At 36.1% G+C, this 66082-nt stretch overlaps 6 protein-coding genes across 11 annotated transcripts; 2 read left to right on the top strand and 4 right to left on the bottom strand.

The window, feature by feature from the left end:
* The first annotated feature begins 4031 nt into the window (after positions 1 to 4031).
* On the top strand, positions 4032 to 11529 carry LOC133867763 (chlorophyll a-b binding protein 3, chloroplastic-like). Its single transcript, XM_062304527.1, has 3 exons — positions 4032 to 4883; positions 9330 to 9336; positions 11029 to 11529. Exons 1-3 carry the CDS (start codon positions 4093 to 4095, stop codon positions 11428 to 11430), a joined length of 1200 nt encoding a protein of 399 aa, XP_062160511.1. The 5' UTR covers positions 4032 to 4092; the 3' UTR covers positions 11431 to 11529.
* A 4167-nt stretch (positions 11530 to 15696) lies between these two features.
* On the bottom strand, positions 15697 to 16308 carry LOC133869201 (agamous-like MADS-box protein AGL62). The gene has a single exon (XM_062306161.1). It carries the CDS (start codon positions 16306 to 16308, stop codon positions 15697 to 15699), a length of 612 nt encoding a protein of 203 aa, XP_062162145.1.
* Positions 16309 to 19767: 3459 nt separating this feature from the next.
* On the bottom strand, positions 19768 to 20397 carry LOC133869200 (agamous-like MADS-box protein AGL61). The gene has a single exon (XM_062306160.1). The coding sequence runs from the start codon at positions 20395 to 20397 to the stop codon at positions 19768 to 19770; it is 630 nt and encodes a 209-aa protein (XP_062162144.1).
* Positions 20398 to 33753: 13356 nt separating this feature from the next.
* On the top strand, positions 33754 to 49933 carry LOC133868284 (tobamovirus multiplication protein 1-like). 4 transcript variants are annotated; one of them, XM_062305093.1, is made up of 14 exons: positions 33769 to 34102; positions 35617 to 35667; positions 36443 to 36476; positions 38274 to 38360; positions 38448 to 38499; positions 41411 to 41588; positions 41739 to 41834; positions 42765 to 42825; positions 44365 to 44429; positions 44611 to 44685; positions 44787 to 44862; positions 47140 to 47303; positions 49373 to 49434; positions 49602 to 49933. In XM_062305093.1, exons 1-13 carry the CDS (start codon positions 33821 to 33823, stop codon positions 49415 to 49417), a joined length of 1266 nt encoding a protein of 421 aa, XP_062161077.1. In that variant the 5' UTR covers positions 33769 to 33820; the 3' UTR covers positions 49418 to 49434; positions 49602 to 49933. The 4 variants fall into 4 exon arrangements, with proteins under 4 accessions (XP_062161081.1, XP_062161080.1, XP_062161077.1 ...); XM_062305097.1 differs by lacking the exon at positions 41739 to 41834 and having other exon boundaries at positions 33754 to 34102; XM_062305096.1 differs by lacking the exon at positions 38274 to 38360 and having other exon boundaries at positions 33757 to 34102.
* Positions 49934 to 49986: 53 nt separating this feature from the next.
* LOC133868285 (mitochondrial ATP-independent inner membrane protease subunit 1a-like) lies at positions 49987 to 56296 on the bottom strand. Of its 3 annotated transcripts, none has more exons than XM_062305100.1 (7): positions 56008 to 56296; positions 55456 to 55722; positions 53381 to 53645; positions 53085 to 53309; positions 52482 to 52592; positions 51703 to 51766; positions 49987 to 50131 (listed from the first exon to the last, which is right to left on the bottom strand). In XM_062305100.1, the coding sequence occupies exons 3-6, from the start codon at positions 53504 to 53506 to the stop codon at positions 51704 to 51706; spliced, it is 525 nt and encodes a 174-aa protein (XP_062161084.1). In that variant the 5' UTR covers positions 53507 to 53645; positions 55456 to 55722; positions 56008 to 56296; the 3' UTR covers positions 49987 to 50131; position 51703. The 3 variants fall into 3 exon arrangements, with proteins under 3 accessions (XP_062161084.1, XP_062161083.1, XP_062161082.1); XM_062305099.1 differs by lacking the exon at positions 49987 to 50131 and adding an exon at positions 50163 to 50393; XM_062305098.1 differs by lacking the exon at positions 49987 to 50131 and adding an exon at positions 50163 to 50379 and having other exon boundaries at positions 56008 to 56294.
* A 2248-nt stretch (positions 56297 to 58544) lies between these two features.
* Positions 58545 to 60015, bottom strand: LOC133868790 (uncharacterized). The gene is made up of 2 exons (XM_062305803.1): positions 58763 to 60015; positions 58545 to 58585 (listed from the first exon to the last, which is right to left on the bottom strand). The coding sequence occupies exon 1, from the start codon at positions 59915 to 59917 to the stop codon at positions 58778 to 58780; it is 1140 nt and encodes a 379-aa protein (XP_062161787.1). The 5' UTR covers positions 59918 to 60015; the 3' UTR covers positions 58545 to 58585; positions 58763 to 58777.
* Between the last annotated feature and the right edge of the window lie 6067 nt (positions 60016 to 66082).

Raw genomic sequence — 66082 nt, 5'->3', positions numbered from 1 at the left:
AAGCATAGGCATGCAATGAAACAATAGTAATGATCTTGAGATTAAAACTTATATTTTTTTAGAATATGAACAAAATGAAGTGAGTTTCAAAGAATGGAATATGATCCTAAATGAAATGAATACTATCCATTTTAAATAAAAAGTCAAGATTTGAAGTTGGTGCATCCAACGATTTATATATATAAAGTCAATGTTGGCACGTCTTTTATAATTTTAAATAATGTGAAATTATATACACCATTAGATGTATTAACTTTAAATCCTGACCATAAAATAATGAACATCCATTTCATTTGAAATGGAGATAATTCTATTCCAGACTGCATATGACATATTAACGCCCCCTCTCTTTTTGCTTATTGGTCATTTGTAAATTATTTGGCTGACATTAGTTTGGATCTTTCTTCATTTCAAAGCTTTTCAGCTTTGAAAGTGTTTCGATGTGTCAATTCTCGTACACATGTTTTACCTAAGTGGTCGCTTTCAATCTTGTTTTTGGAAACATTCCCATAAGATTCTTCATTATCTCTTACATTCGGATCAGAAGTGAGAAAGACCCTCTTCTATAATCCTTTTCTTTTGTTCAAATTAAAAAAATTTAAAAAAAAAAAAAGAAAAAAAAAAAGAAAGTAAAATAAAATAAAAATTAGTGAGATGTTTTAAGTTATAAACCCTTTTGAGTGTTTTTGGGATTAGCATGTGAGCTTGGAGTGGTAGAGCCTGGAGATGATCATCATACCTACTTTTAGTTGCTAAGAAAATTTTGAAAAAAACATGGTCCTATTTGGCAATCTCCTCCTCTCCCCCCTTCCCTTCTTTTCACTTCCCTAAATAAAATCAACTTCAAAACATTCTTAACTTTTTTAACTTTTTATATCACATAAACAATTTTTTATTACTATTTAAATAAAAAAAATCTACTACAATATTACAAATTTTTTTTACCTTTTCATATAAATTCTTTCTACTTTATATCACATCAATAACATTTTACACCCACTCAAAAAAAAATTACCCTCACACTTGAGATGAGGAGTTACCAAACAGGGCCATATATTCCATCGATATTTCAATACTAGATTATGAAATCTATCAAGTCAATATGAACATTGGGCTTTATATCACCATTCTCACCACCAAGTAAAACTTGATTATTTTTGTTTTCGTGTACCTTTAATGTGATCCAATAATACTGCAGCCATTAGATATGCATGGTTCTCCTTGGTAGTCCATTTCAGCCCACGTGAACATCACATCTTTCACCAGGGAAAAAAAAAAAATTGTACGTGGACACCGGCGGAACCACATTAAGACCAATGCAGCCGTGGCCCACAAACCTTTTAAAAAACTTTTATTTATAAATTTTTTTAGAAATGACACATGTCATTTTTAAGGAAAAAATATATATATATATATATAAATAAATAAAAGACTTGCTTGGTCGTTTGTGTTTTGGGGATTTTTTTTTTTTTTTTTTTTAATCACTCTAAAGCTTATTATTAAACTGGCAAAAACAATATATTGTTTTAAAGGACAGAAATTTCTTGAGTAAACCTACAATTCGGACCAGTTGCAAAATACTAGTTTTGCGGCCTCTAATAAAACATTGACCCATATGTTAAAAACACCAAATAAAATGATGAGGAATACACATGATTTTTAAGCCTAAACCAAATGTCTACGAAAAAAAACCCTTGTTCTGCTACTCATTCTAGTCACACCTTATCCACCGTAAATTTACCCACGAGCTTGAGGCCCTCTTTGAAGACCTGTCGAAGAAGTGCGGGCCGTTGCCGGCGTCGAGGGTGTTGATCGAGGCCATGCCCAGGGTGGCGGTGACCGAGGAAGGGGTGGCGGAGAAGGAGTGCGCGATTTGCTTGGAGGGTTACGTGGTCAGCGGCGAGGCGAGGGAGATGCCGTGCAAGCACAAGTTCCACTCCGATTGCATCAAGAGTTGATTGGGGTTCTACGAGTCCTGCCTAGTTTGCTGGTTTGTGATGCCGATGGAGGAAGGCAATTTGAAGAGTGGCGGTGGAGAAGGGGGAGATAGAGGGTTTTTGGTAGCTTTTTGGATTGGTGCATGGTAGTGGGGATCCGATGGACGTGGGTCTATGGCGTCTGATTTGGACGGGCCGTCTGATGAGTCAAAACCTCCATCGAAGCCCTCACCGTTCTACCCCGATGAGAATTTCGAGAATCCTCCAGCGGAGTAGACAGATGGCGGAGACGGGTCCTCTGGCATTAGCTTCGAGGAGAAGACATCGTTTCCAATGACGTATGACTGGGTGGAGGTGAAGATCAGAGATGAGTCGCCGGCAACCAAGTCCTTGACCGACTTGGCGTCGAGTTTCGAGAAGGAGTCAAATACCCGTAGTCTGTTGGTTTAACTTTCACACCTTGTTCCAACCATTACCCATAGCATAAGAATTGCTTCTAAGATTTTCAGTAAAAACCTTGTCGGAGCGAGAGGGGATGTGAAAAGTGATGGATGAGTTGGTTTGGCTAAAAGATAGAGTGTTTCCATTCTATTATTCTGTATAGAATTTTTTCTGATGTATCAAATTTTGACTGGAGGCTGTAAAAGTCGTGTTTTACAGTCCATCCTAGTAGGGGCTCTCAAATTTCTTATAAACTGGTTTGTAAGAAATTTCATACAATCCACATATAAGATTGACATGTGTCATTTAGCATGTGAAAATCACATGTTGTTTTAATATAATGTACTTTTCACATGCTATTTTAATAGCATTAATAAAAAAAATATGCGCTTCTCACATGTTTAAAGGACGCATATTACTCTTATATGTGGGTTGTACGAAATTTCCTACAAATCTATTTATAAGAAATTTCTATCCCGTTTTGGTTTTATCAAACAATGTTTGCTACTTAGAGAATATAATAAGATTGATATAAAATTAATTTATTGAAAATTTTGAAAAATATATGTATAAAGAAAAAAGTTGGGAAGTGTTTTCAGCCGTATATAATTTATTTCATCATTATTTCTATTTATACACACTAGTTTCTATTCTATAATTGTTTAGTTGTTGTTTATCAACCTAGTTGTCTCTTATGGAATTGTAATTTAACTTTAAAAATTTAGGTTTATAAATAACGTTGAGATTAAAAACTATCAACTCAAAAGAAAAGAAGTAAACATTCCAAAAAGTAATACACAATTGGATTTTAATAATGAAACTTAAAATCTCAAAGAGTGTCTTTTTAAATTTTTAAGCGTTGAAACAGAAGAACGTACCTTCATTTTCTATTATAAATTGCATTTTCATATTTTTAATTTAACCCCTACAATAATCAATTTCTGACTCCACGGCTGTACATGGATACCAAAAGATTCATTGCTTCTATTTCATATGGGAAAATGTTAGATTTACAACACCAATACAACAACTGCACAATAACCCTTCACATGAGGGAGGGTTTCACACACTGGGACCTAGGGACGGAGGGAGGGGGGGCTGGCAGGGGCCATGGCCCCCCCCTCCCCCACAATTTCCAAAAAAAAAAAAATTATTAGGTAGAAATTTTTTTTTTTTATAAAAAATTAAAAAATATAAGGTAAAAATAAAAATTTAGCTTATTTGGTCCCTACCAAAAAAAAAAATTTTGGTCATTGGCCCCTGCCCACAACTACTTCTGGCTCCGTCCCTGCTGGGACTCACCCTCATGTGAAAAGTTGTTGTACAATTATTGTGATGGTGTAGTGCAAGAATTAAATCCAAAAACAAATACTTTTCAACAACACGTCAATAACCTACTGCTTTTGATTGGAAATATTTTGTTTTGGTCGAAAAATCCAAATATTGGCGAGTGTAATCTGAACTCCATACGCGGTACGTCCTGATTGGTTAGAATCTGCAAAAGAATCAGGGACTTAGTGGATTAGAGAGTGCCAAGTGGACAAAGAAAAACAAATGCAAAATCTTGAACTCCCAATGGGATTAAAGATATAGATATTATCAGATAAGGAACCGAGCTCACAGTCCAGTATGTATAAATGACCTTCCAATACAACAACCCATTTACACCACCACCACACAAAGAAGTCCAGCAACCGAACTCAGTCATTCAACAATGGCAGCCTCCACCATGGCTCTCTCCTCCCCATCCCTCGCCGGAAAGGCGGTGAAACTCTCCCCCTCCACTCCGGAGCTCGGTGTTGGACGTGTCACGATGAGGAAAACAGCCCCCAAGAAGGCTCCCTCCGGCAGCCCATGGTACGGCCCCGACCGTGTCAAGTACTTGGGCCCATTCTCTGGTGAGGCTCCATCCTACCTTACTGGAGAATTCCCTGGTGACTACGGCTGGGACACTGCTGGGCTTTCAGCTGACCCGGAGACCTTTGCCAAGAACCGTGAGCTTGAGGTCATTCACTCCAGATGGGCCATGCTTGGAGCCCTCGGGTGCGTCTTCCCCGAGCTCTTGGCTCGCAACGGGGTCAAGTTCGGCGAGGCCGTGTGGTTCAAGGCCGGAGCCCAGATCTTCAGCGAAGGTGGGCTTGACTACTTGGGCAACCCGAGCTTGATCCATGCACAAAGCATTCTGGCCATCTGGGCTACACAGGTTATCCTTATGGGTGCTGTTGAGGGTTACCGTATTGCTGGTGGGCCGCTCGGTGAGGTGGAAGACCCGATTTACCCAGGTGGAAGCTTTGACCCATTGGGCCTTGCCGATGACCCGGAGGCTTTTGCTGAGCTTAAGGTGAAGGAGTTGAAGAATGGGAGATTGGCTATGTTCTCTATGTTTGGGTTCTTTGTTCAGGCCATTGTGACCGGAAAGGGACCGTTGGAGAACCTGGCCGACCACCTTGCCGACCCAGTGAACAACAATGCTTGGGCTTATGCCACCAACTTTGTTCCCGGAAAGTGAGCTCGGAAACAATTATGTGAATTTTCCTCTTCGGATTTGATGTATATTATTTGCGTGCGTAATGGAAAGTGTGATATGGATTTTGTGTTATTTTTTGGTGATGCAGGACTCTAGTTACTTTTTTTTATATTGACATGAAGTCTTTTTTACTGATAGTAAAAGTAAAACTAAGCTCATAAGTTTAATTTTCTGGTTGAGAACAAGTTGGGTCCCCTTTTGTGGTCCCATGTCGTCACCGGATCGGAACACATAAGAATGACAATAAATTTGCTAAAATATTTATGTATTCTATTTATATTTGAGTAGGCATACTCGAAAATAATTTCATTATTTTCCACATTAAATGATCTTGTGTTATAAAGAAAACATTAAAAATAATTGGTGTCTAGTGAGGGAAGCAAATCACTTTATAGTATTTGAAATTGCACCCCACAAGGCATGTTCTACACTATTATTTTCTTAATGGAATAGGCATTCTGCGTACCAAACGTAACCATAATCTTAGTGATCTTCTTTCTTCTTCTTCTTCTATCTTCTTCTTTCTCTCTTTTTTTCTTTTTTTTTTTTCGTAATATTGTTTTAGGGGTTCAAATAGTTTGTACACATGTTTGGTGATGCACCGTAGTGCATGAAGAAGAGTTGCGGAGGAAGGGCACTGTGTGAGAATAGAAGACTTTTGGGAGTGAGATTAAGATTGAGTGCAATTGCTTGTCCATATTACCTACAAATTTTGGCGGGCAAGTGCGAGAGAGTTATTGTTGGGCCCACTTGTTCGAGCAAGTGTTTGGACAGTCCTAGATCTACTTAAACAGGTAGGTAATAGGCCCCATAAGGAGTCCTCTCACAATTACTTGCTTGAAGTACATGTGGGAGAAATAGAAAATTTTTTACGCAAGTAAGAAATGTAAACTATTTTACACTTCTTAAGGGTTATTTTTCTTGGTTAATTGAAAAAACATTTTCAAGTTGAATAACATTTTACACCGCACCAAATAGGCTTAGCAATTCGGGTTGTCGTGTCAACCCATCGAGTTGGCGTGTTAACCCGTTTAGCTAATTTGGTAAAAAATATATCATTAATGCGTCATAAATATGTCATAAACGGGTTGATGGGTCATAGACAGGTCATAAACGTGTTATAAACAGGTTGACGGGTCATAAATGAGTCATTAACGGGACATAAACGGGTTATAGCTTAAACCCAAACTCTATATATTCGTGTCGTGTTCGTATCAGATTCGTGGGTCGTGTCAAAATTGCCAAGCCTAGCACCAAAACACTCAAAAAAAAATCAACAAAATATTTTATACCGAAACAAACCGTCTTAATCTCAAGTTAAATTCAAGTTGTTCTTATTTGCCTTTGAAATTTCATGCGTGCTTACTGTAGGTGAACTATTATACCAAAAGTCATGCCTCTTATTAACTCCTTATACTCCATTTGTTTTGTCATAAAACATTTTTAAAAAATTATTTTTAAAAAAAAATGATTTTCTTGAAATTATTTTTCGGTGTTTGGATCATAAGAAAAAATCACCAACGATGAAAAAATGACCAGCAACGAGATTTTGGCAATGGTGGCCGGAATTCGTCATCCGCTAGCAAGATTTCGGCCAATTTTGCCGAAATCTAGCAACTATGTTGGATTCAAGCCAGTTTCACCGGAATTCAACGACACTAACCAAATTCTGGCACAGGCCAAATTTCTGAAACACTGACTAGATTCCAACCGGTGGAAGGAATCTGATCGAAAATGCCGGATCCCCGGAATACGACGACGTTTGTCGGATTCCAGTGACCGGATCCCAAAATTCGAGGACCTTTGACGGCAGATTCAGACTAGCAACAAACTCTAATACCTGGCGGTAGCGGATTCTTACAAACGTGCGTACAAATTTTAAAACCGTAAATCGTTTTCCAAAAATCAAATATGCTTTTTCGGTCAAATTGAAAATGATTTTTGTTGACCATTATTTTTTGTTGCACCAAACACTAAAAAATACAAAACGAAAATATTTTACATCCAAACAAACGAAGCATTAGTTCCGTCTCTAATTCCACTTTTGGGGTTCAATTTTTTTAAAAAAAAAAATTATTTCGATATTCACAATTTAAAAAAATCACACACCTAAACAAACAAGCCATTCTTCAGCTTGAATCTTTCCGCCTCCAATCACATGAATTGTCAAGAATTGTCCAGATCTTAAATATGTTTTATGTATCATGTCTTTCAGCTCACGGAGATACAGAGAAAGACAGAATTATATATATATATATATAAAACAGGCTAATAGGCTATGTTAGAACCTATATGATTGAATCATTATTATTATTTTTATTTTTTATTTTTTATTTTTTATTTTTTTTTTAAAAAAAAAATACGCATTCAATCTACCACTTTATTGTCAAGGTTTCTCTAAATTATCAAAATTTATCAATGTTTCCCGATGACAAAAATAATATTCGAAAAATAATAATAAAAAAATCTTAAAATTATATATATAACTAAAAAAAACTAAATTTTAAAGAAAAATCTAAAAATTTAAAATTTAAAAAAGAAGCAGAATTTGTTGTTTTTCTTACCTCAAAGAGTATTTTGTCTCTTTTTAAACGCCAATCAGTTATTTGTCACAACTTTAAATCATTCACATAGACCGAAAATAGATTTTATCCTTAGTTTTATTTCTTATCCATATTTAAAAGTATAAGCAGTAAACAAAACAATTACAAGAAACAGACAAATTGAATTAATATAATAGTAAAATTAAACAGACCATATCTATGCTTGTAGAGGATTTAATTTGAGTTTGACCTATTCGTTGTTAGATACAATACGTTTACAACTTTTATACAATTTTAACAATTTCTTTTAAAAAAAATTAACCATTTAATATGTAAGACTTATATGTAGGAAAAGAAATCCAATTGTTAGTTTGAAAAAAAAAAAAAAAAAAAAAATTGTTAGAGTTTGTATAAGAGTTATATAGAAGTTGTAAATATACCATATCTCTTACGTTATAGGACATGATGCCATTTAGGGGTGTACATGCAGATGCGGATGCGGTTATTTTCTGTTATTCGCAAATAGGTAATGAGTATATTTTAAACGCTTTTAAAAATAAATAGTGTTGATTTTTAGTATTTTAAAAATATAATGCAACACTGAAAATATGTAGAATCAAGAAAAAAAAAAAAAAAAAGAAAAAAAAAAAGAGATGATATTATAGACACGACCTTAGTAATCAATACTCACAAGAAACACCCTTATGTTTTTTATCCATGATTCAAAAAGTATAATAATCAAGCCAACAACCAACAAAAATTACCTAGTAAATGTTGCAATGAAAATGTCTGAATAAACAATGTAGCCTGCCAGTCCCAATATTTCCCATGTTAGGTATATGAGTAATTACCTAGTGCCAACATTAACCCTATAGCTACTTAATAGAAATAATCTAGCAAATATAATAAAATATAAATTACAAATCTAACAAACGTATAATAATAATATTATGAATTCAAAACATAAAAAACAAAATGAGAGTTTGAGATATGAGAGAACAAAAGATGAGAAGCAAGAGGCAAGAGGAAGAAGACGGTTTAATTTGGGCTATAGCGGCGTGTGAATGTGAACTGTGAAGTCAGGAGTAGAAAAAAAATCCAAGACTTAAACACTAAACATATCCTATATAACGTCGTTTTGGTAGGTTTATTATATATATATATATATATGAAAGGCTTGCGGGTGTGGTTATTAATCGCATCCGCATACCCTAAAACAGCGCATTCGCATATACGGATAATGGTTTTTGCTAATCATATCCGTATCCGTGTGTGCGAATAGTAGATAGTTGCGAATAGTTGATGTAAATGATTAATATCCGCCCACATGTACACCGCTACTACCATCTTAGAATTTTTTTTTTCCCTACAAATGTTTTACACCAAAAGTCCTAGCAGCCACCAAAAACATTTTGTTTACTTTTTTAAAGCGGAAATCAATTGATGGATATTAGAAGTTGTATTTACGTGTTAGATTCGAATTGAGTATAAAATAATATAGGTCAATTCAAACCCGACCTAATTAATTAAACGTATTAGACTCTTCAACGTTAACTTATTAATTTTGTGTTGAATACTTGTTAAGTTCATATTTTATATCAAAAATTATCATTTTTGATTCGGTTCAAATTATGTCCAGTTACGAAAAGATTGTCATTTCTGAAGACTGTCATTTCTTAATAGATATAAAACTATTGAAAGATTGACTCCCTTTCTATTTTAAGAAGCACACCAGCCATTAAAACTTTATTATTTTTGTTTTTACGTACCTTTAATGTGATCCAATAATACTGTAGCCATTAGATATACATGGTTCTCCTTGACCCACGTGAACATCACCTCTCTTTTAACAAATTGTCTCTGTGAAAAAATAGAAGGGAGTGATTTTGTCGTGTGCTTAAGGTGTTTGGCTTGCTTTCGGTGAGAAATTATTGGACATCTTTGTGTGTAAAAGTAAACAGTAGAAATTGCCTCGGTAAAAAAATTTACTTGACTTCTTTCTCAATTTTAATTTTGTAGTAATTTTTTCACTGCCTCAGCTTTGTCTGGTAATATTTCATGCTTTTTAATTAGCTGTTTGTGCGTGGGGTTCGATTTTTAGCAATTTGCTGGCTACATAGTTAATAATTTGGATTAGTGATTATGAAAGTTCTTCTATAGAGTGTATCTATCCGAATAAGACATGAGCTATTTGAGGCCTCTTTGAGCATATAAGTTTTACGTTGGAACAAGTAGTTCATTTTTGTAGGTGATCGTTCGGACGGCTCAAAGGAGCGTCCGAACAATCTCCAGTGTTTGATGAAGTGTCTGAACGGGTCAGCAAACAGCAACCACAAAGAGTTCATGTTTGCTTAGGTGTCCGAACAGCTCAATGGACACCTAGACCCAAGAGCACCTATTCGATGTGGTGTTCAGACGCTAGGTTGTAGCCGTCCGGACCCGCGTTAGAAAAAACACGAATTACTGCTAAGTTTACTGGGGTTCTTAATTGGGGAATGGCAGGGATTACTATATATATGTTATATTGTTACCTTGAACAGAGATATTATTAAATATATATAGCCGCACTCACTTTTGTGGACGTAGATAAATTGCCAAACTACGTAAATACTGTGTCTTTCTCTCTCTTTTATTTCTTCTTTCTTTTCATATTATTTATTATTGGTGTATGCATGATAACAACAAATCACAACATTTTATATGGACTCTTTTAAATTTGTTAAAATTGCTAATAATTCGGATAATAGCTTGCCTTCTTATTAAGACAATTTTATTAGATTTTACTGGGCAGGTCCATACAATTTCCACCAACATGAGGAAAGATGCTAGCTAGGAGAAACAAATTCCATTGCATGCAGTGAGTTATTAGAAATACTTTTCAACTACACATGTCAATATTCTAAGCATGCTTTTGATTGGAAATATTGGTTACTGTAATCTGAAATCCATACGTGGTACGTCCTGATTGGTTAATACCTTTCGGAAGGAATCTGGGGAATTGGTGGATTGGAGAGTGACAAGTGGACAAAGAAGAACAAAGGAAAAATCTTGAACACCCAATGGGATTAAAGATATAGATATTATCAGATAAGGACCCGAGCTCACAATCCACCATAAATTACCTTCCAATACAACAACCCACTTCCACCACCACCACACAAAGAAAACCGAACTCAGACATTCAACAATGGCAGCCTCCACCATGGCTCTCTCCTCCCCATCCCTCGCCGGAAAGGCGGTGAAACTCTCCCCCTCCACCCCGGAGCTCGGTGTTGGACGTGTCACCATGAGAAAAACCGGCAGCAGGCAAGTTTCATCCGGAAGCCCATGGTACGGCCCAGACCGTGTCAAGTACTTGGGCCCATTCTCCGGTGAGCCCCCATCCTACCTAACAGGAGAATTCCCCGGTGACTATGGCTGGGACACTGCTGGGCTTTCTGCTGACCCAGAGACCTTTGCCAAGAACCGTGAGCTCGAGGTCATCCACTCCAGATGGGCCATGCTTGGAGCCCTCGGGTGCGTCTTCCCCGAGCTCTTGGCCCGCAACGGGGTCAAGTTCGGCGAGGCCGTGTGGTTCAAGGCCGGTGCTCAGATCTTCAGCGAAGGTGGGCTTGACTACTTGGGCAACCCGAGCTTGATCCATGCACAAAGCATTCTGGCCATCTGGGCCACACAGGTTATCCTAATGGGAGCTGTTGAGGGTTACCGTATTGCTGGTGGGCCGCTCGGTGAGGTGGTTGACCCGATTTACCCAGGTGGAAGCTTTGACCCATTGGGCCTTGCTGATGACCCCGAGGCTTTCGCTGAGCTTAAGGTGAAGGAGCTCAAGAATGGAAGATTGGCTATGTTCTCTATGTTTGGGTTCTTTGTTCAAGCCATTGTGACCGGAAAGGGACCGTTGGAGAACCTGGCCGACCACCTTGCCGACCCAGTGAACAACAATGCTTGGGCTTATGCCACCAACTTTGTCCCCGGAAAGTGAGCTCGGAAACAATTATGTGAATTTGGATTTAATGTAAATTTTTATTTATTTTTTTTTAAAAGTAATTATGGAAAGCATGACATGGATTGTGTTCTGATAGGGCACCTTGTTATTTTTTGGTACATCAGTAGTGTAGTTGCTTTTTATATTGACATGAAGTCTTTTATATTGATAGTAAAGTAAAACTAAGCTCGTGAGTTTAATTTTCTGGTTGAGAACAAGTTTACATGTTGTTATGTTAATCCCAATTAATCCTTGATTTTTTTTCTTTTTCTAGTTGGGACTACAAAATCAGTATTGTAAGATAATTATCAGTGTAGTTCTTAACGTTACTCTATAGCCAAAGGCAAAGTGAATCATTATCAGCAAGCAAATTTAGGTCCGACTTGCAGCCCTTGCTCTGGCCAGTGGCCACTGACTTGAAGTAAAGTTCCTCGTAGTGTGCTGATGAAGGTTAAATGCACGTTCCAAAGCATTGTTTACTCCCTGTCAAAATAAGGATGCATTAATTAGAACAAATAACTGCAAAAGGGACATTTTTACTAAAGTGGATCGACAACAATCCAGACGAGAAGAGGGAGGCAAAACAACAGTCTTTACACATGACGCTAAGATCTGTGGTAGCTTGCTGGCAGTTGATGCAGTGAACCAAGCCTCTACCAGACTGGAGCAGCAAATTGCAAGCTCAAGCCTCAAATATGGATGCCAGATGAAAATACATATATAAAACACTCGTATATATATACCTCTTCTTCAGGAGTTGAAAATGTAAATCCGTTTCGAAACGCAAGAGGTACGGACGTACGGTATCATCATCAACATCAAAAACACTGCAGAAGAAGAATATGACAGGTCAAATAATAGTTTTCTGAAAGGAGTAACCTCAAATCACAATAGGGCCGGGTGACGTTATATTCAAGGAGGCACTGAGTAGCCCCCCTGTCATTTAGACCACCAGTTTTCCTTGCAATGGGTGTAGAACCATATCTCATGGCTATCATCTGATAAAATTTAAAAGTATTTTTTGGGTAAGTAAATTTACAAGGAATTAAGACAGCGCAAAAAAGTTCAATACTCAGCACCAGTACGTACATTGAAATAACGTGTTCAGCTACATATTGCTATGCCACGTACAGAATGAGAATAGAGAAGAAATAGCTAAAGTAACCTTTCCAAGTTTCTGTTTTTAAATGACAAGTACAGGGCTGTGCCGCCACCTACTAAGTTTCTCTCCATTAAGTACAATTTTATGAGAGAGTAATGTGCTCGATTAGGTTGTTTGCTATACAAGAAGTCTTGCTTTGGAATGGGTGCGGACTTTACCTTTGTAAGGCCACATGGTTCAAGTCTTCAAGGGGTAGTTCAATCGGCTGGAGACCACGCCTCATGAAGCAGAGGTCACTAGTTCGAATCCCCCCTCCCCCCTCTTGTGTGAACATGTCAAAAAAAAAAGACCACATGGTTCAAAGATAGATGAGATGATGATAGGAGCTAGACATGTTAGTATGTAATTGGAGACATATTAGTCTATCACTAAAAAAATAATTTTAACATCTTCTAATTAGGTATTGACACTTGTCAAAAGTTGTAAAATAATTAAAAGTCTATCGTTTTGAATTCCTGCAATAATTAGGATATAGGTATTGCAAAGCCTACAATAATTAGGATATAGTCATTCATTTATAATGCACAATTAAGATAGCGCGGATGGGCCAACGTAACTTATGAACTATTTAGAGTTGATCGATCTCAAAAGTAATTGACAAAGTGGCCTAACCACCTCTAAAGTCTGTTGAAGGGTGATCAATCACTCTATTGACTACTTTAGAAATTTTGGAGTGGCCACTCACCCAAAAACAGTCGATGGGGTGGCTGGCCATTTTAGCACATTAATTTTTTTTGGAAAATGCTTGGGTAATTATTGGAATCCCACTCTTATCTCATGCACCTTAGCTTGCATATGTGGACTAATGATGTTTTTAAAAAATGAGTGCCCCACAACACTATTTCTATTATCTCTTATATTATTGGTCCAAGTATGCAATGATGGGATAGGAGTTAGATCCTAGTGAGTACCAAACATTCTTCAATTTTTTAATACATTTGAATGACATGGCACTATTTACAATGATGTATTTTTGTTTTCTGTATTCAATTTGAATTTAATTTCCCTCTTTTTAAATACATGAACAAATAATTATAAGCTAAAGTTCAAAACACTTTTCAAAATTCAAAATACCTTTTTATAAAAACTTAAGTTTGATGTCTATTAAGAGTAATGCTACATATCATTCATTTGTCCTCCTCTTGTCCCCTTAAAATTGATGTGGCTCTTAAAATCATCATTAGATCAAAATCCAATAATGATCTATCATAAATTCAATGGTAATTTTAAGAGCCACATCAATTTTAGGGAGACAAAAGAATGACAAATGGATGATACGTAGCATTACTCGTCTATTAATGGGATGGAGTTGATTGATCTATGCATAAAAGCCTATTGCAAAAAGGAAGGAAAAAAAGGGTAGGGTTGGGTTGGGGGGAACCTGTAGAATTGCAAGTTTAATATGATGGTTAGTATGCAAAACAGAAGGTGATTTGTCAGAGTTACTGTTAATGAGAATTAACTAATGAATTGGTTAGGACACTAATTAAATTGGCAAAGAAAGGCTGACAACCTCACCAAAGAAAGTATTTCCCATTTTTAAATTGCTGCTTTTATGAGGAATTTTGTTTGTCCTTTCTAATTATGTATGCTTTCAAAAAATAGTTCGTCAATAATTAATCTTGTTTGGAAACAAATATTTCTTAATTATGGGATTTTTATTACATCGTTTTAGGGTTTTTGGTGGACTTAACTTATCAGGTACAACTATGTTAAATGACTCCGCACAGGGTACAGATAGACTTGTTTTACTCTCTCTTTTTTTTTTATAGCTTTTTTAATTGTCTTGTGCGGCCCATTGAAAGGAATGGGTCACTTATTTGACTAATTTTTTATATTTTATAATTATTTCAGCACTATTTTAGTTTGGTTTGAATCTATTGTTGAGAGTCCATCCCTTTTTCATTTATAAGATCCTCCCATGTAACCTTTTTTCTTATTCATTTGAAAAAAAAAAAAAAAAAAAATTGACTGCACGCGAATGCACCTTTTTCTACAATAGGATGACAATGGAAATTAAGAGTTAGAAATTCAAAATTTACAAAACCTGAAATAATAATTATTATTATTATTGAGACCCGAATGTAAAGTTATTAATTTATTATAACAATTCAGTCAGTGGCGAACTCAAAATTTTAGTTCAAATGAGTAAAGATTAAAAAATAAAGTTGAACAAAAATTAATTAAAAATATTAAAGAATATAATTAACGATTTTGGTGGACGAAGTCCTTTCTATAGATATGTTTTTTGAAAGTTGTATATAATTTTAGGTAACTACAATTATATATCCTATATATTTAAGGGAATAATGAATTATATATCAATCTCAATGTTTAGCCTAATTTACAAATCATTCCATAAGTTATCAAAATGAATTCGGAGGTTCCTGACTCATTGTGATTGGCTTAATTTACAAATTGCTTACTCCCTGAAATCAAATTTCGTTAAAAAAAAAATTGACAGATTCTGTTAGGTGCCACATCAGTGCCAACAAGATGGCAACACATGTCGCTCTTAATAAATAAACATAAATATATTAAAAATATAAATATAAATATATAAAACTAAAAATATTTTTTTAAAAAAAAAAAAATTTAAAAAGAGAAAAAAGAAAAGGGGTGGCTTGAGAGTATTAATATTATTAGTTTTATATTTTAAATTTTTATATATTTATACGTTTTTTTTATTAAGAGTGGTATGTATCGCCATCTTTTTGGCGCTGACGCGCGTGTTACCTAACGAAATCTATCAAATTTTTTTAACGGAATTTGACTACAGATAGCGATTTATAAATTAAGTCAACCAGATGGACCTCTGAATTTACTTTGGTACCATGCATTTTAATCTAAATATAAATATTTTTGAAAATGGTTAGGGTTTTGAGTATCACAATCGTAAAAAATTTCACTAGTTACATATGCACAGCAGCACAAATCATAAGATAAGATCCTTGATAATCCCATATAGATGCCAAAAAAAAAAAAAAAAAAAAGAAGAAGAAGAAGAGGAAGAAGAAGAAGAAGAAATTAAGGACCTTCAAAATAATGTTCTTCTTTCGCTAAAAACCTAAAGCATCACTGAAATAACACTAAAGGTTCATTCAGAAGTACTGCTTTCCTCCATAGCCATAGTAGCTAGGAGGAAAGGCAGAAGGATGAGTACTTCCAGAAAGAAAGGAGGAAGAAGAAGAGGCCCCAGCTGCAAGCTTCTCCTTCATACGGTTGCTCAGATTATGGTGGAGTTCCTCTAACGACGCGCTCAGTTGTTGCAGCTCTTGAAAGCTAAGCTTCTCCAGAGGAGCCTCCCACCATCCCTTGCTTCCCCTGGCCTTTGTCACCTTCTGGAGTGCCTTCCCTCGCTCCCTCTCGACTTCCACCAGGCGGGCGAGCTCACAGTACCGCTGGTTGAGCTGGTTTATTCTCACGCGCCGGTGAGCCTCCACGAGCGGGTGGGTGGTGTCGCCTTGCGGTACTGGGTCTTTGCTCAGGAAGCGGTAGGCCACAGAGTCGATAGAAGGGTGACCGAATGAAAAGGGTTTGCCGGACGGCGAGAAAACTACGACGCCGACTTCGGCGCCGCATAGGGTGGCCAACTCACTGGCTTTTTTGTAAATACCAGATCTACGCTTTGAGAAAGTGATTAGAAGATCGTCTAAATCCTCTATCCTCTTCATCTCAATCTTCTGTCTTCCCTTACTCTTCTTGCTTTCCATGTCCATAATATAGTACGTACGTACAAAGAAACAAAGAGAATTGAAAGAGATGAACAGATGGTCGTCTTGGGTTAATTAGAGATGCATGCATATATAGAAGAAGAATAAATGATTTTAGGCTGGCACCTTTAATTTCCTGTTTAACATGTCAGATTTTGATTATCTTTTATCTGTACCAATTAAACTGTATAATTTTTTTTTATTTTTTTAATCTTCACTTCATCCACTGATCTACTCTATATTAATTAAGTTGTATATTTCTCAACTTATATATATATATATATTAATATGTTATATATATTAATATTAGTTGGTGTTTAATACCATTTACTATCCTTTACGAATTTACTAGTAATATATTGTGGAAGAGAACATTCCATTACTGACACAATTATTACATGCTTATCTCTCCGACTTTCATTAAATAAGGGTAATTAAACCTGTTTACTAAGTACAAGAATTCCACTAATTAAGGATAAAGCTGTTTAACAGTACAAGATAATGCAAGCAGAAAACCTTAATTACGTTCCTTTTACACTAACCAAAAATAATAATAATAATTTTTTTTTTAAAAAAAAAAAACGTCACTAAACATTTTATGACATTTATTTAGCTAAACGTCGTTTACACATGGGATTGAGAAATTTTTTGGCGATATTTATTATTCAAACAACACTAAAAAATTTAATGTCGACGTTTTCTATTCAAACGATTAACTTTTTATATTAGTGAATTAATTAGAACAATAAGCTATTTTTTTAGTGATATATATTGTTCAAACGATACTAATTTTAAATTTAATATTGTTTGAACAATAAATAACACTGGCTAGAAGTTATGTTTGGAATACAGAATAACTATTCTATTAAGAAAATAAATACTTTTTATTAAAAAATGGAGAATCTAAAATAAAATAGCATTGAAATAATCATTTTCATTGTACGTCCTTGAAATAGTGACTATTCATTAAAATTGAAAAATATCTATTCCGCTAATAGCTATTCCTCAATGTAAGGAATAATCATTTCCTCTCGTGAGCTTTGAAAATGGCTATTCTAGATGTTAGATGGTTATTATATATTTTAACATCAAAACTATTCATTACACATTTTTTCATTCATAATAAAAATTATTTTTTTTTTAAAATAAAATTATTTTTTTTTAAATAAAATAATCATTTCGTGTGCCAATCATAACCTTAAAGCCCACTGGCTTTGTTGCTTGAGTTTTGTTGGCAACGGTATCATATGTCAAGCATACCATAAAGAAGAGAGAAAAAGAGCAGAGGAGCTGATTCCTAGGGCCATGAGTCAGACTGTCAGATGCATGAGCCCTAACTTCAAAATAATTCTTAAATGAGTGAAAAAAAAAAAAACAAAACAAAAATGAGAAATAAAAAGAAGTAGAAGCAGCAAGTGCTTCAGCATATCCATGTGTAGGTTCACTAGGGTTGGCAAATCAGGTAATTATGTCGAGTTTGGGTCAATCCGTCAACCCGATTAAGATATTTTGAACCCGACACGTTATGATTTTAAGTCAAGTTACCCGACACGATACGATTAACCCGTTTAGTTAATTAATGGGTCGTGTTGACCCGATTGTTTTTTAAAGATTTTTTAAATGAGTTTTGAATTTTGATTAGGCATTTTTAAATGAAAATCTCACCGAGCAATGAGAACAATGCCTCATTCTAAAGGTTTTATCTTCACTTATGCATGTAACGGCTTGTCTAACTTTTGATATTTCATTTTTTTTAAAAAAATAAATAAATAAACGGCTTAAACGGGTCAATCCGTCAACTCGTTTAGCCTAAACTCAAACCCTATAATTTTGTGTCAGATTCGCAGGCCGTGTCAAAAATTGACAACCTTACAGTATACCTGCGACATTAAAACCAATGAGGTTGGGCTTCTTTTCACCTTCTAAAAATCCCTATACTCGTTAAGAAAGTAACTTGCTGGCAATTAAAGATGTACGAGCAGTTATAGTTAGTGATTATTGTTTTTAACTGCAACTACAACTATCTTATGTGGTTATTAAATTTTAGTAACTGTAACCACACCGCCTTATGTGGTTAGCAGTTTTGAAATAATTGACGGTTAGCGGTTATTGAAACCCAAAACTGCACCGCATAACCGCCTTTTAGGTATGGGCCTTTTGAACCTATTTTGTTATTTTGGGCCTATATTGAGCCTCTTTTAAATGACTTTTTGTACTATTTAGGGCCTACTTCAAATTATATTAAACACCAAAACGAAGTCGTTTTGGTATATTATTATTTTTTAATATATATATATAAGGGTAGGCGGTTAGCGGTTTATAACCGTCTCCGCCTACTCCTAAAGCCGTTAATTAACCACACCGCCATAGGCATTTAGCGGTTTTTCCAATCGTCTACAAAAGCGGTTATGCAATTAGCGGTTAATAACCGTCTACTTATACACCTTTACTGGTCGCAGTCACTGTTTTGTATGATCTTAATTCCAATTCGATTTAGGACAAAAAATTTCTCCAAACTAGTCTATAAATTTGCATGTGTTATTTATCATGTGAAAATGACATGATTTTTTATTTAGCATGTAAGAAGCATATGATTTTTTAATAGAATTAAAAAAGAAAAAAAAAATGCATGTATTTCTCACATGTTCTAAGAACATATAACAGTATTATAAAATGGGTCGGAAGAAAGTGGAAATTTCTGTCTATCCATGACAATGGGCTATTATAAAAGACATAGAGATGGGAAACAATTTTTTTTAAAAAATGTTTTAGGTTTTTTAAAATGTAGAGATCAAACTATAAAACAATATTAAGGATGCATCTCATGAAATAATAAAATGATTGAATTATCAATTCAATAATCCATCTTGAAAATCATGCATGAGAGAAATGTCTTGGGTACGTTATCTATAAATAATTTATTTGTAGTGTATATATATATACCTCCCTGAACAATCTTTTTTAAGCTGTTCTTCTACCACCTCATTGAACTATAAGTTCAACGGCTCATCCATCAACAATTCTTTGACATATATAATTTACGTACAAGAGTACACAAAGGAGCCGGCGGCCGGCCGGACTCTTGACTGTACGTGGTGGTTAGGTGAAGAGTACCTTAAAGTAGAGTATTCATTGGTTGATTAACCATATTAACTCTAATTTACATTGGCACCTTATTTAATTTGGACAAGATTTTCTGAGATTATATATTGTATTATAATTACAAAGGATAATTAAGTTTTTTCCTTCATATATGGTTATTCACCAGTGACAATTAACTCCGCTACCAAAGGGAAGCCATGGCCCCTCTCAGCCTCCTAGTTCCGTCTCTGCTAATACATGTTTAATTTTTCTTTTTTCTTTTTTGGAATTTTCAACTCCAAAACCAAGATATAAGCTAAAAATTAAGGTACATGAAAAAAAGGCACAAGAATCATTCTTCAAAGTAATTAAAATTATTCAAAAATGAACCCTTCCAAGATCATAGCCATGAGGAAAGGCAGAAGAAGTATTCCCACTGGCATCAGCCCCAAACAGATGGAAACCCTGGGAAGAAGAAGAAGAAAAGGCTCCAACTCTCTTCTCCATGATTTTGTTATACAGACTCTTGTGGAGCTCTTCAAGTGACTGCACCATTTTGCAAAGCTCTTGCACGCCAAGCTCCTCAACCGGAGCCTCCCACCACCCCGGCCGGCTTCCCCTCGCCTTCGTCAACCTCTGCAGCGCCTTTCCCCGAGCCTTCTCCGCTTCTACTTGTTGGACGAGCTCATTGTACTGCTGGTTAAGCTCGTTGATTCTCACCCGCCGGTGAGCCTCCACAAGGGGATGGGAACTATCACCTTGTGGCTGCTGGTTTCTCTCCGAAAGGCGGTCAATCACTGACTCAATAGAAGGATGACCAAACACGAAGGGTTTACCGGCCGGTGAGAAAACTACAACACCGACCTCAGCCCCGCAAAGGGTTACCAACTCGCTAGCCTTTTTGTTGATCCCAGATCTTCGTTTGGAGAAAGTAATAAGGCGATCATCTCCGTTCTCTATCCTCTTCATCTCAATCTTTTGCCGGCCTTTTGTCCTCTTGCCTTCCATGGTTTTCTATAGAAAGCTCAATAAATTATTATTGCCTTCTTTGTTTGGCTTGATGGGATGTATGTATACATATATAGATATGGGATCATGTGATGTATGAAGAACACAATTCTTGTATTTGCTGTATATTATGTCATTTTGTCATACATTGATTAACTTTCTGTCTTAGGCCATGCAAGGAGCGTCTATGTATTTATAGCTTACAGCGCCATCTTTTTTGTATTTTTTTTTTTTTTTTGTTTCTTCTTCATGATCGGAGCTCATGAATCAAATGTATCTCTTTCTATAATTGACGGCATACACTTTACAAGTCAATGTCATCCACGACCCTTTTAGCCATAGTAGATATATATAATTTCTCGAAGTCTGTTTTTCATTTGTGATTTCGCAGGTTAAAAATACGTTTTTAAACAAAATTATAAAAATAATGCGTTTTTATAAAATAACGATTTGAAAACATAAAAGGTAGTGTGTTTTAAAACACATTATTTTAAAATTTTAACTTCAATTTTATTAAATGCTTAACTACGTGTTTAAGAATTACATTTTCAAATAGCATGTTTTCAATTGCAAAACCAAATGTATCATGCATGGTTGGAATTCTGGGATCCCTTGAGTACCATACTTATATGTGACTCATTGATCATACATGGATATATATTGAAGGTACGGTCGATCATGGTCATGAGAGTCATGCATGTGGGCTTATCATGCCAATTACGATCGAGTATCATCGGGCTTTATAGTCCATATATATATATATATATCCTCTAGTGAATGATACTTAATTGGAAAGGTGAAGAGAATAAATTGACAGAATTATAACACATTTTGCTAATAAACAAACAGAATTTAAGCCACCAAAAGTTGAAGAAGGTATTTTGCTGGAATTTAATTAGATAACCGTGACAACTTTTTTTGTGAAAATGAAAGGTATATATAAATAGAAATCATTACTCTCGATATATAGTGCCATCCTTGGTTCGGAAAAGGTTGAAGGGCCTTAATTTTGAAATTCATGCTTCTTCTCGTGCCACTTCTGGTTCGATCGGGATCTCTTACTGCTTTAAATGGCGGCCCTTTTATTTTTTTTGTCAAGAAATCATAGAGTCATGCCATTCATTTAATACATTCCATTTTATTTTATGCTTTTCGATCTGTAATGATCTGATTATATTAGGACTTGTAGTTACTTGTGAGGTTGCCAAGACCTTTTTCTTTGTTGTGTTTTGTTGTTTCCGTCCCTTCCTCTCCCCGGCCGGGCCTGTTATATATAATATGAGAAAAAAAAATTAAAATAAAGGGAATAGATAGAAATAATTATTGGGCCACAATCTAGTTTGATGTAAATTAAGAAAATCAAACAAGTTGTCCCGACAAAAAATCCTAACAAAATTCTCAACCTAATTAAGTACACAATTTATTAATCACATGATAGCAAATAGATTACACACAAAAGTACCAAAATTTATGTGGAAAATTACCTGCTCGACTTGAAGTGAAAATTAAACCATGGTAAAATATTGAAAAGAAATCAACTATAACAATATATATTATAATCTCCTCGCAAGTTTTGCGCCAAAGTTGAGATCTATGCCTTCAATAGAGAGAATGTATGGAATTAACACTTTAGGAATAACGTCGACTCAATAATTTTCTTACCAATTAAAACTGAAATTCAAAGAAGTTGTACACTAAAAAAAAATCTACCGCAATGGAAATCACTACTGTCTCTCTCTCTCTCTCTCTCAGCTCTCCCTCCTGCGGTGGTGGGATGATTTTGGTGTCAAATAGTGATCCGCGTTAAGCAGTGAATGGTGAAGAGTTGGGCCGCTCGAGGTGACGCCGTGCATTACGTGGTGGTTGTGTGAAGGCTGAGTATGCATGTGTGGTGGTGTTGTTCGATTCGACCGTACAAAGTGGGAGCGGCGTTGATGAGCGGCGCGAAGATCTGTTGCTAACTAGGAGTAGGCAAATTATTCGATTATCAACTACCGAAAACTCGCCGACCGCCTTCAATAGATAATATTTTCAAAAAATAATTTGGTCAGTAATCGATGGACCAAATTTTCAGTCGGTAACCGACCCGACCAAGACAAAACGACGTCGTTTTGCGCATTATCCAGATGATGTCGTTCTGCCTTTGTCAACACGACGTCGTTTGGCTCCTAAAGAGACTTATATATTCTGATTTTTCTCAAACCCTACTACACTTCTGCCATTCTTCACTTCTCTTCAGCCGTTCAGTGTCGTCCCCTCTCCCGAGCCCACACAATCGTAGCCTTGGTTCCTCCCCACCACACGCCGTGACACCTAGCCCCTGTTTTCCGTGGTTTTCCACTTTTTTTATAGCGATTTCTTGGTGGTTTTAGGGTTCTCCATTGCTTTTGATAATCGATTTGTGAATGTTAGGGTTTGAGCTTATTTTGATTTGATTGTTCCTTGATAATGTTAGTGTTACATTGTATATTTCTGTAGATTGTTGCTTTGATTAGATTCTATAAAATGGATAGGTGGTTTTTTATAGATTGTTGCTTTGAATCTTTGATCGGAGGTTAGGGATTTACGGTTTGGGGGGTTTTCCTTTTTGTTTGTTGTACGACGTGACCTTTGATTCTTGGGTTTGGGAAATCGGATTTTGCTTTTGTTGTTTCTACGTTGCTTGGTATGGTGGAGACGCCAAAGAGAGATTTATTTTTCTTCCTCTTTTCGTTTTTATTTTATTTTATTTTTTATTTTTCGATTTACCAATTGAACATTACCGATTTTTCCGTTTTATTTGAATTATCCGATTTTTTTGAAATTATTCATAGTCCGAATAAAGTCAGGTAATTACCCGACTTTACCGACAAGCACGGTCGGAGACTAAAAGTACCATTTTCGACCCCGACTTACTGAAAATGAGATCTATTCTTATTATGTGGTAGGAATTACTTTATCCTAGTTTGAGTTTTAACTTTATAAGAGTACAGTTATGAGGTTAAGTGATAGCCCCTATTCCAGATATATTGTAGAATGAGAATACCTCTTTCTCTTTTTTTTTCTTTTCTTTTTTTCTTTCTTATTTTCTTTTTTTCCTTTTTCTTTTTTTCTTTTCTTTTCTTTTTTTCTTCTTCATTCTTCTTCTTCGGTTTTTTTTTTTTTTTTTTTTTGTCTTGGATGATTAATCTATTTGTGGGTTTCTATGTTTTTTTTTTTTTCAAAAAAAAAAATTAACTAGATCTAGCGTTTTTTTTTTTTTTTTTAAAAAAAAAAGGACGTTAATAACGTTGTTTAATAAAAATAGTAAACAACGGGCCAACCCGAAGGCCACTGGGGGTGGTCGCATGGCTACTGTAACGATCCACCCCCAATGACACAATACTGTCCGCTTTTGGCTCCCCATATCAGACTTCTCACTTCCCAGGAGGTCACTCATCCTGGGATTGCTCTCGCAGCGGCTCGCTTAACTGCGGAGTTCTGATATGGGGAGCCAAAAGCGGACAGTATTGTGTCATTGGGGGTGGATCGTTACAAATGGTATCAGAGCCATTGTCCAGCCTGAGATGGTGGGAGCGTGCACAAGCCCAAGAGGGTTGCCGGCGGGCACTCGCTGGGATGCCAAGAATGGGGTGATCCCATGAGGGTCGCCAACGAGGACGCTGGGTCCCAAGGGGGGGTGATTGTGACGTCCCACATTGCCTGGGAATGAGGATGTGCTTATATGTATAAATGCATCATATATGAAACAACGTGTTTTAAAGCCGTGATGGCAATGAACCTATCAGAACTCCGCAGTTAAAGCGAGCCGCTGCGAGAGCAATCTCAGGATGGGTGACCTTCTGGGAAGTCTGGTATGGGGAGCCAAAAGCGGACAGTATTGTGTCATTGGGGGTGGATCATTACAGCTACACCTGACCCTTGGGCCACCCCGAACACCTTTGCTATTTTTTTTTTAAATAATTTTTATTTATTCATATTTTTAATAGATTTTTTTTTATTAAAATCGACACGTGTATTAAAATAGACACGTGTCGCCATCTTATTGGCGCTAATATGGCACTTAACTGAATCTATCAAATTTTTTTTAACGGAATTTGACTCTAATGAACGATTTGTAAATTAAGCCAACTATATGGATCTCTGAATTCATTTTGATAACAAAATGAGTGATTTGTAAGTTATGCTAACTTTAGAGACCAATAATGCAATTATCCCTTCCTTTATTAACACCATTTACGTCGTTTAACAGTGACTGCCATTAATTGTACAGTTGTCGCTTTGACATTTAAATGACAAAAAAAAAATTAAAATTAAAAAAAATAAAATAATCTATGACAAACTCTCTACAAATGAATTCTGAAGTTTGGGAGAAGGTGTGGAAGGCCAAAATTCATGAGAGATTCAAATTGCTTAATTGGACTATTGTGTGGAGAATCATATATCCTTGCCAAGGCTAAAATGGGATAAATTCTAAGTATCCACCATCCAGGAGGATGATCTATTCACTATAAAAAAGAAAAAGCTAATTCTGGACGGTTTTAAACCGTCTAAAAATGCAGAAAAACCGTCTGAAATCAATTCCAGACGGTTTTTTCTAAACGGTTTAAAACCGTCTAGAATATGTCGCTAAATAAATTTTTGGACGGTTTGGGCTAAACCGTCCGCAATTACAGACAATTTGATCCAAACCGTCCAGAACTGGAAAAAACCATCATAAAAATTCTGGACGGTTTTGGGCAAAATCGTCCAGAACCTGTTTTTATATATATATATATATATATATATAATTATAATTATTATTTTTGTCCAACGGTCAAAGGCTCAAAGCTTCTACGTTTTGTACCGGAGTCCGGAAACATCCACTGAAAATCAGCTCCGGTCACCACCATCCAGCTGTTTAGCCGTACCAAACCCCCATCAAAGCTAGCTAGACGTCTTCCTTTGTTTCTCTTCCACTCCGAGAGAAAATAAGAGGGACAAGTCGTAGCCCATATTTCCTCCCTCAATATTGCACAACCCAATAACCACAGCCACAGCCAACCATGCACCCCCCTTTCACCAATCAACCAAAAAATATAGTACCTCAAACAATCAAAACAAACAAACCTATCATCTCCAACCCATAACTATCACTGAAACCCACCCCAATCACCAACCCGTTAGCCCCAACCCAAAACAACCCAGAGCCGGTTTCGGCCGAATCTCGCCGGAAACCCCGATGACCTCGCCAGATCCGCCGGAAACCCACGCACATAGGTGTGGGTTTGACAGATCCGGCACTCTTGTCATCCCGATCCGCCGTTCCATCCAGATCCTGTCGCCGGCCAAAAAGAGAAGAAGAAGAATGATACTGTTTACCAAAATATATCAATAATAAATAACCACTCGCAATAGGACGAATCCCCGATGACCTCGCCAGATCCGCCGGAAACCCACGCACATAGGTGTGGGTTTGACAGATCCGGCACTCTTGTCATCCCGATCCGCCGTTCCATCCAGATCCTGTCGCCGGCCAAAAAGAGAAGAAGAAGAATGATACTGTTTACCAAAATATATCAATAATAAATAACCACTCGCAATAGGACGAATCCTTGTAGGATAAGACTATAGAGAGGGTGTCGAACCTCAAGGACTACAGGGGTATTACTATCAAGTTTTTCGAGATTAAATATAACTTAATTAAAAAGATGTTTGATTTGGTTTTTTTGTTTTATAAAAAGAAATATATAAAAGTAAAAGACATAAAAGTAAAGATAGTAGGGATGAGATTAAGAATAAGGGATTGATTTCACCACTCACCGCATAACAATGGTCAATCATAAATTAACAAGAAAAATTCATACTATGCATGATAAAGGGCTCGTCTCACTCGAGTAGTCAAGAAATTACCTCTAAAGAATAAGTATAATCCATCTTCGGTTGGCACGGACCGTCCACCTAACCACTAAGATGTGGTACGACCCGTCTTCCCTAGGCATGGACTAGCTACGTCTTTAATAGGATATACACACAATCAATGGAATAGTATAACCCATCTTCGGTTGGCACGGACTGTCTACCTAAATTACACTAAACTAGGGTGTAGTACAATCCGTCTTTCCTAGGCATGGTCTATCTAATCCTCTTGATCATATATCAATTAAAACCGTTGTATAACAATCATTCACATAATCACAGAAAATATGAAGGATTGAGTTCAATCAATATAAAAGACTTTCTAAGACAAGATAAGAAATTCATAATGATTGAATATAAACATTAAAATCAATTCTCACAGTTATACAACCATCATGCATATAGAAAATCACAAATTTAAAATACAATTAAACCATCGTTACTTGGAAAGGGCTACATCAACACCCTATTAGGAATTTAACCGCTCATCGTAGTGCTGGGATGGCCTCCTGCCATGTTCTTCTCCTCTTCAACTTGTCAGGCCTCCGAGAAGAATTTTCTGTCTAAATCTAAGCACAAGCCCAAGCACCAAGCACCCACTCTCTTGAAGCTTAGGGGTCTATTTATAGGGAGCACACAAGTCCTAGAAGCCCTTGGAATTCCAGAAAAATCGTCTCTTGAGTCTTCTTGTCCAAGTAGGAGATTGAAACTTTAATCCAAGTAGGAAAAGGATTCCAAATTCGGCCAGAATTGCGGTCCTTTATTGCGAAGCGATTTTGATATATTAAACGTCCGAATTTGGGAAAGTCTATTTTTGACATATTTGTTGAATATTTTATTAGCTTTCCAACACCACCAATTTTATTGGAATCCGATGTCTGACGCAAAAGTTATAATTCAAACACTGAGACATATGCAGAATCCAAATTTGAATCCAATCCGATTTTGACTCTTGTTGAGAAATTCCGATTTAATCCTTCACTTGATTTGATTAAACTTAACCACATCATATAAGTATTCTATTATGATTGGTTAAGCTTAAACATATCTTCTAGGTCTTCTCAAAGTGTGCTTTAAACCCAAAATTAACAGAATTAATTGTATCTTTATTTAAAACCTGAAAACATTAAAACAACACAAAATCAAACAAATAATAATGCTAAGGAATTAACATATATAAGTTAAGGGGCTTGAATGTGCAACATTCGACGCTTATCACACCCCCAAACTTACATATTGCTAGTCCCTTAGCAATACAAAACAAGAAATAAAATTGAAAAACAACAGAATAAATCCTTCTTTCGTGGGATGTACGATTGCATTTAGCGTATGCAACAAGCCTTTTAAACCTCTAGGATTCCCTAGTGGACGAGTGAAGTCTCGTGAGGGTTTGCCAGAAATGATACCCACAAACATTGTTCCTACCATGTTATCCCCAAGAATGCAGGATCATAAAAATAATGGTTCTCATTCATTAGCAAGCTTAACAAAATAAACTCCATCTTCACAATTTCAGGGAACAAAAAATTAAGCTACTAACATGGCATTATGAGATATCACAAGATTCAACTAGTGTAAAGTGAACTTAACACAGTCATGAGGTTTCAAAACTAATCTCAATCATGAATGGTTCAACACTCAAAATTCGCTGGACTCCCCATTAGATAAAACAACCAAGGCATATATATATTTTATTATTTTTATATATGCAGGCTGTGCAATGCTTAGCTCCCTTAAGCTTTCTAATTGACCCATGTAACAAGTGTTAGGTCAATGACTCCCAAACCAGATGGTTTTAGGGTACTAGGTGTAAAACACCCTAAAGACTTACTAACTCGAGTCAAAAAGGCTACGAAGCCAAACTAGCCATTTTATCAATCAAAACAAACTTACACCTTTTGACGCGAATACTCAATGCTTAATGAGGCAAGAGATCCGGTTACTCAGCGAAAAGCTCAAAGTGATCAATATTATTCTCTCTTTCTTTCTTTTTTTTCTTTCTTTTTTTTTTTATTTTTTTTTTATTTTATTTTTTTTTTATGCCAAGGTTATTCCTCCAACAAGTTACCCAACTGCATCCAAGATATTGATAACAGACATAATCGATTTCAAATTTCATACCTCACAAACTACGTGCTAATGTGCTTGTGAAAATCAAATTGAAACAAGTAATATCTCATGCTGCCAAAGAAAATAACAAAACTTCTTAATTCCTTAGTCAAGTGATCATGTGTTCATCATGTTAAGCTCACCGATGAAATACGAATCAAAATTCAAAATCAACAGCATGCTTAAGAATAACATAGCAAAATATTGGACAGTGTTTCGTTCTTCCATACCCCCATACTTAAATCACACATTGTCCCCAATGTGTGTATAGAACTGAACATAATGGTAAGAGGATAGGAATACCTGAATGAGCAAATGCGGGGCATATCATACCCCCAAACTTGATTGTAAAAACACATGTCCTGAAAAAGAGAGTGATACTCCAACTAAATACTAGTAAAGTGCAACACGTTGTTGTAAAAATATAAACTAAGAATGAAGCAACAATGGAGAAGATAAACCTGGACGGAGATCATGTACCCTGACCTGATAGAGGACTCGAGCGTACAGGGCCTCTACTCGAACCTATGATGCTGACTCATTTAGTCGAAATATGTGGGATCCGTCAAGCCAACGGAATCCACATCCTTGATGCGCTCAGTGCTATTTGACCCTTAAGTTTAAATTTGAAGCACCAATCTTTTCTTCTCTTAGACCAAAGAGAATAAATTTTACCTACAGAAAGGTAATTCCAAATGTCCGCATATCGAGGTAGATTCTTTTGAATATTCTTAAGTAGTTTCTCATCCGGAAGGGAATCATGAACTGGAATAGGATGAGGAGAATACACAAGGAAGTTTTCTACCTTAATGGTCTCTTTTTGCTCTTCTAATATCCCCAACAAACTACTCTCCTGACCTCTTGGTAAATCACAAGCAATAGGGGCTCGGGGTTCATATGGCGTATCGAGAATAAGAGTGGATGATATATGAGCCTCAGTGCTCACTTCCTCGCCTTTTGCCCGATGTAGAGCTAGTGGGGCCTCAATCTGCTCCTCCTTCTTCTCTTCCCCTTGAATTTCGACCACTTCTCCATTATTCATTGTGGTGATGGTTTGCTCATGATAAGAAGTACTCTCATCCATCACATAGTATCTATTAAGATTAGCCTCTGATTGTCTTTGAAACTCTTCTTCTTCTATTTGCTTTGCCATCGGCTCCATCTGAAGCTCTAACTTGGCAATGGCTTGGGAGTGAGAGTTCAATGTCTGACCCCGAGATTTCAAATTCTGATTGATCTCACCCATAAGTTTCAACATCTGAACTTGAACGTTAGAATCTGATTGAGTAGATGGTGTAGCCTGAGACTGCTGTTGTGGAGACCAGTCAATGGGAGATGGCTCCTCTTCGTCAGCATCTATCTTAGCAATGGATTCAGAGCGAGTGTTCCATGTCTGACTGATAGAGGTCACTATCTGATCCATCTTGTTCATAAATTTCAACAACTGATCTCGAAAATTCGAATCAAACTGAGGCGGTGGTGTGGCCTGAGAAGAAGGTTGCCAGTTATCCTTAAAGTTAGCACAATATGGAGATGATTGCCATTGTTGGTGGGGAGGATGGAAGTTAGATGGTGGATAGGCCGCTTGATCATTGAACTGCGGATATGTCTGATGGTACAGTTCATGAAATTGTGGAGCATAACTTTCAGGAGTTTGAGCTTGCCATGGGATATCAGACTGGTTACTCCATGCCGGGTCATAGGAATCACAGTAAGGCTCATTCCTCGATCTAGAGAACTGTGTGTTCATATGCTCATAAGAATAATTAGAAAATTGTCCTGCAGTAGGACAATCTTTAACATGATGATAAGGACTATAGCAATATGAACATGGTTCATGGGGTGTCGGAATGCCTCCCCACATGAACTAAATTGAGAAAAATAAAACAAAATAACAAAAGAAAATAAAAACAAAATTGAAAGCAAAAAAAAAAAATTAAAATAATAATAATAATAATAATAAAGAAACCAAAATTAAAATAAAATAAAATAAAAACAAAAAAAGAATCAAGTTAAATTCAATCTTTAAAACATAATAACGCTACCGTTAAGCAGTCCCCGGCAACGGCGCCAAAAATTGATGTGGTATTTTGTTTACCAAAATATATCAATAATAAATAACCACTCGCAATAGGACGAATCCTTGTAGGATAAGGCTATAGAGAGGGTGTCGAACCTCAAGGACTACAGGGGTATTACTATCAAGTTTTTCGAGATTAAATATAACTTAATTAAAAAGATGTTTGATTTGGTTTTTTTGTTTTATAAAAAGAAATATATAAAAGTAAAAGACATAAAAGTAAAGATAGTAGGGATGAGATTAAGAATAGGGGATTGATTTCACCACTCACCGCATAACAATGGTCAATCATAAATTAACAAGAAAAATTCATACTATGCATGATAAAGGGCTCGTCTCACTCGAGTAGTCAAGAAATTACCTCTAAAGAATAAGTATAATCCATCTTTGGTTGGCACGGACCGTCCACCTAACCACTAAGATGTGGTACGACCCGTCTTCCCTAGGCATGGACTAGCTACGTCTTTAATAGGATATACACACAATCAATGGAATAGTATAACCCATCTTCGGTTGGCACGGACTGTCTACCTAAATTACACTAAACTAGGGTGTAGTACAATCCGTCTTTCCTAGGCATGGTCTATCTAATCCTCTTGATCATATATCAATTAAAACCGTTGTATAACAATCATTCACATAATCACAGAAAATATGAAGGATTGAGTTCAATCAATATAAAAGACTTTCTAAGACAAGATAAGAAATTCATAATGATTGAATATAAACATTAAAATCAATTCTCACAGTTATACAACCATCATGCATATAGAAAATCACAAATTTAAAATACAATTAAACCATCGTTACTTGGAAAGGGCTACATCAACACCCTATTAGGAATTTAACCGCTCATCGTAGTGCTGGGATGGCCTCCTGCCATGTTCTTCTCCTCTTCAACTTGTCAGGCCTCCGAGAAGAATTTTCTGTCTAAATCTAAGCACAAGCCCAAGCACCAAGCACCCACTCTCTTGAAGCTTAGGGGTCTATTTATAGGGAGCACACAAGTCCTAGAAGCCCTTGGAATTCCAGAAAAATCGTCTCTTGAGTCTTCTTGTCCAAGTAGGAGATTGAAACTTTAATCCAAGTAGGAAAAGGATTCCAAATTCGGCCAGAATTGCGGTCCTTTATTGCGAAGCGATTTTGATATATTAAACGTCCGAATTTGGGAAAGTCTATTTTTGACATATTTGTTGAATATTTTATTAGCTTTCCAACACCACCAATTTTATTGGAATCCGATGTCTGACGCAAAAGTTATAATTCAAACACTGAGACATATGCAGAATCCAAATTTGAATCCAATCCGATTTTGACTCTTGTTGAGAAATTCCGATTTAATCATTCACTTGATTTGATTAAACTTAACCACATCATATAAGTATTCTATTATGATTGGTTAAGCTTAAACATATCTTCTAGGTCTTCTCAAAGTGTGCTTTAAACCCAAAATTAACGGAATTAATTGTATCTTTATTTAAAACCTGAAAACATTAAAACAACACAAAATCAAACAAATAATAATGCTAAGGAATTAACATATATAAGTTAAGGGGCTTGAATGTGCAACATTCGACGCTTATCAATACCTACGCGCCTTGCCTAATCTTGGGAATTCTCGCCCGTCTTTAGTCGCGCCCTACCTAATCTTAGGAATTCTTGGCCAAGAAGGATTGTGCAGATTGTGGGTACCAGTGTTATGAGTCGTTGATATAAATGAAAGAGACGATCGAGATGTGAGGTGTTACTTTGTGGTGCGGATCGATGACATGGACTATGGATGAGTGGTATTTTCCATATGAGTGGTGTGGAATTCCATATTTTTAAAAACGAAATTGCAAACGGTTTCATTGAAACCGTCTGTAAAATTACAAACGGTTTAATTGAAACCGTCTGCAAAAGAATTTTTAGATGGTTTTAAATAAAACCGTCTGTGAATTTACAAACGGTTTCATTAAAACCATCTGAAAATATAAATTTTACAAAAGATTCATCTAAACTATCTGTAAATTTACAGACTGTTTTTTTGAAACCGTCGTAATTTATTTTTTTACGGACAATTTTCAAAAAACCGTCTGTAAAAATTTAATTCTAGACGATTTTTAAAACATTCCAGAATTTGCCTTTTTTTTTTGTAATGATTGTGCCTTTTATGCTAGTCGAATGTGGAAACCCTAGAGAACCTATTTCTTAACTGCCATTTCTCTAGGGTTCTTTGGAGAGGCCGATCTATTCAAATTCTTATGCAACAAACAACAATCTAGCAAAAAGGCTTCACAAGAAACATCTTTATGCTTGGATTTCAGTTTTAAAATTGTGTCCAACATCAAAAAAATTGGTTGGCTTCTCCTGAAACTTCTTTAGTTTGTCTTGCTGTTTTGTTGTTTGTTTGTGTTTTTTTTTGTTTTGTTTTGGTTTTTGTTGCCTTTTCTTTTGTTTCTTGGTGTTAATTGGCTAAGAAAATAAAAACCCATTTACAAACTTTTATGGCAATTTATATTTTATGAAAATTAATGTTACGTGGATTGTCGTGTGGCGAGTCACGTTTTAGTAGCTGATGTGGTAAGTGTCACGTAGGCAGTCACGTTAACTTGTAAACGTAATAAAATGTCATATGAACTGTAACATGACAGTCATATGCATATTTTTGTGGTTAACACGTTAAGTGTTTCGTAAACTGCCACATCAACTTGTGAGGAATTAAAAATAAATGTTGTAATATCGTAACATTAGCTAAACGAGTCAAAATTGAAATAAAAGTGTGATTTTTAGGCTTTATCTTTTCTTTACTACATTATTATCAAAAAGAAAAATTTTAAGGCTTTGGACAGGTCAGTAAACTAAGGGTGTGTTAGGAATTGCAGTTTTCTAGACAAAAAGTACGATTTTAAACTAAATTACAGAATATGAATCGTTTGAGAATTGTATTTTAAAAAAATTTCGACTTCTGCATTTTCAAATCGCAAGCAAAATGATGTTTTTTTTAAAACGCAGAATTTTAAAGCCTAATCTATGATTTTAAATGACAAAATATGATTTTGCCAAATACTTAGTTACCTTTATAAATTTTTTTTTTTTTAATTGCTATTTTTAAATTATAAATTCAAACGCAATTATAAAAATAAATAATAAAAAAATGGGCATAAGGAAGGAATCTTCTTAGCCGTCAACGCCTAAAGCCACCCGCGTTAGTATCAGAGAAAACACTGTATCTTTTTTCCTAGTATCCTACTATCTTATCTCAAAAAATTACTCCTTTGACCTCCAAAATTTCATGAACTTACCATAAATACCCACAAAATTGCCCAAAATCAGATTTTCCCGTGTGGGCGTGCGTGCGTGCGCGTGTCAAATCCTATGACAGTGAGAAATCGCCCAACAGATGACAGATCTGCCATGAAAGTTACCTTCAAAAGAACTTGGTTCAGGCCGTACACTTCACTGTTTGATACAAAAAGCACTGCAAAACGGACGATTTCTTCTTTCCTAGTCATAGAAAGTCACTGGAAAAGAGAGAGAGAGAGAGAGAGAGGGATGCTTGAATTGAGAGAAGGGTCTTGCTTTCCACGGGTCTTGGTGGTCGTGAATGTGGTTCTTGGCCTAGTTGATGTTGTTATTGCTGTTCTTGCATTTTATCAGGTTTGTTCTGCTCTTTTTGATTTGGGTTTCGGTTTCTTGCTCTTGCATTTCCAAATTTGGATACTTCGTGTCTTCTTTGCTTCTTGGATGATGCGAAAGGATGTGAAACGTGATTGGAAATGTGTTCAAGAGTGGAATTTGATTTCTGGAGTTGGTTTTGCTGTATGGGTTTTAATGGTTTAGAGTGTGAAAGGGTCGAGCTTGATAAATGGAATTGGTTTTGTATGTAGGTTAGAGTGGTTTTAGAGTTTGAGCTGGGCATTCTGTGTAAATTGTGAATGTTGATATCAGGCATTTTAATGCTTGGGACCATTGGGTGAAAGGGTATTTGCTATGCCCGATAAGACTGTTTATGGGGTTGAGTTTGTTTTGATTTTATAATGTTGAGATGAATGTAAGGGATTTATGTTTATTAGACAATTGAACTCAGAGTGAACTGCCATTCAAGTGAGGAAAGTGAATTAAGGGTTTTTTGCCATTTATATAAGCAGTGACTATCTCTGTTGACAGAATTGTAAAGCCTGGTATTCCTAAGAAGAATGCCTCTTAAATGCTGTATGTGTGTGTAATATATGTTCTAATGACAACTTAGATACTGCATTTGTTGCATTTTGCTAGTTGACTCTGTTGGTTGCTTAGTCCACCACAAGTCCTTGGGTGGTCCGTTAGAGTACATGTTCAGCACTTCCTGCTTGCTATACCCTTTACTACATTTTTAAGGTTATCTTCTAATTGGTGTTGACTTTTGTTTGGGGCCATGCTTTCTTTTGAATTTACACGCTATTGTGTCTTTACCTCTTTGTGATTCACGTCCTCTTATTCCATCTATGCTAAGAGCTCTAGATCAAGAACACACTCTTCCTCCATTAAAAAAAAAAAGGGTGGAAAGTGCGGTTGTGGGTTCAAGACCCACTGAGGGTGTGTAATTTATTAGTAAAAAGTTCCTCCAGAGCTCATCTTGAGGTGTGCTATGCTGTCCTTGCTTCCCATGTAATTTGTTTGGGCCTATAAACTTGTGTCAACTCAATTTCTTTTTGGTCTGCCTCCTGATCATTTTGGGTCCGGGAGATCTTTTTCAATGGTAGGGGTCTCTTCGGAACCTTTCTATAAATTTTTGTTATTTCAAATATTATAATCAATTAAAATTTCACTTAAAAAAGAAAAGAAAAGATTCTAGTACGTCGTAGGACTGCCTTGCATGATGTACCACTCTTTCTTCAGTCATTGTTTAGGCGCGAGGCTCAGGCACAATTATGATGTCAGTGCCACATTATGCTTGAAGTTTTGATTTCTATTTCTGCTCTCATTTATCATTGATTGCTTGATTGATTCTTCACATATATGCATACTTTATTGAGCCACACGTTGCAAATGTCTGAAAATTGATAGCTGTAGTTATCATGAATATTACAGGTTCTTAGATATTACATGAAAAATATGAAGATATTATGTTAATTGCACATCTTATGTGAAGTTCTTTTCTGACTATCTTTTGTTGCCTCATTGTGTTCCAGTTGATAAGAATCCACTCAAGGAATTCACAACTTGGCTGGACTCGCCAAAAAGTAAGTGACATGTTACATAGAATCATATTACCCACCTCCAAGGGTCTGTCCTTGTATGTATGTATACATATGACTAAATAATTATTAGGCTACCTAAATTATTCTGGGAGTTGTGCTACATGCACATCAAGAATTGTCCCCCTTGAGGGTTCACCTAGTAATGTATGGGGTGCGTCTACCATGGGAGCCACCCCTATGGATCCCACTGGATGAGAGTGGGTGCACACTTAAAGTGTAATTTCTGTTAAACTAGTGTTATTGGGGTGGATTGACTGGTTGAACTGGTCGCTGGGGCACGCTAGGCTTGATCCTTCTGGTCCAGTAAGTTGATTACTTTCCTGACTAAGTTGGAAGGATGTTAGGAGATTCATCTGATCTGACTAGGTAGAGAGTGAGTACAGTTATAAAATGCATGTTAAACATTGATTTCGAGATTTAGGTTAATAATTGAAGTCACCCACCACCAGCTCAACTTAGATTGTGCTTAAATCTTTCTCAAAGGAGAGAGATTAATAGACATTGGGAAGATGGCTAGTGGCAAGGTAAATGCTTATGGTGCTGTCAATACACCCTGTTTTACTTTCAGTGAACACAGTGATTTATGGTGCATGTTTATGGTTAAGACGTAACTCTTCGACATACATACATGCATGTTGACATTCATGTCTATAGGTATGAATCTATGTAAAAGCAATTGTTAGATAACAAGTTATGCATTGAGTTCCAATTTAATCATATTGGGATTATTTTGATACTTATGAATGTTAAACTGCAGGTGTTTCACCTAATGATTGGCTCTTCTAATATGGGTAAGCAGTTGTATTTTGCATCATACCATATCCCCTTTTCCTCTTGGTATTCCAAGCTTGTTATTTTTGAAATGTTTTGCAGCGGCACTTTTGATGATTCTTTAATGTATGATTGCCTCTTATTTGATGCATATGATTAGTCTTTTGCCATCTTACAATATGCCAGTTTATTTAGTGATCGCTTTAAACATATAATTATTTTGTAACTGTTTTGAAGTGCATTCTACATAATGCTTGATGAATTTGGGCTGCTAAGAATAGCCATAAATTGCTTTTATTCAGTAATCAGTAGAATTACTTCTTTTTAACTACTTTTGGAGTTCACATAATATTAGCTTTCCTGACAGCTAAATCTAAGGTCAGATTCACAGTCAAATACTTCTTTACATGCCTACTGTTATCAAGTGTACAACTCTCTCCCTCCCTCCCTCCCTCCCCTATGCTATTTAATAACTTGGATAGTCCATGACCTGATCTCAGTTTAGCTAGGGGCTGCTGGCAACCATTTTGGTGCTTGACAACCATCAAGATAAGTCACCACCTGTATACTGAGTCTTGTAACAGAAAGGCAATTCTCTTCCATGCTAAGAAGAGTTCGCTTGATCAAGATAGAGGCAATTTCTTGTCTCTGGAAGTTGAAGTTTTTGTTAGTTAAATATGGATTTTAATCGTAAATTTTGTTCTTTTTCCAGTTGCTTTTGCAGAAACTAATTTTAGTTTCGTGTACCAGGTAACTGATACATTGTAATGTCTTTGGTGTCCACAGCTTGAGAATTTGCCACATCATGAATTCATAAAGCAGTTTCTTATTTGGTGCTTTATTTTTAATCTCTTACCTTTTGAGAGTGCTTTAGCCTGCAGATTATTTTTTTTTTTTTTTTTTTTCTGGTTTATTCATATGTAATTGCTCTTTTGTTCCTTTTTTACCTTGACCCTCACCACTTCCTGTCATAGTTTTGACAATGATTAAGCTTCTGATACCACAGTCTGCAGCAAATACTTCATTTCTGATTGTTTTTGTTATTCCTTTGCAAAAGTTCCCCTTCAGTATGAATTTGTGAGGGAAACAAGAAATAATATTAATCAAGAAATTAATATTCGCTTGTTGGTGGACGGGTGGCCGCTCCCGGAGTGCAGTCGTGTGGAAGATGGTCCCTTGTTGCCTTATGTGGTGCTTATGGAGGGAACGCAATGATAGGCAGTTTGAGGACAAAGAAAGAACTACTGAGGATCTCATTTCCTTTTTCTTTCATTCTTTGTACTCTTGGTCGGCTGCGTTCCTCGCATCCTTATCGTTTAGCTTTAATGATTTCCTTGTATTGTTTTCTACTTCCACTTAGATGCCTTTCTTGTATACTTCCTGTATACTTGATCGCGCATTGCGCTTTTTAATGATATTTCTCTTACTTATCAAAAAAAAAAGAAATTTCCTGTCTCTGGACTATACCCATAGTTAATTCAGTTGGAATGTCATCTGCAGTTTGTTTCTTTGTATGCTGTAGAATTTTGAATAGCTTTTAATTTACTTGCGAGTCACTACTAGACTGTGCAGGTCCTTCATGCATGCTTATAAGTTATTATGTTCCCACTCATCCTTGTTTGTTGTTTTTGTCATTTTCTATAGATATATGCCTCGTTTGATTAATTATTTGATATTTCTTAAAAATATTATTCTGGTAATAACTATTGATAATTGGTGTCGCTTTTTTGGCATTAGTTTGTAATGGCCATGAGTATTTTTTTTTTTATTGAATCCTTGATTCAGAATGAAGCTTTAATTATGTTCTGCCATTGCAGGTTACTTCATTTATTTTGTATTAACTCTTCTTGCGACTTGCATGGGTTGGCCATGTTGGTCTAACTTTTGTGGTTTTATCCTCATGGGTATGCATTCAGTCTCAGTTACTGTCTAGATGCCATGTTAAGAGCTTGGTAAAGGTATTTGAATTGTGAATTTTTTTTGCTTTGCAGCATTCCCCAAAATTCTGTTTTTTGCGGCATTTCTTCTCCTATTATCATTCTGGTATGTTTTCTCTTTATTGTTAGAATATAGCAAATTTATCTAAGATAACTTTTTTTTTGAATGCAAGTAAGGCATGGATTTCATTATTTTTCTTTTGAGTCATGGATGCAATAGCCAATTCATTGGATTTAATAATTACAACTCCATCTTTCGTCCAAAAGGGTTTTTCATAAGGACGCAGAATGAGCAGCAACTTCAGTAGCATTTTGTTGCAGATTTTGGATGGAAATTTTTTTTTTGATAAGTAATAAATTGGTTTTATTAAAAGCGTAAGGCGCCTCTAAGTATACCGAAAGTATACAAGAGAAAGCACCTAACTAGAAAGTGAAAAATGAACAAGAAAATCGCCAAAACTAAGCAACAAATGGGACACAAAAGCCACCATCCAAAGATACAAAGTATGAAAAAACAAAACTAAAATATCCTCCAAGGATCTCTCCAAATCCTCAGAACACCTATTATTTTTTTTCCTTCCAAACACACCAAATAAGGCATGTCAGCACCATCTTCCAAATCGCAGCACTCCTCAGCCTTCCAGACGTCCACCAACAAGCAAACAAGTCAAAAACTCTCCTAGGCATAACCCAAGACAAACCAAAACGAGTAAAGAGAGTACTCCACAAAGCTTAAGCCACATCGCAGTGAAGAAGAAGGTGATCCACTGATTCCCCATTTCGCTTGCTCATGCAACATCTATCCACCAAAATAACATGCCTCTTCTTGAGGTTATCCAATGTAAGGATCTTACCTAGAGTTGCCAACCACGCAAAAGAAGCCGCCTTCGTAGGAGCCTGAGTTCGCCACACACTCTTTCAAGGAAAGTGACTCCCCACAAAGCAAGCCAGAGAGCTAAAGAAAGACCTGACCTTGAACAAGCCTTTTTTGGAAGAGACCCATCACAACCTATCTTCACTACCTCTTCTTACATTGTTTGAGTGCAACACCTGGAAAAAAGAAGTAAGACATCCACTTCCCAGTCATGCACTTCTCTTGAAAAGCTTACGCTCCACTGATTAGAACCATCCAAGAGTTCCAAATTATCTGCAATAGAAGCATCTTTCACACGAGTAATACCAAATAAAACAAGAAAAACTTCCTTAAGAACTGTATCATCATACCACATATCATGCCAAAATTTGGTCCTAGCCCCATTCTCCACCTCAAATCTAGAAAGGCCTAAGAATGTCTCCCACCCATTCCTAATGTTCTTCTACAACCCCACCCCAATGGCACCCGCATGCTCAAAGGAGCACCAACCTTCCCATAAACTGCCAAACTTGGAATTCACCGCAATTCTCCACCAAGCTTCTCTCTCAATCCCATAATGCCACAACCATTTACCTAACAGAGCCCAGTTGAACGTCACCAAATTTCTAATACCCAACTCGCCTTCTAAAATTAGGGTATAAATCTTAGACCAACTCACCAAGTAATATTTGAACTCATCACCAATCCCTCCCCATAAAAAGTCTCATTGTAGCTTCTCAATGCGAGCACCTACACTTGCCGGGAGAGGAAAAAGAGACAAAAAAATACGTGGGTAAGTTAGCAAGGATACTCTTGATAAGGGTGACTTTACCTCCCTTAGAAAGATATAACATTTTCCAGCTAGCCAACCGACGTTCAATCTTCTCGATAACACCATCCCAAATATGAATAGATTTAAAGGAAAGCCCTAACAGAAGACCTAGATACTTCACCGGCAAAATGGCAACCCCACACCCTAAGATATCGGCTAAACTTTCCACTTGATCTACATTGCCCACAGGAATTAAGTTTGACTTGGCCAAATTAACCTTCAAGCCTGAGGTAGCTTCAAACAGAAGAAAGAGACTTCTAAGATAGCGCAACTGAGAAGGACAAGCATTGCAAAAAATCAATATATCATCAGTAAACAATAAATGAGATAAAGTAGCATTGCCAGCTTTGAAGCCTTCATGTAGACCCCCACTGACTGCAATAGAAATCATTCGACTCAAAGCCTCCGTCACAAAAACAAACAACAAGGGTACAACAAGGGTGAGAGAGGATCCCCTTGCCTCAACCCACCAACCCCTTTTTTGGATGACCATGGCCAATATCCCTAAATTTGTGTTATCTGGTGCATTTTGATGGATACTGATATGGAAATTTTCTTAGGGGGTGGTCAACCTTTCTTTATTCCTACAGCTTGAGGTTGAAATTATGTTGTTTGGAGCTCGCTGCCCAAATCTTCTGTTTATTTTTGAATTTTTACTTTTCTTTTCTCTGCAACGCTTGAAGTTCTGCTTGAAATGCAACAGCAGTTAATCATGCTGCATTATTTATGCAGTTTTGCCTATCCCATATAGCTTTGGTAGAAGTGCTATCTGTTGTCTAGCACTATACTTGTTGCTGGACTCATCTTGGAACTCTTGACCTCACTGTCCTCAAATATGTGACGGATCAGCATGTGGATGATGTACCTGTTCTTTTTTTCTTTTCTTTTCTTTTTTCTGCAGTGCACATGTTTTCATGTTTTTCATTCATGTAGATGAAGATGCTTGCAGTGCAAAAAGAATTTTGTCAAAAAGTTGTAATAAATAGAATTTGGTAATTATCAATGGAAGTCTTTCTCCATTAATTTCTATTTTGCTAGAGTTTCATTGAAAATGTTGGGCCTGTTGGATATATGCCGTGAACCATATATATGATCTTATTGAAAAAATGAAAAAATGAAAAAAAGAGAAAAAAAAAAAAGACATTCTAATATTGTGGTATGAATTTAGCTAAAAAGTAATCCATTATTGATTATAGTTGCTTTTTCATTTTTTCTTCAATTCCTTATATTTAAACATTTTCATTACAAGTTGGTAGATATACAAATTTTCTTTCACACTAGTGTTTCCTGTGAGCAATATTCTATGTTTTTGCGGCGAATATTTTTTTATAGGGTTGACCTTTGCCATCAGGCAAATGATGAGGATGATGAGGAAGAAGAAAGCAGTTCTCAGGAAGCTTTATTGGATAAGACCTCGAATAAACCAAGTTCATCAAACACAGATGGTCATAGAAAGTGTTTTCCCCTCCGCTTTCTTCATATTCGAAGCCGCCAGAAGATTGTGATATTGGTATGGCAACAATTAAAAGTTTTTTGTTTAGTATCTACTCATATTTATAAAGATTGATTATTGCTGTATTATTCCTTATTGAATTGCCATGTACTCATTGCAAAAATCAGTGCATCCAAATCTGTTGTTAACTAAGTACTTGTTTACCAGGTTACCGTGCTAGTTTTTGTTGTAATGATGATATGTGCTGTAATAATCTGGATTGGGATGGGAAAGAATCCTATTGATTCTGCAGTTGTGGCTCGGGTATGAACACAGTAACTATAGTTCTGCTTTTTCCCATTGATATCATTATTTATCTTTTTGACAAGTTCCATTGATATCATTATAGAACACCTTCTTGTGCTTTTCAACAGAATACTTGTTTGACATTGAACTTCATCTAGTTCATCAATTGCAACATGATTCACAACTTCTAATTGCGTATATGTTAAATTTCAATCCAATATCTACTTATAAAAAAAAAAAATTCAATCCAATATCTCTGCTGCATATATGTAAAGATTGTTTTTCTAGGCCGACTTCTACTGCCTCTTTAAGGGACATATCCACTTTCTTCGTAGATGAGATTTCTAGTAACCTATTTGGGGCACATATGGTAAATTAGTCAGGGTTCCAGTCTGTTGCCCGTTGCTTTAGAATTGCAATTTTATGTAGCTGAGATGTAGAAGTTGGCTGTTGTAGAAGGCAAAACTCTTCATTACTATGTTAAAGCAGATTTTTATAGATCTAGCTATTAGGACATGCACTGAAGAGAGGTTCTGTCAATTTTTTTAATAACTTGTCTGTGTACTTGAAATCAATAACTTGTCATATTAATGATATTTTCTCAACTTTAGTTAACCACAATTGTTTTTGTTAATTTTGGATGCTAGACCAACCCTATTTTTGTGATAGAATGTATTGCCCTTCACTAGTTTTGTTGCTAGTAAGAAATGGCTGTGCTCTGTATTAAATATTAATCAGGTGCTTGTGTTAAAATTAGCCATCTTGGTTTAACATGTAACTTAATTATAAATCATCAGTGTAGTAAGTTGCTAAAAATGTTAATGAAATCCTTTTCTCAAAGTGAAAAGTAGGGTATGAGTGCTCCCACACGATATTGAAGCTTTCTGGTTTTTTTTTTATAACTAACAAGTGGTGAAGTCATGGTGCAATGATTTCCTCATCATGCAGGTGTATATAGCCTTTTCTGCCATAGCAATACTTTTATTAGGAGGAGCATTAGCATGTTATGGTGAGCAACTACATTTTAGTAGTAATTTTCTCTTGCAACTTCTGTATCTTGCATATTGCCTGTTCCTTTCTTTATGTAATGTCTTAGTGCTCCTAGCCTGTAGTGTGTTATGGCATCACAAGCGAAGATTTGTAGCGGTGCTACTAAGTTGTTTGAGTTAATCAGATTATTTAGATGATTATGCTTTCAGGGAAACTGTTAAAATTAATCAGTAGTGGGATACTTTAATATCTTTCACAATTCTTTTAATTTGTAATTTCAGCTCTTCACTTCTTTCTTCTTCTTCTTCTTCTTCTTCTTCTTCTTCTTTCTTTTTTTTTTTTTTTTTTTTTTTTTTCCGTCTCTCTATTGTCTAAATCCCATGTACTAGGGCAATGCCGTTTTGTTTTCTAATGGGATCTTATTACTTTTTAGGAAAAAATAAAAAATATTGTGATCATATGCTTAGAAAAATTACGTTATCTTAAAATTATAAAACAACATTTATAAAATAAGTTGTCCAGTTGTTCTGTATCATTTAGTTGTGTGTAGTTTTTATCCTTCTTTTGCATTTAGCTTGATCTTATATTGCATAGTCCATATGTGCCACTCATTGAACGTTGAGCCCATGAAGCAGTTGTCGATTATAGGAATAGAGTTCAGGAATAAGAGAGTATTGTAAGTCTCATGACTTTTGTTTTCCTCTGATGTTAACGGTCAGCGTTGACTCTAGATTATATTAGTTTATTCTTTTCGGAGGTGTAAGCTTATTATTATAAGGGGCTGTCACCTGACATATTCTTTTGGAACTAAATGTTACACACCTGAAACAAGTTTGGACACAGCTTTGCTTTAGACATAGAACAGCATGCAACCAAGGATAATATGTTCATAAAATCAGTTTAGTTGACGAAATTGAGAAACCAAAATTGTTGAGTGGGAGGCATTACAGATCATTAGTCTGCACTTATTGGTTTGGTTTTGACCATCTATGGTGTCAATAAGTCAATGTCAGTTGGATTTGCTGAAAGGACAAGTGAATAGTTGACGAGGATGTGATGGAGATGATGAAACATCTAATGTCTGATTTGATGACAAAAGATATTACCTTTAATGAGAGGATTTTCTCCATAGGAGTTTAGTAAACCCAAATGGTTGAAAGGACATTTTGTGGATGGATGAACTGAAACCATGGCAAATTTTAAAGTTCAATTATCTTAACTTCCCATCAATATTATGTTTATCAGTCAGCAAAGAAAATAAAAATAAACTGTGACTTCTCAAATGTACATGAAAGAACTAGTTTGTAGGATGGAGAAAATTGAGCAGTAAATTTTTTATGACTTAGTAACTGACAATTTGTCTTTGGAGAGGTAATACCTTGGAGACTGACTAAATGTTCAGTTACTGTCAAAATGAATTACGTGTTGATGTCTTCCCTTTTTTTCTTCTTCTTCTCTCTTTTTTTTTTTTTCCTTCCATTTTTTCTATTTTTTATGAAATATATAAAATAATAATAAAATAAAAAAAATTATCCTTTGTGCCATGATTTCTCTTCAGGACTTCTGTTATGCTTGAAAATGAGCAAAGTTAGATCTGAGCGAGCTTCATCTGAAATGTGGAAGGTATTAAATTCGTTTTTGTTTAATTATCCTGTTTTTTATTATTAACATAGTGAGTGTCATCGCCTGTGCCTGTTAATGGCCTGAGTATATGCAGTGGAAACACTTATCTTTGTTTATATGTGTCCATCAATGGTTTTATAGTTCTATATAATAATGGGGGGAAGTATTCTGTTCTGTGCAGGTTGCAGGTTTAGCTGTTGTTTCTGTGCTCTGTTTCACTTCAAGTTCTTTTGTAGCTCTTTTAACTGATGTTCCGGTATACATTTCTCTGCTGGTCATGCAATTCTTTGTGCATTCAAAAATTACCAACCCATCATAATAGCTTTCTCTAACTTCATCATGTCACTGTGGTTGCAGATGCTATATTACTGGCGTAGACACAGCGTAAATGTTGTTTATACTTCTCTGTTCCTGATTTTGTATTATTTTATAGGTATGCAGTTTTAATTTTCCATGTCAGGTTCTCAGATTGGCTGAAAATGATGAGGTGTCATTTTTTTCACTTTTGCTTCGTTCAATTTTTCTTTTCTTCTTTTCTCACAATCTTCTAATCCCCCCTTCTCTTCACATCTTTTCTTGGCGGAATTCCCTTCATTTCTTCTCCCTGCAATACACTGGCTAATTAGATGATTTTGTTTATGCTTCTGTTGGAGATTCTACCCTTTCTATATGCTTAAACTATTTGATTCTCCTTAGGGCCATGGACTGTCTTTTGAAAATCAATTTATTGGCCGACGAAACCACTGTGTAGGTGTTCTTAGATCTGCTGAGGGATGATTTATATGTGTACAAGGTGACTTATCAATTTCTGGAGAGGTCATGAATTTAGCCCATTATCATATCTTGTTGTTCTTGATATGGTGGACGATGAAGGAGCTCAAGTTCTTTTATTTTCTTTATACTTGGACAACTGCGTTTTTAGCTCCCTTGGTGATTAGGTTTAATGATTTTCTTGTACTTTTTTCTCCTAGTTAGGCGTTTTTCCTATATACTTCCTATGTATTTGGGTTGCGTTTTTAATGATATTTCGATTACATATTAAAAAATAAATAAAGATATCGTGTATTAAGATCCAAGCTATAAGTAGCTATGAAATTAATGTAGCATCCCAGGTTCTCAACTTCAACCATGCTGAGATATTCTTTTGACTTCGTTTCCATAAACACCTGCATAAAGAATATTCTTCTTTCCCAGTGATGTTCTATAAAATGAAGATAGCATCTTGAGTTTGCTCACGTCATCTTATGCACCAAAGGAATGTGGCCACAATGCATGGTTATGCAGGGGATTTCTTTTGTATACTTCATGTGTACTAGGGTTGTGCCCCTCTTAAGCTTTCTATTGAGCTTGAATTACGTATAAAAAAAAATGCAACCAGAATATCTGTTATCGAATTGACTTGCTCTTAATTTGTCTAGCTGGTGTCTGATGTCCATTTGGTTAATGTGCATCCCCATACCATCTACAATGCCATGGTTTGATTATTCATGAATATCAGAACAAGAGTCCATAGGAGTCTAGCTTTGTTTAGGAGGTGAAGGTGTTCTTGGCTTGTTTTTCTGCTAAAGAAAGGATGACTATAGTTTTTCAGAATAAGATTTCAAGTTTTTGAAAGGTGCTTGTAAACGAGTCTGAAAGAAAGCTATCCTGGAGAGATTTAAATATTTAGCAGGAGAAGAGATTAGTTGCTCCATCACTCCAACTGAGGGAAAAGTCAATTTTTCTGGAGCTATAGTTCAAGAGGTTCACCAAATTGCACGAGATAGGTCAGAGGCACTAATTTGGGGCCAGTTGTGGAAAGAATGTGAATCTTTACTTGAAGGCCTAAGATGTAAATTCAAGGTGGAAGTGATTACTTAGCGAGATTTGCAGTGGATGTGGAATCAGTCAAAGGATTAAAGGAGGATCAATGATGCTGCTGTAAACATATACCATAGTTGTATAAGCAGTTGAGAACTTCAGCTCATTCTTAGATGATGTAGATTTCATTGCTTATTAAGAGAAAATGCGTCTTAGAAAGGTTCTTTGGAAGAGGAAACTGTTTAGACCCTGGACCCTTGGCCTTGGAAGCTTGACTGACATTTCTAGAAAAGGTTTGGGTTGATTACAGATCCAAATTCTACACCTTGCACCTTTTGTTTTTTGGGTAAGCCCTCCTCACATCTTTGTTTTATAATAATATTATTTCTTTTGGCATCTTTGGTGCATCTTAAAAAATAAGATAAAAAATTAAGATGGATCAAAAGTCCACACCTCCCATCTTATTCTTTTGAAGATAAAAAATAAAATGGATATTTTTTTTTCCTTTATTTAAAAAATTAAAAAAGAAAAAAAAATAAAGGGAAAATAAAAGTTGGTTAGTAAACTTTGAATGGGGTAGTTTTGATGTCATCAATTACATGTCAGTTACTTATAAAAAATAAAAAATAAAAAATAAAAAAAATTACATGTCAGTTGTTTTTGCACCCGACCTTAAAATAAGTAGAATGCCAGTTGCTTGTGCATTATGGTTGATAACTTCTTGTGATGTTACTATTATGGCAAGTGTTATATTTTAGTATGGTGGGATGCAATATAGAGTTATGACTGGCAATAAATAAGCAGGACATAGCATGAACTTGCTCCTCCATATTAGGGGTTTTATCAAGACTATCTTTGTGAAGAAGTAATGAGTTTTTAACTTATAATATAAAGATCATGTTGTTGCCAGGTTCATCGATACCATCAGCCTTTATATTATGGAGCATGAGAGAACTACCACCATCAGTAGCAACTAAAATGGAAGAAGCAAGTACAATAACTTTCATCACCGATAGTACAGTAACAGTGCAACATTCTCAGCGCTGGACAACTGCAATGAGCTTGCAGAATCAGGTTTGCACGTCCTTTTTGCTGGCTCATTCATCAATGCAATACATATGAACTTAGTTGTAATCCGACTACTGGTATGGAACCCTCAACCTGATTTTCATAATTTGGGGTTTGCTTTCTTTCTTTCTTTTTTCTCTCTCTTTTTTTTCCTCTTTTTTTTTCAATAATGGAAATTATGCAACTCTTCTTCCGATCTTAAGACTGCCTCAGAATTATAATGACAGAAACCAAGTTAGTCAGTATCATATTTGCTAATGTAGAAATTCTCTTACTGACCACCTTCCACAAAATAAACAGTTAGGATCATCAAGTTGGGTTAATTTAGTGGTCAGAATTTCAATATCCAATCAAAAGGCATGGGTCAATGAAATTGTAAATCTATTTGCAATAGTGACAAAAAAATAGTAATTATGACTCAGTTAAGATTTTCAATTAGCTAGTACTATTCCTTATGATTACTTGGAATTGAGGAGAAAGTTTAACAAAATATGATTGTGGAAACCAAAACAAATAGATGACATTTTCTTCTATAGAAACTTTGTAGATTGAGCATATGAGTTTGAAGCAGAAAGAACAATGTGAGATGAAATGGCATCTATATCAGAGGAGTAGGTTAGTGCAAAGCAAAAACAAACTTTTAGTAGTTGTGTTTGCTGTTAGCCAATTCATAATTATATCCTTTTTTAGAATTTGGAGGATAATTTAAGTTAGAAGAAGAAGTGACCTTGTGGTTCTCATATAAAATATGTATTATGGGAGAATTTAGTATGACTTGTTAGAGTAAGTCGCTAAACTGAGTTTAAAGACCAATAAAATACTGGAAAAGGATGAAGTTCTTGATTACTATGTAAGAGAAAACATGTGATATTTAGAATCGCAGCGACCACTATGTGACAAAACTAAGGAGTAGAGGCTGTAGAGCTATATAGGTATAATGGTTGCGGAAAGAAACCAGAATTATTTACAATCCATTTTCACTGTATTAGGATTAAAGCAATGAAGTAGTTTAGGGAGAAACGAAAATTTAGACTTGGTTCTTGATGATGCGTGTGTGATATGGAAAAACTTACGCTCACGATCCTAAACATCGTACTGAATCAGTTCCTCTGCTGCATGAACTGTGTTTCTAACAACCTTGGTTCTACCCATAAGAGCATCTCCGGCCGTGACTTTTAGTTTAGCTACTCAAAATACCTTCTTCTTTTTTTTCTATTTTAGCTATTAGTTTTTTTTTTCTTCAATATTTCACTCTCTACTTTATTTAAATATTGTTTTTCAATTTTTTATATTTATTTTTCATATTCTCTCTCTCACTCTCCCTCGCCACGCACACGGCCCCCCCCTCCCCTGATTTATTTTCCAGGCTTCCAGCCCAACTCCTCTTTTCCCTCTCTCACTCTTGCACCACCATAGAACCAGAAATTGCAGAGAAGAATCGACTTTGGCGAGTGTTGGTGTTGAAGGGCTGGAGGTCGGAGAAATAGAGGCCCTGAGGGATGATTTGGTTTGATGGGTATAGATTTTGGGTGTGACTTTCGGATGGGAATCAATTTTGGGTGCGATTTTTAGTTCGGTGTCGATTTTGTGGTGTGATTTTCAAATTTAATGGTGAAGATGAGAAGAAGAAAGAGGGAGAGAAGGGAGAGAAGGGAGAGAAAAAAAATGAGTAAAAGGATGAGGAATTGTCTGTAGAAGATGAAAGTAAGAGAAACAGGGAGGAGAAAGGGAGAGAGACGCAGAAATCAATAAAAATAAATAAAATCAAACCATTGGGAAATGCTTATTATATTAGTTCAAATTGCTACAGTAGACTTTAGCAAATTGGATATGAAGCTTTTATTTTAGAAGCTCTGTTGGATGGGTAAATTACCTAATAATGGCTAAATATAACTATTACAACCAATTTAAAAGCTCTATTGGAGATGCTCTAACAGTTGGGATATGCAGCATGATGATTGATTTCTTCATTACAATTTTTTTCTGTGGTGGCATGTTTGTATTTCTTAAAAATCCTTATGTTATCATTATTGCTGCTGATACATTCATGTCTCTTATGCTTTGATGCCTACTAGGAGCTTTCTCCCGGACAAGGATCCTCTCCATTTCATTTTAAATGAATAATATCTATTCAATGGTTAGAATTTAAAACTTGTGCATTTGACAATGTACATGATATTAATGTTGGCACGTCATTAATTGTAAAATACTATTTTACGTCTTCTTTTTCGATTGAGGGTGTCATTCAGATATACGAGTACCAGGGAGACAAGATACCATTAGTGACTTAGTTTGTTTGTGCAGATATCAAGAGGAAGTCCTATATAATTGCCTTTCGGAGTTCAAATGAGTGCTCCTTTCTGCCAAATCTGGGAAGACAGCTGGAATTTCTTAACAATGGAGAATGGTTCAGTTTTTCCACTGAGACAGGACTAGAGTAGGCTGCTGAGTTACATCCTTGACCAGTGGTCCTAATATCATAGATGTAATGCTCAGAGGGATGTAGTACAGCCGCAAGGTTGCCATTTGCTATGGTCTTGACATTCTTGCCATGTAAATAGTTATAGGATGCTGAGTGAGGGATGTTCCTTTCCCCCCAGATAGAAACACAGCAGTAAAGATGATTTTTTTGCCCACTGATGAGCATCAAATGCATTTGGTCTTTTTTCCTATATTTTGTTTTATGGCCTTTGCTGTTTAAGCTGATTTGTATGGACCTCTGGAATGGCATTCAGAAAAATGCTCCTTTCTGAGTGCAAATGTTCCAAGATTGACAGAAGGTTCAAAACAGTTCTTCGTAGTTATAAGGAGAATGCTCTGATTTTGGCCTTTAACTGATACAAAACGAGAACAATTTTGTCAAAATTTACTTGCAAATTAACAAACGCATGCCATTTTTCACAAAAATCCATGCAACTTCTTTTAAGCCATGATGAAGTCATACAATTGCTAGGAGCCAAATAATCTTTCACTCGAGTTTGCTAAAACATAAGTCTCTTCCAACTAACATCCTAAATAACCTAGAAAATCCAAAGGCTACAACAAACTGTAATGAGCTGCGGAGGTAGTAGCCAGATGGTACCTGCATTTCAAAAACTTTTCAATGAGTGGTAATTGTTAACTTCATACATTATGACCACAATCAATTTTATCTTATTAAATGAACTGATAAATTATTAGTCTCTCGATTGACAACGCTTTTTGGAGAAGTTTTTTGGACAAACAATTCTAAACACAAAACATTCAAAACTACTTCTACATTTCCGTCACATGAAAACACTTTCAAGCAAAAAGCAAAAAGCAAAAAGCACCATTAAAAAATTTTATCAAACAAACCCACTCCAAAAACCTCTCGATTAGAAACTCTCTCTCTCTCTCTCTCTCCATATTGATAAGAAAGTTGAGAAAAACTAATAAATATGTATTTTAAATCTTAGTTCCTTTTGTTATAATAAAGTATCAATAAACACGAAAATCTCAGAGAGACTATGCCAAACTGAAACTTCATCTTCTCACCAACTCTAGGTAGAAATTAATGAAGTCAGAATTTATTCTCCTTAACCATTATTCTATTAAGAGCAATAATGTAAGATCCATGTCACCCCAAAATTGATGTGACTTTTTAAAATCATCATTGGATTTGTAATATATCACTATTGAATTTTGATTCAATGGTGATTTTAAAAGCCACATAAATTTTGGAGAGACAAACATTACTCTTTTATTAAACGCCAAAACTAGCACAATTTGATATTGACACCAAAAAAGGATTTTGTCTTTTTTTCTTTTTGTAAAACGAGGAGTTAATGACCCAATAGCAAAAGTAAAGTGAGTAATCTTAGAAATATAGGGGATAAGCATATGAAAGAACAAATAAAAAGGTTTTTGGTCCTTTGCTTAACTGCATCTAGAGCATCTTTTTTCTCTCTATAACACTTAGGAATGTAACATTGGCAACTATTCATCAAAAAAAATTATTTATCAAAAAAAATAATGTAACATTGACAATCCTTCTCAGAAATATTGGAGCTCTACACTTTTTTAAATGGACGAATAATATCATATCAACAACTAGAACCACTGTCCTTATAATTATTGGAGTTCTATACCTTCTCAGAAATATTGGAGTTCTACACCTTGTGATAAGAGATGTTTTAAGGAGTTAAGAAAATATAATGTAATACTAAATAACTCCAAAATGGAATTCCAGCCCCTCCAATTTTCTTTAGGCTTATAATTACTGGTGAAGATAAGCTTCTATATTCCCTATAGAACAATATTAACTGCAGCCATGATTTTACGACAAGGTCTCATAATTAAGCACACAACAGCTATGAAAAATGAAGGTTAGAGAAATGCACTCTCAAATGGAACATTAAGAGAATTGATTGCTTGAGAAGAGTACCTTATAGATCTGGATCCTTCATTCTGCTTTGTCCCAATGAACCAAACTCTTTAGGTGGCCATATCTACAGACGAAATGAGCACAGATCTTTAAGAAAGAAAAAAAAACGGGGGGTTGCAACGGTAGAATTTAACAGGTGTTGGTTTTCCAACACCGATGATTACGTCGGATAGGCTCCCTAAAACCAACTTATGACATCCAAAGGTCGAGACATGAACCTAAGCTTACATCGATTTCAGTCGCTCAACTCAAATGTAATAGCAGTAATTCTAATAATTATAACGATCATCATCATCATCATAATAATAATGATAAATAACATTATTATTATTAATGTTAATAAATGCTTCATTAGCCATCCACACTTTCAGGATTCAGATAAAGGTGATAACCAGTGGCGTTTGCCACTGGCTGTCAACCCTATGCAATCATCCTTCAAGGCATATGGCTTTAAATATATATATATATATATATATATGGAGGCTTAAGGCTTTATAAACCAAGGTTTTGATAATTTTTCTAGCTTTCATCAGGGTGAATAAGTGACTTAGAACTTCACTTTTGCATTGCAATTGTTAAACCGTGAGTGTAAAGATGATTTAGAAAAGCTGATTGGTGTTGCTTGCATATGTCACATACTCTATTGATGAGTACATTATATACACTACTTTGAATTGGCTGCGTACATTTTTCTTTCATGACTATTTTCCGTGATGAGTTATATAATTTAAAGCCTCAAATTCCACATAAAACGGGCTAAAGAAAGAAGAGAAACCCACCTTCCAGAATATTTTGCCTTCAACGAGGCCATAAGGAACTGGTCCATATTGTCTTGAATCTCTGGAAGCATAGATGTTGTCTCCCTCTATCCAAACGTGTCCCTTTGGAACCTATATAGAGAGATCAGCAACACCAGCATAACAAAGCACATAGATAATCTTAGCAACAAAAATAAAAAACAAACAACCACACACGTACACAATGTATGAGCAAAAAACAAGCGATCAAACTTTAGCAAGACAAGCACAACTCAAAGCCCATTAAGCAGAAAATTAGAAAAAACATCCAATCAAAAGTAAGCAAAACGAAAAAGAACAATTAGAAAAACCATACTCAAAAACCCATTAAGCACAAAATTAGAACAAAAAAAAAATAAAAAAAATCCAATCAAAAGTAAGCAAAACGAAAAAGAACAACTGGAAAAACCAGACTCAAAAACCCATTAAGCAAATACTATCAAAGAAATAGTAGAACATATCCATTCTTCAAAACCAATTAAGCCAAAAAAAAAAAAAAAAAAACTATCAAACAGAAAACCAAACCTAGCAAAACAAAGCCCAATCTGAAAACCCAAGAAGAAAAAAGAGTGACATTGATCATACCACAACAGTCTCGGACCTATCACTGTTCTTGGGGTCCACAACGTAAGTGACAGAATCACCCTGCATCCCCAACAAGCGCTTGGCCAACAGCTTCCGAGGATTCTCAGGGGACCGTACGAGGACGACATCTCCGCGGCCCACCTTGCCGAACATAGTGGAGAGACGATCAGCCAGGAAGAGATCACCGGTCAGATTGAAGGTCGGGAGCATGCTGGGACCGTAGGCCTGCACGCACCAGATTATCATTTCCAACTTGTCCGCAGAGGCATAACGAGGATTTAGGTTCTTTCACTTACCAAACCAAGGGTGCAGAGGTAAGTGTTGGTGACGTGGAGGCCGCAGAGCAACGTTGCCACGGCCATGGTTTGATCCCATGCTTCTTTGACTATGCTCCTATACTGCCACAGCTTCCTCAGTCCCATCTCTGATCTCTCTTTCAGTTTGTCAACAAACTTGTTTCTTGCTTCCACCGTTGACAACTTGTCAAGGCTTGAAAAACGTTGATTTTTGGCACAGAAAGTGGAGGATTCAGATCCACGGCAATTCCTAATATCCAACGACCTGGAAGATGACACGTGTAAAATTTTGAATTTCAAAATTTAACAAAATCGAGACTCTGGTTTCAAACAAAAATCATTGGCCTCCTTCGCCAAGCACAGAAACGGAACACAGTAGTGCTGACTAATATTTATGTACTCTTTTTTTTCTTTTTCTTTTTTTCACTTTTTCATATTTTCTAATATCAATTAAAATGAAAATATTCTCATTTTTCTTATTTTTTATATTACATCAATAATGTTTTATTACTATTCAAATAAAAAAATTTACTACAATACAAAATTTTTTCACTTTTCTATACTTCTATACAAATTTTTTTTACTTTATATCACATCATCACTTTTTACTAATTTCAAAATTAACAACTCACTATTCTATTTTGTATGTCTTTGTCAAACAAGCTCATTGTACCTAGGGGTGGGCGTCGGGTAAGTCGACGTCAGAAATGGTATTTTCGACTCTAAATCGTCCTTGTCGGTAAAGTCAGATAATTACCCAACTTTGTTTCGCCTAGAAATATTTTCGAAAAGGTTGGATAATTCGGAAAAGTCAGTGATTTTCGGTCGGGTAAATCGGTAACACATGGGCTTTTTCGCCAGATCGGAACAAGAACAAAAAAGGTTTCTCCATGATAGCTAGCTCCCTCTCATTTTGAATTACAAGAACAGAAAAGGTAGCTCTCTTTTTTCAAATCCAGAACCAAAAAAGGCACCACCAACTTCAGAGCTTCTGTTGCTGCAATGGAGGAAGAGTCCAGCCAATTTACAGAAGCAGAAACCACCCACAACATGGAAAGAGAAGCAGATGAAGAAGAAGTAGACCCAAAAAGCAATCCACTGAACCAGCCACTACTCAAGAGCAGCCGGATGCTTTCCTCCAATCCACTAGCCAGGGCGGCTCCACAGCTACCGGCTGGGAGTCATAGCATGGGGAGGAACCTAGGCTAGGGTAACTAGGGTTCGAGAGAGGGGAGACAGCACTGTGATGGAATGATTCGAGTGAAGTGAAGTAGGGTTTTGATAAAAGTTGAGTATATAGGTCTTTTAAACGGCGTCATTTTCGCTTTGAATTTTAATTAGGTTCCAAACAATGTCGTTTTGACCAAGACAAATTTTGATTTTTGGTCGGGTCAGTTACCGACGGAAAAGTTAGGTTCACTGATTACCGTCCGACTTAAAATTCAAAATTTATTTTTATTCCGATTTTCAATTTTAAAATTTATCGGTAGGCGGTTTAGTGGCAGTCGATGAGTTTTCGATAGTCGATAATCAAATAATTTACCCACCCCTATTGTATCTCCTCACTCCCCCTCTCCATCTCCAGAAAGACCATCATTCTTCTACCTGCCCCGCTGAGGGCCTCCTCTCACCAGATCTCAAGCTAAGGGCTGCCTTCGACAGCCACGAACGCCACCTCTAACCGCCGACGTTGGTTGCCGCCTTCAACCACCAGAGCCCTCTCCCTCTCTGTTCATTTAGGATTTACCATTTTTTTTCTTTTTTTTTTCCTCTTAGTATAGGATTTGCAATGGGTTGTGCGCAGTCTCTCCCCTTTGCCCTCTCTTACGGTACTCACCACAATCCCTTTGCAATGGGTTGTGGGTTTTATTGATTTCATTTAAATTTGACACCCATTTGTGTGCTTGCGTTTGATCGGTAAGGCAGCTATCCTTCCACATTTCCTTCCTAGGCAGATATGAAGCTACAATTTTCCCTTGTAAATTGAGTTGTTACTTTTATCTTGAATCAAATTGTAAGAAAGATGTGTGATCAGCGTGGTCACTCAAGATGATTATGCAGAAGGTCTTATGAACCTGAAGATAGCAGAAGATAAAGAGCCACAACTGCCTATGCAATGCTATGATTCAAAACTGTTTGATCAAGATAAGAGGTTGTTGATCAATTGTAGATGAATCATATTCCTCTCCTCCACTAGCAACAGCAAAACTACCTAATCGAGTCTCACTTTGTCATTCTATCAAACATTAGCCTAGCGAATTCAACAAACCGACGTCTCAAGTTCCAGCCAATCACAGAATTCTGCAAAAACCCACATCTACGATGGTAGAGAATTACAGGCCCTACAAGCAGAAAACGTAAAAAACATAAGACTTCATCATATTTTTGCAAGCCAATTGCCAACTTCACAGACATATTCTATTTTTCTCAATAACCAAGCAAAGGATATGCCAGAAAAGAAAAAAAGCAAAACTGAAAAACATAAGACTGCATCCTTTTTTTTTTATTTTGAGAAAGCCAATCACCGACTTCACTGACACCTTCCCTTTTCCCAGTGACCAAGCAAAGGCCAAAGGGTACACCAAGAAAATAAATAAAATAAAAAACTTCCAGAAAAAAGGAGAGACCTGGGGGTTTGTGGTTGGTTGAGAAGAGAATGAAGCGACCATGAAGAGAGGCTGAGTTGGAGAAGAGAAGAACGTCCAGGCGAGTACAAATCTGGCCGCTTCTTGTCCCCCACCCACAACGCTCCAGGCGAGTCTAGATTTGGGACTGGGAGCGCCTTAGCCTCGTGACCGCGGATAATATGGATACCGTAGAAAACCTTACCTCTACGGCAACAACCACATTTGTCCGGTCGTCGGTGGCCTCCAAATCTGTTGTGCCGTCACCGTGGAATTGAGTAGATTGAAGAGTTGGGGCTGGTTTGTTGAAATGTTGTGTTTTAGTCTGGGTTTCAAATTCGCCTGACACGGATTGATGACGTGGCCTGAATGCGTGGCTTTTTTTGGACCGTTTACTGTAGCGGACGGCTCAGATTGTTGCTATTGCTAGCATGGCAATTTTCTAAAAAAAATGTTAGATTTACAATACCAATACAATAACTGTACAACAATCCTTCACATGAGGGTGGGGCCCCTGGGATTTGATTCTTGTACAACACCAATACAACAACTGTACAACAACTCCTCACATGAGAGTGGGCCCCAGTATGTGGGACCCACCCTCATGTGAGGGATTGTTGTACCGTTGTTGTATTGGTGTTGTAAATCTAACATTTTCCGGGGCCCCTACATACTGGGGTCCACCCTCATGTGAGGGGTTGTTGTACAGTTGTTGTATTGGTGTTGTACAAGAATCAAATCCCATTTTCTAAACATTGCCGGGGATCTTGATGTGAGCCCATTATTAATTAATAAGTCGTCCATATAATTAATTAAAAGGAAAAAATTGCATGTTGTAAATAGATTTTTTTGGTATAAAAAATTACTAAAAACTTTCTGTCGTAAACAAAATTAAAAAATTGTCTATGTACTTAATTTTCATTCAAAATTTACACCAAAATTTTTAGTGTGACCTCACCATCAATAATATTGTGACACATGTCAAATATCTTCTATAAAAATAATAATAAAATAAAAATAAAATAAAAAAACGTAAAAAGAAAAATAAAAAGTATAAAAAAAATAAAATAAAATTAGTTTCACACCACCCCCAATTTCGGCCACCCTTCTAGCTAGCTCGAGGTTAAGGGTGGCCGCACCATCCCCATGGTCATTAGGAATAGTTTGGCTGCCCTCAAATGGCCAAATGAAGAGTACCTTAACCATCCCCTTAAAATTCTAATTCTTTTTTATATTTCTATTTTTTTCCTTTCTATATTTTTTTTCTTTTTTTTATTATATGGGAAACATGTCACAATATTATTGGTATTGTCGTCCACTCTAACGGTTTCGTTCAAATTTGCTAATTTTTCTTACGATTATACAAAGAGTTTTCATTAACTTTTGCAACTCGGTAGAACTCTAGGAACTGATTTTGTATTTTTCTCCTAATTTAAATGCATAAACCAAATCAAATTTCAACTATTATTTTTAAATTAAATGGACGAGTTCTTGTATCTAACTGTTTACCATTTTTAACAATTCAACATTTACTACCTTAATATTTTTTTTTAAATATATTTCTTCTATTTTAAAAGTGTAAAATTTGATTTAGCATAATGCTAACCATTTAATTTAAAACAATAGATAAAAATTTGAGGAAATCTACACAATAGAATATCCTAGGAATTCTAATGTGTCTTAATCCACATTAATCGCAAGATTATGGTGTAAGGTTGTTTATTTTGTTTGAGAATGAACTTTCTATAAGAATATAACTAGGAGTCACTATTTTTTCTTGAATTGCAGGAGCATGAAATTACCAAAAGAGATTTGATCCCCGAACATATTCAATAATTCACGTGTTGAAGCTGGGATTTGGAAATGCATCTATTCACAAGCTGACCCGGATGGCCTAATTTAAGGAGGTCGAGGGGCAGTTGGCTGCAGGAGAGACATAGCTCACGGGGTTGGTCAAGGTGGGGCCTTTGCCATCTACGGTGGAAGGCTCTACATCTGCCTCCTTGAACATGCTCGGGAGGCAAAACAAGGGAAGGTGAAGATTGAGGGGGTGGAGAGAGTGTGGTGGTAGGTGTTTGGGCCTTTGGGGGGCGTCAGAGGAGCGATGGGAAGGGGTGGTCCAAGTGGGTGAGTGAGAGGAATGTGGGGATGGAGAAATTGGGTGGGGATTACACTTGTGAAAGTCATGGTAATGAGTCGCCGAGAAAGAGTTGAAGGATAGAGTAGAGTGATATGGAGGTGAGGGCAGAGAGGAAGCAACGAAGAAGAGCAAAGGTGGTGAAGGGAGAGACGGACCTCTTGGAAGACACTACTAAGAGCGTAGAAAAACCCTACATAGAGGTGAGGATGATCTAAGCAAACTGCTTTAAATTTAACTCAATCAAGAAAATTCGTAATGATGTTATCTTTATATTAATGGTTAACCAACTGCTTCCAAGTTGGCATGAATTTTACAACAAGGCAGTAAAGACAGTAATTTAACTTGAATAAAACATTCGGAAATAATATGAAACATTCAAACTATGAGCTACTTCCCCTTACATTCTAATGAAATTCAACAAACCCTTTTTATTCTTTTCCCCTGTTGTACAAATAACAAAGAAAAGGTCAGTTATTGGACCAATAAAGTTAAGGACTGAACACCGATTGCAGCATTACAATCATACTCTTAAGCACTTGACAAAACGAAGTTGCATCTAATAGATATTGACAAGTTTAGTAACATGGATTTCAATTTCAAGGGCTAAAAACAGAGCACCTGGTGGGCAAAAATTCAGAAAGGGAATCCCTTACGAATTTTTTTCTTTGAGGCTTCTGCCAATCGCTTGACACCTTTTGCATTTCTATAAAACTCCATCAACTCATTGGCAACATCTTCCGGGTGACACTCAACAAACGCCTTCAAAAACCTCTTGTCTGTCATCCTCAGTGCCGTCAGCGATGTGGGTCCCTTAATCTGCAAATTAAGACCCATGTCCTGTATCTTTTCTGCAAGAAGTACTCGTGGCTTCAACGCAGCCTCCAGATTTGAGTACAGTAGAAATGGGTGCTGAACGACCACACTAGCAGGAAGCTTCAACGTGCCCAAAACGAAAGTCATGTTCCTCTGTACTTTGTCAACCGATAGTGTCAACGCAAGGGGGAACCTTCCGAAAAGGCTGAATGTTTCCTCTTCAGTAAGCCCCAATTTTTCAAAATTCGCCACCTTTTGACAGATGGTTTCCTGGCGTGAGATGCCAAAGAGCGTAACAACATATTTATACATCTTGGAATCCTTGGAAATCCCGGTTTTGCGTATATATTCCATCTTTTCTTCATCAAATTTAGTCCGAGGTATCATCGTGGGCCAGTTCCGGAGCAAAGGAATCAAGTCCTTTCTACTTACACCCACCTCTTCATACACTTCAATAGCAGGCTTGATCATATTGTGAAAGTCATTTGTCAAGAGAGAAGGGTTCCTGACAATCGCTTTAGCGAGCACTTCCCTCGACTCAAACAATGTCATGAAAAACTTTAGCCGCTCGTCAAAGTTATGATTGATTCGACAACTTAGAAACCGGGGGCGACAATTGATGATTTTCACAAGGTCAGTACCGCTAATGCCCAACCCACTTAGAATGTTTAGTTTGGATTGAAGGTGGGCAACGTCGGCCTTGCGTAAAGTAGGCTGGCGGGCTAATATCTTACATATATCACTTTCACTACAGCCCCATTTAGTGAAAACTTCAATAGAGTTCTTCGCTATAACTTCTTCCCCTGCGTTTTCAACTTGGGTGGGACTTATCGTCGAATAGGTGGTGGTCGTGAAGAAAAGCGAAGTTTTTGCGACCGGTTTCCTGGGATGTAAGAGCAATTGCTGAGGTGGAAAGAAGAGGAAGCGGAGCTTGACCAAAGCGTTGGCTTTGGATGTCATATCGATCGTACGATTGAGGAATGTGATGATGGGATGATCCTTCCAGAACGAGTTTGAGATGTTCCAAATGAGAAACAACGATTGACTCAAGATGATGCTTCGAGTCTTTTTATACACCCTTATAAATTTCGGAGTTTCGCTGGCTTTTTCGTAGATATGCACAGGAACCCAATTAAAAATCGGGATAATTGCAACATTAGTCCCTGTGATATACTATAATTACAAATCACTCCATATGGTTTAAAAAGTTCATGAGAGGTCCTTGTAGTAAATTATAATTACAAATCAATCTATGTAGTCAAATTCCATTAAAAAATTGAGAAATGATCCATACACTCATTTCTCACAACATCTCCACAACAAGATGACGTGGCTGGTAATATTTTATTATTTTTTTGTTTTGTTTTCATTTTTTTTTGTAAAAAAATAATAAAATATTACCAGCCACGTCAGCTTGTTGTGGGGCTGTTGTGAGAAATGAGTGTAGGGATCATTTCTCTAAAAAATTTAACAGATTCTATTAAAATGCTACGTCAGCGCCACATGTCACCATTAAGATAGCGACAAGTGTCCATCTTAATAAATAAATATAAATTTATTAAAAAATAAATAAATATACTTATTTTTTAAAAAAAAAAAAAAGAAAAAAAGAAAAAAAGAAAAAAGAAAAAGGGAAGGCAAAGGGGTGGTTAGGCCAGCCCACGCCACCCGCGGCCACCCCTAGAGCTGGCCGAGGGTGGCCCAGCCACCCCTTTGCCTTCCCTTTTTTATTTTTCTTTTTTTTTTGCCTTCCCTTTTTTATTTTTCTTTTTTTAAAAAAAAAATTATTTATTTATTTTTTAATAATTTTTTTTTTAATAAGATGGACCCATGTCGCCATTTTATTGGCGACACGTAGTGTTGACGTGGCATTTGGCAGAATCTGTTAAAATTTTTAACCGAATTTTACTCCTGGAATGGATTTGTAATTATTGCTAACCACAACGACCTCCCATGAGCTTTTTGAACAATAGGGAGTAAAAAATAATTATGGTATACCACATGGACCAATTGTGCAATTATCCCTTGCCAACAACTTAAAATTTTAAATTAAAATCTAAAAATTCAGTAAGTAAAATATAATCTTTCCCTTGAAATAAAATGAGGCCCAAGGCAAAAATAAAATTAGGACTTTTAATTTTAAAATATTTAGTATATCAAATATGAAATATTAAAAGATTGATTTAAAAATAATTCTTTAATCAAAATTTTACATTCAAGTGTTGTTATTATATTATTCTGAATACATAATATGACTAGTCCATTTGATATTTCTTGAGACATAGTTGTTTGTAACTAGGATTTCATTCATTTTAGTTCTGAAAAAATTCTTTCTATAAAAGCAACTATTATTTTGTATTGTTGATGCAGTTTTCAGTCTTAAGTTGCACTTTGAAGATTAGTTCAAGGTTGACATGCAAAACACAAGAATTAGACCTCGCCGGGGATCATCCCGCCGGGATAACTCTCTCTCCTCTTCTTTTTTTTTTTTTTTTTTTAAAAGACCTTTCACATTTCTTTTTTATATAATTTAATATAAAGGACTTTTTTTGAGCCTAAGCGGGGCCTCACTCGCCTACGAATTAGGGATTGAGTTTTTGCTATTCAGTGGATTTTGTATCTGTTTTGACGTTGGTGCAGTAGATAAGGGTCTGTTTGGATTTGTGATTTTTATAAGTACAATATAAAAATAGAAATTTTAAAATATGCGGTTTAAAAACATGAGTTTTAAAAATGTAGTTAAGCATTTAGTAAAATCACAATTTAGCCTTTAAAATCGCAATTTATCTTTTAAAATTGTATGTTTTCAAATCGCAATTTCAAATGATTCATTTTTTACGATTTGGTTTAAAATCGCACATTTTATCTAACACCCTCATAAACAATATCTTATATTTACTTGCAGGTCAATTTCAATGGCTATGGGGTCATAAACAATGCAGGTGATACACACAAAAATAAAATATTCTTATACACATCTCCACGTCATTTTTTAGTCTTTTGCAAAATTGTTATTAGATCAAAACTCAATAGTAATCTATCACATATTCAATAGTGATTTTAAAAACCGCATCAATTTTAAAAGAACTTAAAAAAAACATGAGCCTTTCTTTAAGTATTACTCGATTAGCAGAAATCATCCGGATTGGCATTCTAAATTTTAATGCAACCTAACATGGGTGTGTCCGGACGGAGTTAGATATTCGTCCGAATGAGAAAACATCTCCGCCCGTCACAAAAGCGTGAGAACGACATTGCTAATAGGACTTGCATTTATTGGATCTGAGCCAATTTCGTTCGAACGAGACAAATAACCCGCCTGGACGAGTTTCTAAAGTGCCTGGGATTTTTGCCTATTTAAAGGCCAGCAATTGATAGAAGCTTAAGTTCTTGTATCATTTATTCAAATCTCCAACAAAAAAATAATAAATAAATAAATAAAAAATCAACTTAAATAGTGAAATTCGGATAGATTTTTTGATATGTTTGAAATCTGATTGTATATTCTAATATGAAAAGAGAAATTCACAGGAAGGAAGTCAGTGTAGATTCTTTTGGAGAGGCATGCACCGACTAATAATCGACTATGCTCTGCATTTCCCAAATTCTCACAATTTATGTTTGGGCTATTTGGAATCAATCTTGATGGTATCCCTGGAACAGAGAATACACCATATGCATTTGGTTTATTTACAGCCGGTGTCTTTGTCTTGGGAGTTGTATTGATTGCAGGTTTAAAGCCAGAATCTTCAAAGCATTTCCGGCGAGATCGGATAGAGAGAGCGTTTTCGTCGAGAGTGGAGCGTTTCTGACGAGATCCGGCAAAGAGAGCATTTCCGCCGAGAAAAAAGATTTTCTGACGAGAGAGAGAGAGAGAGAGAGAGTCCAAACTATTTTTACTTCTACCGCCCATGCAACATTAAGCTAATCTTTAGATTGTGCATTCCCACTAATCATTGGATTCCAGGAAATCATATTCCTCTCCTCCACTAGCAACAGCACTATCTAATCGAGTCTCGCTTGGGCATTCTATCAAACATTAGCCTAGCGAATTCAACAAACCGAAATCTCAAATTCCAGCCAATTACAGAATTCTGCAAAAACCCACATCTACGATGATAGAGCATTACAAGCCTTACAAGCAACAAGCAAAAAAACATAAGACTTCATCATGTTTTTGCAAGCCAATCGCCAACTTCACAAACACATTCTATTTTTCTCAGTAACCAAGCAAAGGATACGCCACAATAAAAATAAAAAAGTGAAAAAAATAAGACTGCATCATTTTTATTTTTATTTTGCAAGCCAATCACCGACTTCATTAACACCTTCCCTTTTCCCAGTGACCAAGCAAAGGCCAAAGGTACACCAGGAAAAAAAAAATCTTCGGAGGAAAAAAAGAGTGACATGAGGGTTTGTGGTCGGTTGAAAAGAGGATGAAGCGACCATGAAGAGAGGCTGAGTTGGAGAAGAGTAGGGATGTAAATAAACCAGTCCGTTCGACAACTCGCTCGATACCCGCTCGGTTTAGCCCCGATCCGAACTCGAGCTCGATACTGTAGAAACTCGATTGTTACTGTAGAAACCCGCTCGATTAATAAGTGATACATACCCGACTCGCTCGACAAAACTCAATAAGGGCTCGCGAGCTCAGCTCGTTTAAAGCTCGACTGAATCGCTCGCCCGACTCGTTAGTTCGACTCGTTAGCTCGTTCATATCTTACATATATATTAGTAAAAATAGTAAATATAGTATAATATATATAGTATTACATATTAATTATAATACTTTGATAACAATATTTAGTATGTTAAATTAACATATTAAGTTATTAATAGTTAGTATAAAACAATATAACAATATTAAATAGCATATAAGTATATATATATCACATCACACATGGTTAACAATAGTTATATATTATATTTATATTATAGTTACTTAGTTTTATTTTTTTTGATAAGTTATTTTGGGTTATAAAATTGATTGTAGGAAAATCTGAATGCAAAAGCCCTACAAAAGGCAATTGCCAAAATCTCAGTTCTCCTAGATCGCTATTGTTACTTAGTTTTATAGAATATATTAGACTTACTATTTGTTCACATTATACATATACCATAGTTTATACTCTCTAGTTATATATAATAACATATTGTTAATTTGTTACTTATAAACTATAGTTATGTACTATATTTTATAATATGCCTTATATAGTTACATACTATATATTTATATTATTAATAAATGTATAGAGGTTGTTCATAAACTTGGGCTTGAATTCTGCTTTGATCACTCATTGAAAAATTTAATAGTTTACCTCGAGCTCTAGTTGAGCCGAGCTTGTCGAGTAACTCGACTCGGCTCGAATGTCATTTTCAACGAACTCGAGCTTGAGCTCGAGCTCGCTCGAATTTTAAACGAGCCGAGCCGAGCTTGAACATGCAATTTATAGCTCGGCTCGAATTCGAGCTCGACTATTTAGGCTCAACTCATAACCAAGCCAGTCTTGAAATCTTCAAACTCGGCTCGGCTCTGCTTGATTACATCCCTAGAGAAGAGAATAACATCCAGGCGAGTACAAATCTGGCCGCTTCATATCCCCCACCCACACCGCTCCAAGCGAGTCTAGGTTTGGGACTGGGAGCTCCTTGTAATACCCCAGATTTTAAGACAAGGTGTTTTAAATAGAATTTAAGATCTATGGCGATCAATTCACACTTTTAATTGCTTGATCGACATTATTCTGATAAATTGCATCTTTATGTGCTATCTGTTCCAAAACCTAAATATTTAGTAAATTGATTGGAATAATAATATCTCTAATATTATTATACGAGAATATTTTGTAGAATAATATTATTAATATATAATATTATTTTGAAATATTTATTGTACAAGATATTATTTTATTTTGTATAATAATATTATCCGTATAATAATGTTATTTAAAAATTAACATTATTTATGAAACGAATTAGATTCAAAACAGGTTTAAAATTATATTCTAATGAATTATTAAATGGTAAAGACCCGATATAAAAATATCATTAATGAAATATCTTTACAGATTCACTTAATCTATATCTTTGCTAATAAGATATGAATGTTTGCGTCAGCCCCACTGCGTCATTCTCCTCCACGTCACACTTCCTGCCTGCCTATTTAACAGACTCTCCTTCCCTTTATGAAACTCACGCACTTCTTCCTTCTTTCTTTCTTCTCCTTTCTCCTTCTTTCTCATTCCTTCCTTACTCTCTTTAACCTGAGAGACAAAGGAGATTGAGTGAGAGAGTGAGAGACGGCGAGATGGAGGGAAACAAAGGGAGAGAGTCAGAGATAGAGTTGAAAGAGAGGCCGAAACAGAGGGAGAGAGAGAATCAGAGAGAGAAGAGACGCCGATCGTGAGAGGGAGAGAGACCGGAGCTGAGAGTGAAACCGGGAGAAGCCCGGAGAAGACCCGACCGGAGGCCAAGCTTCCGGTGGAGCCAGAAAACCCGTCGGACCCAGGAGGATCCGAAACCCAGAAGAACCGGAGCTGAAACCCGACTCTCCGGCGAGACCCAGAGCCGATCCTCCGTGGGTCATTGCCGGTGACGATCCCAGGCGCGATTTCCGGCGGTTCTGGCCGGAAATCCGGCGACTACCAGTGGCGATTTTCCGGTGACAAGGAGTGCGATTTTCCGGTGGTTTTTCCCCTAGCTTTGAACAAAAAAATTCGCTAGGAAAATTCTTGAGATTTCCATTTGATTTATGGTGAATTTCTGGTTTGTATTTAGTGTAAAGATTTTGTTGAATTGATGGGTATTTTGTTGTTGTTGAATCACGGTTGAACCGTGTTTGGTTTTTCCTCCCTGTTTTGGACTGATTTAGAATGGGTATTATGGATTATAATTTGATGTTGATTTTGAAATGGATTTGCTAAATCTGAGTATTTCAATTTGTGGGTAGTATTCTTGGTTGGTTGATGATGGCTCATGAGTAGAACCCGTATAGTTCAAAGCCTGGGGAATACTCTGTTCTTGTGGGTGTCCTAACTGAATAGTGATATTGGGTACCTTGTTGGTTTCGGCTATGTGTGTGTTGGCAGGAGAGGTTTCGGTTCTGAGATATTTTGGATTGGTTAT

The sequence above is a fragment of the Alnus glutinosa genome, chromosome 5 (assembly GCF_958979055.1).
Source record: "Alnus glutinosa chromosome 5, dhAlnGlut1.1, whole genome shotgun sequence".
NCBI classification, from domain to species: Eukaryota; Viridiplantae; Streptophyta; class Magnoliopsida; order Fagales; family Betulaceae; genus Alnus; species Alnus glutinosa.
Note: the sequence above shows the minus strand (reverse complement) of the source record. Positions and strands in the feature narration are given on the sequence as shown.

Coding starts and splice junctions, on each gene's coding strand:
- LOC133867763 (XM_062304527.1), top strand. CDS start 4,093: ATGGCAGCCTCCACCATGGCTCTCTCCTCCCCATCCCTCGCCGGAAAG.
- LOC133869201 (XM_062306161.1), bottom strand. CDS start 16,308: ATGGAAAGCAAGAAGAGTAAGGGAAGACAGAAGATTGAGATGAAGAGG.
- LOC133869200 (XM_062306160.1), bottom strand. CDS start 20,397: ATGGAAGGCAAGAGGACAAAAGGCCGGCAAAAGATTGAGATGAAGAGG.
- LOC133868284 (XM_062305093.1), top strand. CDS start 33,821: ATGACAGTGAGAAATCGCCCAACAGATGACAGATCTGCCATGAAAGTT. Junction 41,589..41,738: donor GCCAGAAGATTGTGATATTG/GTATGGCAACAA, acceptor CTTGTTTACCAG/GTTACCGTGCTAGTTTTTGT. Junction 44,863..47,139: donor GATTTTGTATTATTTTATAG/GTATGCAGTTTT, acceptor TGTTGTTGCCAG/GTTCATCGATACCATCAGCC.
- LOC133868285 (XM_062305100.1), bottom strand. CDS start 53,506: ATGGGACTGAGGAAGCTGTGGCAGTATAGGAGCATAGTCAAAGAAGCA. Junction 53,310..53,380: donor ACCTCTGCACCCTTGGTTTG/GTAAGTGAAAGA, acceptor TGGTGCGTGCAG/GCCTACGGTCCCAGCATGCT. Junction 52,593..53,084: donor ATAGGTCCGAGACTGTTGTG/GTATGATCAATG, acceptor CTCTCTATATAG/GTTCCAAAGGGACACGTTTG.
- LOC133868790 (XM_062305803.1), bottom strand. CDS start 59,917: ATGACATCCAAAGCCAACGCTTTGGTCAAGCTCCGCTTCCTCTTCTTT.